The sequence below is a fragment of the Lagenorhynchus albirostris genome, chromosome 2 (genome assembly GCF_949774975.1).
Source record: "Lagenorhynchus albirostris chromosome 2, mLagAlb1.1, whole genome shotgun sequence".
Lineage (NCBI taxonomy): Eukaryota > Metazoa > Chordata > Mammalia > Artiodactyla > Delphinidae > Lagenorhynchus > Lagenorhynchus albirostris.
In genome coordinates, this window is record NC_083096.1 from 158,476,072 (window position 1) to 158,546,371 (window position 70,300).

Consider the following 70,300-nt stretch of genomic DNA (forward strand, 5'->3'; position numbering starts at 1 on the left):
GTCTCAGACATGGGTCCTGCCTGGGGCAGGAAGAGGAGGACCATGCCATGGATGAAAGACCAAGCTATCAAAGCTTCTTTCCAAGGTGGGGAGATGCTTCTAGGTGCTTTTCCAATAGCTGCTTGAGAGGCCATTTTGGTCTGAAGTCCCCTCTGCTTCCCCAGAGGGGGGCAAAGGAGGAGAATTGTCATCTAGAGCCAGGCAGTTAATATCTGTGAGGTGCCCCCCACCCAGTTCCCCTCCAGGCAAGATAACGAACATCTTCTCCAGCCCAGGCCATAGGGTGGGCCAGGGGCTGGGCATGTCCTACCTTCCCCTCTATGGAAGATTCCCAGGAGACTTCACAATCTTCCTCATTGTCTCACATCCCTCAGGGTCAGGAAGTTCTTCTTGTTGTCTGACTGTGTCTCTTCCACTACTATTAATCATGTCCGCAGAGCTAGCTCCTCCTGACATCCCTGTGCCTAATAATGGCATCATTAGTCTTCTAGTCACGGCTGCTGCAAACTTCAGAGTCGTCTTCCTTTCTGACTCTCTCCCATCTCTTCCCAGTGTTTTCCAAACCCGTGTCTGCTGGAACTCTCTCAACCCACGCCTCAGAATTCCTTATTTGCCCAACTCTTCTGCCTTTATGCTTGCTGTTCCCTCCACTGGGAATTCTCTCTCCCTTACACACAGCCATCTTGTTCTCCAGCTTAAACACACTTTTCTCTGGGAAGTCTTCCTCAATTTCCCTCTATTGGATCTGCTCTTGCCCTCATCTTAACTGGCCTGACATTTTGGTACCTCTTTCCAGCACAGTCATTTATTCATCTACTTAGCGAACATTTATTAAGTACCAGCTCTGGGCAAAGCCCCGAGTTAGGTGCTGGAGATCCAGTGATAAATAGAGGTTGGTTCCTACCCTGCAGAAGACCAGATTCTAGTTGGGAAGACAGAAACTGAAACAGACAATTTCAGTGCAGTGTGATAGCTGCTTTCATGGGAGGAACCCAGGGTGTGATAAAAACCCAATAGAGAGGCATAACCCAGAATAAGAGCACAAAAAGTCTTCGAGGGAAGGTGGGCTTAATATGAATAAGTGTTAGTTAGCCAGGGGAGTTGGTTGGAAGGTGGATGAAGGAGATTCTAGGAGGAAGGAGCAGCTTGTGCAAAAATACAGGGACCTAAAATAACCCTATCACGTGAGAGATTATTCCCCTGTTAGACTACAAGCCTCTCGATGACAGGGGCCACACTTAAATCACCTCTATACACTTCTCATTCCGAGTATTATTATGGTAGCTGCTCAACAAATATTTGTGGAATGGAATCATATTTGAGGGCAATGAAAAAAAAAATGCAGTGGCTCAGCACCATGGACAGATCACACAGACACCTGCAGTTGGAGGTAGTCCAAACTGTAAGCTCATTTGCATACATTTGCATAATGAAGCCAACTTCATTTCTCTGGGGGCCCAAAGGCTCTGCATCATGGGGGATCCAATCAGTCCTGGTTTGGGGGGTTGGGCAGGGAAACTGTCAAGGCCTGAGACTGGTCCTCGGAGGACTCCAGGAGAATCTCTTTTCCTCTTTGCTTACCACCCTTTTCCTTTTGGTCAGGAGCCAGTGGTCCTGAGCCTTCTGAAGTTAGGATTCTGCCTGGCGGTGGGAATCCTGACACCAAGGATGGGACAGCCCAGATGGTGAGTAGTAGGAGACTCTGGGAGATGGGGTTCTTTTGTTTTTTTTGGAGATGGGCTTCTTAAATCAGAATAACCTGGGTTTGAATCTTGATTCAAAGTGACTCACCCATTTACCGGCTTTGTGACCTTACCATTTTGAGCTCAATTTTCTCATGGGTAAGTGTGGATAATGTCTACACATAGGATTTCAGTGGGATTAGAGAATATTAGGTATGCACAGTACCTGGTACGTAGCAAGTGCTCAGAGATGAGCTGTGAGCAGGATTTGGAAGAAGCCATCCCCATGGTGGGTATGGGGAGGCAGTGGAGGGGAGGAAAGGAGGAAGAGCCTTGGAGGTGCTGCTGTCTGGAGTCTTTGAGGCTGTCATCACCTCATAGTCAGCAGATGGCCCAGGAGCCTGGTCTGGGATGAGAGAGGGCGCCGTCTGCCAGCTCCTCAGTCCCTGTCCCTCCTGCTGGCACCCCCTCCTGCCGTAGCTCCTGTCCTGGCAGCTCTGGAGTCCTGATTGGAAGCAGTACTTGCTGAGAGCTGACCTCTCTGTCCTGTAGTCTTGGCAAGCCTGGGATGGGGGCCAGGAGCACTGGTTCCAATGCTTTCTCTCCATCACCCCCCTGCCCTGCCAGCCCACTGTTCCTGGGAGGAGGAACTCCTGGGTTCTAACCCCAGTTTAGGATTCAGATGCTGCTCGAAGAGCCAGCATTCCTCCTCTTTATGTTGCTCCTCCCTTCATGACTCCCCTCCATTGGAATGGGGGTGGGTGGTAAAAGGCAAAAGGGGAAATTTCATCAGGGGATATTTGGAACCCGGAAGAGGAAGGTGGAGTCATCTCAGGTTATCCCTTCCTATCTCAGTCCTGGGTAGGGGGGAGGGAGAATAAGCTTACAGCCAGATAGAAGGAGCTGGGTGTGGAAGGAAGCAGAGGGGTTTTCCTGCAGAATCGTGATAGATACGTAGATTTGGGTCCAGTGTTCTCTTTGGTTATTGCTTCTGGGAGCTGTGACCCAGAGGCCTGAGTCTTCCTAGCCGTGGAATTGGGTAGGGATGAGACACAGGTGTGGTGCTGGATCGATTTGCCTCATGTCAGCTTGTTAAAAGCTAGTTCACCTAATGGCTAGTATGTTTGACTATTGTTTTTATGTCTGTATTGGTATCTTTTTATTTTGGGTTACCTAAGGATTTTTAAAAACCCATTTGGTTGAGGGCATTTCCTCTTGTGAATAAGTATTTATCATATCTGCAGCATTTGATGAATGGTGACGTTATTTTGTGCCCTTGTGAGCATCTTTGTCTAGTATGACTGTTTTAAGGCGTTTAAGCCCATTTGTGGAAAGATAGTGGAATCAATCGCACTAAATTGGTATGCGCTACCTAAAGGGATATAAGAATACCTAATAAAAGATAGTTTCAGGTGACGTGGCCTGTCGTTCAGTCCTAATCCCACTGCTCCCTGTTTTTCCAGGAGGTTCCTGGGGCCTGGCCCCCAGCACTATGAAGAGCCCTTGCTGAGGCCATGAGGGGTTATCATGGCGACCGAGGCAGCCATCCCCGCCCAGCCCGCTTTGCCGACCAGCAGCATATGGACGTGGGCCCCGCTGCCAGGGCTCCATACCTGCTGGGCTCCGGGGAGGCCTTCTCCACCGAGCCCCGCTTCTGTGCCCCAAGAGCTGGCCTGGGACACCTTTCTCCTGAAGGGCCCCTGAGCCTGAGTGAGGGACCAGCGACAGGCCCCGAGGGAGGGCCGGGAGGGGCCGGGGTTGGGGGGGGTAGCAGCACCTTCCCCAGGATGTACCCTGGCCAGGGCCCCTTCGACACCTGTGAAGACTGTGTGGGCCACCCACAGGGCAAGGGTGCCCCCCGCCTGCCTCCCACACTTCTGGACCAGTTTGAAAAGCAGTTGCCCGTTCAACAAGATGGCTTCCACACGCTGCCATACCAGCGAGGGCCAGCGGGGGCCGGGCCCGGGCCAGGGTCTGGCACTACCCCGGAGGCCCGCAGCGAGAGCCCCAGCCGCATCCGGCACCTGGTTCACTCTGTGCAGAAGCTGTTTGCCAAGTCCCACTCTCTGGAGGCGCCAGGGAAGCGGGACTATAATGGGCCCAAGGCTGAGGGCAGAGGTGGCTCCGGCGGAGACAGCTACCCTGGCCCGGGCTCTGGAGGCCTCCACACCTCCCACCACCACCATCACCACCACCACCACCACCACCAGTCCCGGCATGGCAAGAGGAGCAAGAGCAAGGACCGCAAGGGGGATGGACGGCAGCAGGCCAAGGCCGCGGGCTGGTGGAGCTCCGACGACAACTTGGACAGTGACAGCGGCTTCCTGGCCGGTGGGCGGCCCCCTGGGGAGCCTGGTGGTCCCTTCTGCCTGGAGGCTCCAGATGGGTCCTACCGGGACTTGAGCTTCAAGGGGCGCTCGGGCGGGTCGGAAGGCCGCTGTCTCGCCTGCACTGGCATGTCCATGTCACTGGACGGACAATCGGTCAAGCGGAGTGCCTGGCATACCATGATGGTCAGCCAGGGCCGGGATGGATACCCAGGGGCCGGGCCAGGCAAGGGGCTCCTGGGTCCGGAGGCCAAGGCCAAAGCCAGGACTTATCACTATCTGCAGGTGAGGCTTTGGTGGGGGTGGGGAACAGGGTCCTCAGCCCTCATCAATGTTGTCACCCAGGGAGCTGTGGAAAGGGTTGGGTGGGAGCCAGCTATTCCCAGGATGGAGGGTCTGGAGTCAGGGAGGCTCTCCCTTGCCTCACTGTATTGCCTTGAGCCCCTTTGGGGACCTCAGTTTCCCTGTTTATGCAGTGAAGGGGCCCTTCTATTTTGATATTGTATGTCAGTGCCGGGAAGACTTTTCCTTTACCTGAGGTTTTGGACAAGCTGTGCTGGCCTCTGCCTCATGAGGCTGGAGGCAGAATGAGGTTGAGAGTAGGCAGTGAACAGGACAGTGCGGTGCTCCCTGCCTGTAGCTTCCCCAGGATTGGAGGTCAGCCGTTGGAAAGCAGTCCTCTTGCCCCTTAGGCCTTCTCCAGACCTCTTTTCTGCCCAAACCTGGGTGGTCCAGATATTGTTTGAATGTGAAGGTCAGTTATTTCCAGAATGTGCCTCTGCTGGTGTTTGTCGTTCTGGGGAACCTGCAGCAGGACACCCGTGAGGCTGTGGAAGAGCCTGGGAGCCTGTCTCATGGGTTTCCCCAGGCTGGGCTTCACACAAGTCTGAGCTCCAGACACAGCAGCAGGCCAGGGCACACTGTCCCTGTCCTCTTCTACCAACTCTATAGTGTCTGCAGTTGAGGCTAAGAGCTCTGAACCCTTCTTCTCATGGAGGCTTCATCCATCTCTCACTGTCCCCTCTCCGTCTTCCTATTGAGATGGGGTCGGGGGCTCTTCTTGCCATCAACCTCCCTCTTCTCTGCCTTACGCTCCCCTCTCATATCCCCTGACAGGCTTTCTTGAGCCCTGCTATAGTTTTAGGAGGAAAAGTCTAGACAAGTCCTAGAAGTCGAGTAGACTTAGGGTTATCCCCCAAACCCACGTTCCGCATAGTTCGTCTGCGTCCATTCATTCAGTGAGCATTTCCTGGGTGCTGTGGATACAAAGATGAAGACACAGATGCTGCTTGGGAGGAGCTCACCATTGAAAGGTGGGATAGACAAGGCATCAGGTAGAATACACTGTGATGAGGCTGTGAGAGGAGAGAGCCGTGGGAGCCTTGGGAGCCCAGAGGAGGCACCTCACCCACCTGGGTGATGGTGGCCAGAACAACTTCTAGGAAGAATGTCCCCTGAGCAGAATCTCAGTGGAGAATTTGGAGTTAGTTGAGTGCAGAAGTTCCAGGATTAAGGGTGTTCCAGGAAGAGATGACAGCACGTTCAAAGGTGTGGAGAGTTGAGCTTGCATGTGTCTTTGGGTATCACTGGCCTTTTTGGTAAGTTGTTCACATGTTAGGGCTCTCCTGGGTAGGGAACCCACAAAAGCTCAAGGGAACAGATAGGGCCACAGTGGAAGCAGGAAGGGGTGGGAGACAGAAGGGGAGGTTGGAGACTTCTAGGATTCAGGACTTCTGGGTTGGCCTTGGATTGCCCCCTCCCTGGGAGAGAGGTTCTCTAAGCTGGGGATTGAAGGGTCCAGCAGAAAGGGTCGAGGAGAGAACACCAACCCTTCTTCTCCCATCCCTGGAACCTTGCCACCACTCCGCTGCTCCCTGCTGCTTCTCCAGGGCTTCCCTCACCTCCCTGGGGGCTTCCTTTTTAACATGCAACTCACAGTGTCCTGCAGAGGAGCCAGCAGCTCCGCAGTGGCTATGGAGTGGGAGCCCTGCAGTGTGCAGAGCGTGCCTGGCTGTCCCATCTGCCTCCCTCTGCCTCTGTGGCTCCTCTCTGTAGAGTATGGGGAAGGGCAAGGATCGATCAGGGGCTGGGGTTCCAGGGGATCTTAGGACTGGAAAGTCTGAGCCTGTTTGGGGGAGAACAAGGGGCTGTAGGGACTCTCTAGACAGACTGGTGCCCCCCTGGCACAAAAGCAGGGGAAGCTGGCCACATCAGACCAGGTGTCTTTGTTGGATCCCCAGTCCTTTTGTTGAGACCTTGTTCCCCTACTGGATGCCAGCTCTCTCTCAGACTTCTTCCAGAATCCCTCTTTTCACTCAGAGCCCTTGTTCCTTTATGGAGCCTCGTCTCTTCCCTGCGTTCCCATCTTCTAGCCCCACACCGAGCCCTGTCCGCCTCACCCCCTGAGGGCTCCTTCATGGGGCCCCATCCCATCCCTGTTCTTACACTGATCTCTGACCCCTCATTTAGTCCCACCCCAGAATCTCTATTCCTCTCCCGAGCCCTATGCTCTCCCTGAAGCCTGACCCCCACCCCATTTAACCTGTTCTTTTCAACAGGTGTTTTAAATCTTCGCTACCTGCCCTGGGCCCCTCCCGCATGCCTTCATTACACCTCATTCTTCACAGTGTAGGCCAACCATCCCAGACTCCCTCACCTTCCTGTCAGTGCACCTGGGGACTCATCAAGATTTCCCCAGCCACCCTCATACCCTTCCTTCTTGGCTCAGAGGAGAAGCCAGGACCACCCATCCCAGCATGACGCCTCCACAGGGCTTGAGCCCATCTCTCTGGGATCCCCTCTGTCCATGAGCTGTCCCCGCTTCCTCCCCACATTTCAAGACTGTCTCTTTACTGACTCTTTCCCTCATCCTGCAAACATGCCCGAATCTCTCTCATCCTAAAAAAAAAATATTTTTCTTCAACCCCATACCCCTTTCCATCTCCCTCCTGTCTTCCCTTCATTTCCAAGTTCTTAGAGTGTAGACTCCACTACTTCACTTCCTTTCACTCTCCCCTTTACTGCAGTCTGACTTCCACACCCCTGTCCTCTAAAATGTCCTGGGAGTGGTCACCAATGGTCTCTTGAGAACTCTCCTTGAAAGGTACCTTTCAATGCTTATAACAATGGTCAACATTGGGCACTTACTCTGTGCTGGGCACTCTATATTGGCTCACTTATCTTTCCCACCAATGCTGTGAAGTGGGCATAATTATCATCACCAGTTCACAGACGAGGAAACTGAGGCTTAGAGATTAATCAGTTTTGCTTAAGTTTACCCAGCTAGCAAGTGACGGGGCCAGAATTCGAACATGGTTCTAACTCCCTAGCCTGAATCACTAACCTCTGCACGCACTGTGGCATTTGACATTATCAACTCCTTCTATTCTGGAAATGTCTCCTGTTTCCATGACATGGCATTCTCCTGACTTCCCTCCCACCCTTCTGCCTACTCTTTCTCAGGTGACTTCATAGGCTCCTCTCCCTTTCTTCGCAGTCCCCTTTTAAATGTCAGTGGATCCCTTCCCACCTCTCTTTCTTCTTTCCCCTGGGCTGTTTCATTCACTCCTGTGGACTCAGCTGCCACCCATGACTCCCCCATGTCTGCCTCCAGCCCAGATCTCTCCGCTGAACTCCAGAACCAAACGCCCAACCACCTGCTCCACAGTTCTCTGCCAACTCAAGATGCTCAACGCTGAACCTATCACCTTTTCCCCAAACCTGTTTCTCTGGGATTCTGTGGCTCAGTGAGCAGCAGCCCCATCCCCCCAGGTCCTCAGCCAGCAGGATCTCAGTCGTCATCGACTCCTCCCCACCCCCTCACCCCCCACGTCTAATCAGGCTCACTGATGCTCCTTAACACCTCTCATTTCCATCTCCTCTTCCCCCTCATTGTCATTGTCTTAATTTAAGCCTCATCATCTCTTGCCTGGATAACAGCATCAGCCTCTTAATTGGTCTCCCTCTCGCCACTTGAGCCCCTGCCCTGCTCCTGGCCCTCCACGATCCATCCTCTGTTTGGACTGTTGAAGTGCTCTTTCTGAGGCACAAATTGATGTCACTCCCTCTGTGGTTCTTCACAGAAGGGAGGCAGAAAGTCAGAGGATTTGGGCTATAAGCAGTTAAGAGGATGAAGGAGAAGGAGGGGTGAAAGGTCACTGAGGTCAGGTGACACTTTAGGGGGTGAGGTTGACATAGGTCACTTTGGCCTCTGAGCTTCAGCCTCTTGGCACCTGGCATGTCAGCTCCTAGACTCTCTAGGTGGTCCTCAATTAAGGAGCAAAAGGCACATGGAGGATGATGGGGCATCTCCTGTAGCGGAGACCTCACCTGCTCTGCCTCTGCACATTCCTGAACGTGGCCTGCTTGAGCCAGGGCTGAGTGTCTCCCACTGGCAGTGGAGAATGTGGGTCCCCACTTCCAGATTCAGCAGGGACTTGTCTGAAAGACAGAGGCCCCTTGTCCCTGCAGGTGCCGCAAGATGACTGGGGGGGTTACCCCACTGGGGGCAAGGACGGGGAGATCCCCTGCCGCAGGATGCGGAGCGGCAGCTACATCAAAGCCATGGGGGATGAGGAGAGTGGAGACTCAGATGGCAGCCCCAAGACATCTCCCAAAGCGGTCGCCCGGCGCTTCACCACCCGCCGCTCCTCCAGCGTGGACCAGGCCCGGATCAAGTAAGGACAGGGAGAGCTGGGGTGGGGGTGGGGCGTAGGATGCTGATCCTGGGTGCCTGTAGGAGACGTGCGTAGAGTGGGTACCAGTCAGGTTCCCTGCTTAGGGTTCAGTTGGGCAGTCTTGCTCTGCCCCATATAAAGAGGGGGTGCCTGTGATAACCCCTATCTGAATGTCTCTTTGGCAGAATCCCTTTACCCAGGAGTCTCCTGGGGATCTCTGGGATTTCTGAGGGTTAGACCTGCTCAGGGGCCTCAGTGCTCTCATTCCCCTCCCCCACCTCCTAGCAGACCCCCATTCTGAATCTGGAATTTTGACCTTTCCCAGCTGCTGTGTCCCACCCAGGATCCACCCCCGGAGCTCCATCCCTGGCTATAGCCGTTCCCTCACCACCGGACAGGTAGGGAGAGGCCCAGCATGCTGGAAGGAAAGGGTGGGAAGGGGGATTCAGTCCCATGCTCAGCCTAGGCCTTAAAATCAGGAATCTGCCCATGGAGAGAGAACAGGTCTGGTTCTGGGGAGCTGGGAAGCCTGCCTTGGGACTCCTGGAGCTGACTCAGACTGAGGATCTCAGAGAGTCACATCCTTAAAAACCACAAAGCATCCTCAAAGTGATGAACTTGTAACGGCAGCGTCAGTTCTCTGAGGTTCCCCAGCCCTTTCGTGGCCTGATTGCTCCCAACCCACCCCATGTAAAAGGCAAGATTGAGCATATAGACTGGAGATAGGCAGAACTGCAGTCTCAGAGATGATCAGGGCTTGAGGTCTTTCCCCTCCACTCCACCCTGTGGAACACTGGCAAGATACCTCCCTCTCAACGCCTCTGTTGGCTCATCTTTTTTTTTTTTTTTAATGTAATTTATTTATTTTTGGCTGTGCTGGGTCTTCGTTGTGGTGCGCGGGCTTCTCATCGTGGTGGCTTCTCTTGTTGCAGAGCACGGGCTCTAGATGCGCGGGCTTCAGTAGTTGCGGCACGCAGGCTCAGTAGTTGTGGCGCATGGGCTTAGTTGCTCCGCGGCATGTGGGGTCTTCCCGGACCAGGACTCGACCCTGTGTCCCCTGCATTGTAGGCGGATTCTTAACCACTGCGCCACCAGGGAAGCCAAGCCCCTGTTGGCCCATCTTTGAAATGACAATTGTAATGATGATTATCTCACAGGGGTTTTGTGAGTTCAGTGAGAAAATATATGCAAACACAAGGTACCTGGCCCCACACTGGTATTTTACAAGTGTGAGTTCTACCTAAGTGTAGACTTTACCCTTAACTAAAGGAGGCAGTGCAGTTTAGTGATTAAATGCATGAGGTGGGTTTGAATTCCAGCTCAGCTACTTACCAGCTGAGTGACCTGGGGCAAGATACTTGACTTTTTTGAGCCCCACTCTCCCTATTTAAAAATAGGCATCATAATAGTGTTCTTGGCACACAGCCAGCACTCAATAAAGGTTAGCTATTTTTACTGTTTGCTGGGCAAAAAAAGCAATGCAAAGACCGTCCTGGTTGGCTCCCATGGTTTTGCTGCTGCAGTCTCTCAGCATTTCTTTGTTACATTTCCTGAATCAGGGAATCTGATTGGCACAGCCATCTTTTCACAGAAGACCATTCTATGTTGCTAAACCCACTAGTTAATGCTCAGACCTTGTTTTACTTGATCCATCAGCAACATCTAATGCAGCTGATGACTCTCTCCTTCCTGAAACACTTTTCTCAGTTGGCTTTGAGGACACCACACCTTTTAGGTTCTTCTGCCTTCTCTCTCTGGTTGCCTATTCTTAGTCTGTGTCACTGGTGCCCGCAAACTTTTCAGGATCTGAACACTGGAGTTTTCCAGGGCTTAGTTCCTGGACTTCTTCCTACACTCACTCTTTGGGTGAGCTCATCCAGGCTCATGGCTTTGAATATTATTGAGAGCCTGATGACTCCCAAATGTCTATCACCAGCCCACATTCTCCCATAAATGCATATATATCTGTGTGTTGAAATCTCACATGGATGTTGGGTAGACATCTCAAACTTAAGATGTTCAAAACCAAACTGCTGGTACCCTTTTCTCCCTCCTCAAATTTCCTACTCCATCCAATGTCTTCTCCATTACAGATAATGGCAATTTTATTATTCCAGGAGCACTGATCTAAAACACTGAAGTCAGTCTGGACTCCTTTCTCTCTCACACATCCCATGTCCAACCCTTCAGTAAATCCTGTCGGTCCCACCTTCAAAGTATTTCCAGGATCCAGTCACTCCTCACCATCTCCACTGCCAGCACGTCAGTGCAAGTCACCATGTTCTTTTGTCTAGACTGTTGCACTGTTTTCTAGTTGATCTCTTGCACTTGTCCTTGCTCCACTTCATTCTCTCATAATACGGCCAGAGTGATCATTTAAGAATAAAATTGCATTCAATCAAGACCTTGCTCAGGGGAATAGTCAAACACTGTACTATGATGTATAAGGCCCTGCATGATCTGGCCCTTTGCTACCTCTGAGTTCCTGTTCTAACACTGTTCCCATCCCACACCCACTCCAGCCACACTGGTCTCCTTGCTGCACCTCCGACACCACACGTGTGCTTCAGCCTTAGGTCCTTTGCTGCTACCTTTGCCTGGATCTCTCCTTCCCAGATACTCCCATGGATTGCTCCCTCGCTTCTTTCAGGTCTTTACCCAAACGTTCTAAATTTTAATTTTAACCCCCCTCAACATTTCCTGTTTCCCTTCTCTGTTCTTCTCCTTTTCCTCTTCCTCCCCCCCCCGGCCACTTCTTCTTTTCATCACTTTACACTATCTAACATCATGTATACTTTACATATTTTTCCAGGGGGGCATGGTTTATAACCCCTGATTTACAGAAGAGGAAATTTACAGGTTTAATGAACTAGCGACGTCACTCTATTATCTTTATCACTTTTTGCCCTTCTAGTATTTTCCTAGAACATCTTTTCCTATATTTTACTTTAAAGCTTTTTGTCTCTTTATGTTTTAGGTGTGTCTTTTGTAAGTAGTTTATATCTATATTTTATTTTATATCCATTCTGACAATTGTTTGAGAGTTTAGTACATTTATATTTATTGTGATTTCTGATATGCTTGGATTCATTTCTGTCATCTTATTTTGTGCCCGTCTATTTATCCTGCCTTTTGGGTGATGCTTTTCTACTCCTTTGCTGCCTTCTTTTGGATCAATTGGATTTTCTTCATTTTTCTCTTCACCAAATCCCACACTGATTTGGTAGTTATATGTACTAATTTCATTATTTTTGTGGTTATTCTTATACTTTCATGGGCATATTTGACTTAGCAAAGTCTCAGATTGTCTTAGATTGACAATTACTTCTACCCTTCTTCTGAACAACGTAAAGACCTTAGGACGCTTTACTTTTGATCACCTCTTCCCTTCTTACATGTACCAGTTGCCCAGTATTTTAGTCCCACCTTTTTTTTTACCTCTCTCAGTTAGTCTTTATTATTGTTATTAAATTTTATACTACCAATACTTGATTAGTAGTATTACTAATACTTCACATTTTTACCTTTTCCCCCCTCACTATACCTTCTTACATTTCATTTCTTCCTTTTAAAGTAAATTCTTTAGTAACTTTTTTCAGTGAGTGTCTGTTAGTGGCAAATTCTGCCTTTAACCAAAAATGTCATTTACTCTCACTATTTTATATAATTTAGCTTATTACAGAATTTTAGGTCAACATTTATTTTCTCTCAGTGTTTTGATGATATTCCTCTGTCGTCTGTTCTGTTGTTGCTGTGGGGAAGTCTACTATCAATCTAATAGTCTTTCTTGGTTATTTTCATTTCTCTCGGATTGTTGTCAAAATTTTGCCCTTGATTTTGGTGTCCTACAGTTTCACTATGATGTGTGTGTGTGTGTGTGTGTGTGTGTGTGTGTGTGTGGTGTGTTCCCTGAATCTGAGGATTCATGTCTTTCATCAAATCTGGAAAATTCTCTCATGGTTACTGTTTGCTGGTACATCTTTTTCCTTCTTTTTACTTTCTATCTACTTGCTTTTTTTTACTTTTTTTTTTTTTTTTTTGCAGTATGTGGGCCTCTCATTGTTGTGGCCTCTCCCGTTGCGGAGCACAGGCTCCGGACGTGCAGGCTCAGCGGCCATGGCTCACGGGCCCAGCCGCTCCACAGCATGTGGGATCTTCCCGGACCGGGGCACGAACCCGCGTCCCCTGCATCGGCAGGCGGACTCTCAACCACTGCGCCACCAGGGAAGCCCTCTACTTGCTTTTTTATCCAGTCTGAAAATCTCTGCCTTTTGAATGGCGGTGTTTTGTCTACTCACATTTAATGTGGTTATTGATATGGTTGTATTGTCTCATGTCATTTTTGTTCCTCTGTTCTTCCTTTACTACCTTCTTTTGTATTAAATACTTTGTGTACCATTTTAATTTCTTTTCGTTAATTCCTTTTTACTATATTATTCAAGTTATTAGTGGTTGCACTAGAAATTACAATGTGTATCTTAACTTATTAAAATCTAATTGATTCTGGTAAAATACAGAAGCATTGCTGTAATATATCTCCTTTCTCTCTCCCTTTTCTGTGCTATTATTGTCATATGTATTACCTATACGTGTGTTATAAACCTAAAAATTATTATAAACCAATAATAGTATTATAATAATTGCTTTGCTTACGTCTTTTAAAGAAGTTGAGAGAAAAAAATGTGAAAAATATATTTATAGACCTATTTATATTTACTCACACATTTACCATTTCTGGTGCTCCTCATTTCTTCCTGTGGATTTGAGTTACTACTGGTTATCACTTCCTTTTAACCTGAAGAACTTCCATTAGTATTTCGTGTAAGATAGTTCTGCTGGCAATAATTTCTTCAGTCTGTATTTATTTGGAAATGTCTTTATTTTTACTTCATTTTTTGAAGGATAGTTTTGCTGGATATAGAATTCCTGGTTGACAGTTTTTTTCTTTTAGCACTTTCACTATACCATTCCACTGCCTTTGGTGTTCATTGTTTCTGATGAAAAGACAGTTTTTAATCATATTTTTTTTTGTATGCGATGAACTGTTTTTCTCTTGTTGCTGTTAAGATTTTCTTTTTGTCTTTCAACATTTTGACTGTAATGTGTCTGGGTGTGGATCTCTTTATGTTTAACCTACTTTGGATTCATTGAGTTTCTTTGATCTGTAGATTAATGTTTTTCATCAAATTTGGAAAGTTTGGGGCCCTTATTTTTTCAAATACTTTTTCTTCCTCCTTCTCTCTCTCTCCTTCTGGGACTCCCATTACATGCATACTGATATACTTGATGTTGTTCCATAGGTCTCTGAGGCACTGTTCATTTCTATTCAGTCATTATCCCCATCCAGTTCTTTATATTGGATAATCTATACTCATCTATCTTCAAGTTTACTGATCACTTTTTATGCTGAGCCCTTCTGGTGAATTTTTAATTTCAGTTATTGTACTTTTCAGCTCTAGAATTTCCATTTGATTCTTTTCTTGTTCTTTTAAAAAACTAATTAATTAATTAATTTTTGGCTGCCACTTTTGGCTGGTTGGGTCTGCGTTGCTGTGTGAGGGCTTTCTCTAGTTGCGGCGAGCGGGGGCTACTCTTCATTGAGGTGTGTGGGCTTTTCATTGTGGTGGCTTTTCTTTGTTGCGGAACAGGGGCTCTAGGCTCATGGGCTTCAATAGTTGTGGCACATGGGCTCTAGAGTGCAGGCTTAGTAGTTGTGGTGCATGGGCTTAGTTGCTCTGCGGCATGTGGGATCTTCCCAGACCAGGGCTTGAACCCATGTCCCCTGCATTGTCAGGCAGATTCTTAACCACTGAGCCACCAGGGAAGTTCTTTTCTTGTTCCTTTTTAAAAAAAATTCTCTTTGTTGTGATTTTCTATTAATGCTGTCACTGTTGTCATACTTTCCCTTAAATATTTAAACATGCTTTCCTTTAGTTCTTTGAACATTCTTATAATAGCTGCTTTGTAGTCTTTGTCTGATAAATCAAATGTTTGGGGACATTCACATTTTCTTGTTTATTTACATGTGTCACAAATTTTTTGGTTGAATACTGAACATTTTAGCTAATGTATTGTAGCAACTCTGGATTCTTATTTTACCTCTTGAAGATTGTTATTGCTTTGCGTGTTTGTTTGTTAATCCCTGGGCTAAATCTGTGAAATCTATCTATGATTCCAGATGCAGCCTCTGATTTCTCCACTAATTTTTTTTCTTTCTTGTTTTTATTTTAAAGCCTGGTTTCCTAGGGGTTGACCCTGTCTCTGCATAGCTTAATGTCCAGCCAGAGATTGATCAGAGGTTGTGCTCAAAAACTTCAAGCCCGTAAGACTTCTTCTCTCTCCTTTTATGGTTCTATGTGTGATCTGGGGAGTACAAACACTGTGCTGTTTTCAAGCCATCTCTGGCTTTTACTTTCCACCAGGCTCTCTTGCATTTCTTCTGCACGTACGCACAGGCTCCATTGGCAAAGGATATGTGGGTGGGCTCAAGGCCTCTCTGATCTCTGTTGTACATGCACCCAGCCTCTAGTTAACCCAGACTATGTGAAGAGCTTATGAAACTCTCTGTGGCTGTCTTAGCCCCTGGAACTCCCCATCAAATCCCTGTCTAGTCTGACAGTCCCATTGCTTGCCCCCAAACAGTGCTGAAACCTCAGCCTGGCAGGGCTGCTGGTTATTCCTATCCTTGACACTATAACAGACAATGCTCAAAATTAAGTGAGCTCCCTTTGTTAGTTGCAGTGAAGCAGCTGGTTTTCATAGCCTGGCCCACCCTTTTTGAACTATTGCAACAGACAGAGCTGGGAGCTTGGGTAATGGGAGCAGCCTCAGGCAAGGACACCACAGACTCATGCTGTCCTTACCCAAAGTTCAGTAGTTTTCATGAATGTGTTTCTTTGCTGTATACCTTTGATTGATTTTCAGAGTGATAAAATGGTTGTTTTGACAGTTTTGTGCAGCTTTATAGTTGTCTTGGGGGACAGGATTTGGTATCCTCACTCTGTTGTGTCTGAAGTCAGAAGTCTGGAAAATTCTCAGTGACTATTATTAACCCTTTGAATATTGCCTCTTCTACATTTTATCAAGTGCCCCCTCTAGAACTCTTATTTGTTGTATTTGGGGCCTTTTTATTCTCTCCTTCATATTTTCCATCTCTTTACCTCTCTATGTTGCCTTCTAGGTAAGTTCCTCAGATATTATTCACTATTCACTGGTTCACTATTTTTCTCTTCAATTGTGTTTCATTTACTCATTAGTTGTGTTTTAAATTTCCCCCTTTGCCCCCTAGAAATCTGATTTAGTCCCTTTTCAAATCTTTCTGGTTTTTTCAAAACTTTTTCTTTGGCCGCACCATGCGGCACGTGGGATCTTAGCTTCCTGACCAGGAATCAAATCTGTGCCCCCTGCAGTGGAAGCGTGGAGTCTTAACCACTGGACCGCTAGGAAAGTCCCTCAAAGCTTTTATTCTATCCTTATGTTTTCAGTTTTATTTATCTTTTAAGTTTTAGAAAATTTAAACATTGTTTAAAAGCTATTCTGTTTTAGCTAAGGTAACACTAGCTGCAGTAACCGATAAACCTTGAATTCTCAACGGCTTCACTCAGTAAAAGTTTAATTCTTGTTTATGTCACTGTTTGCATTAGTGATCTATTGCTGCATAATAAATTACCCCAAAACATAGAGTCTTAAACAAAAAATATTTATTATCTCACAATTTCTGTGGGTCAGGAATCCAAGCACAGCTTAGCTGGGTGCCGCATGGATCAGATGTCTCACAGGCTTCATCAAGGTGTGGGCCAAGGCTGCAGTCATCTCAAGGCTTGCCTAGAGGAAGATCCCCTTCCACACTCACATGGCTGTCAGCAGGCTTCAGATCCTTGATGTGTGGGACTCACCATATGGCTCACAACATAACACAATTCAAACATAACAACTTGCTTCCCCCAGAGCAAAGACTCCGAGAGAGAGATGGTGAGAGAAAGTGTCCAAGATGGAAGCCTCAGTGTTTTTGTAATCTAATCTCAAAAGTGACATGCCATTGTCTCTGCCATATTCTGTTCATTAGAAGTGGACCAATAGGTCTAATCTGCACTCAAGAGGAGGGCACTATGCAAGGATGTGAATGCCAGGAGGTGAAGATGATTAGGAGCTGTGTCAGAGGTTGTCTACCACACAGTTTAATATGAGCTCATCTTCAGTGTAGCTTTATCTTTGAGAACCCTCATCAGCCTGGGTTAGGAGTGGGTCCCCCAGAAAATATTTTTAATTAATTAATTAATATATTTTAACATCTTTATTGGAGTATAACTGCTTTACAATGATGTGTTAATTTCTGCTTTATAACACAGTGAATCAGCAATACATATGCATATATCCTCCTATCTCCTCCCTCTTGCATCTCCCTCTCACCCTCCTGATCCCACCCCTCTAGGTGGTCACAAAGCACTGAGCTGATCTCCCTGTGCTATGCGGCTGCTTCCCACTAGCTATCTATTTTACATTTGGTAGTGTATATAAGTCCATGCCACTCTCTCACATCGTCCCAGCTTACCCGTCCCCCTCCCCGTGTCTTTAAGTCCATTCTCTACGTCTGCGTCTTTATTCCTGTCCTACCCCTAGGTTCTTCAGAACCATTCAGAAAATATTTTTAAATTGCTTCTGTTCAACTATTCTCGGTCTGGCACCTTTTTATGTTAATTTTTAATTTGGGGGGCGTCTGGCCCATGCAGACACTGAAGGCTGGGTCTGTGTGAAGACGAGCTTGTGCGTATAAATTCTTAGGAGATTTATCGTCTTTCCCCTCTCCCCAGTGCCTAGACTACAGACTAGCTCCCTTGTCATCAGTCTGTGTTGATAATTGATTTTTCTAGTTTGTCTTTTCATCAAAGCTTTCCCCTTTCCTACTTTTATGCAGGTTCCCATTTCCAATTCCACGCTTCGTGTGGGCCTAAGTGGGTGTTAAAATCTAAGCCCTTTGGTTACTGAGACCAGCAACCCCTGCCCCCGCCTCCCACCCTCCACTGGGCTGTTTGCAGCATTGGCTCACACAGTTAATATTCTGATTTTCCAGTCTCCTCTTTGCTTTTGTCCCCTGGGGACTTACCTCGCTTTCTTGTGAGCTCAATTAATGTATATAAAACGTTTGTTATATTTTATTAAGTGTTTTAGAATGTTTTAAAATGGGAGGGTTTTCCAAGGTTATCTAAACCAAACGACATATGTAAAGTATACAGGATGTTGCCTTGTCCCCAGTTGGACCCACTAACTCTAGTACAGATAATTTTCAGTTAGACCCAAACAAAGTATTTTCTTTTAAATATCCCACATCCTTGGAAATATTTACTGATTCTGAGTCTGGTTTGCAGAAAGGTTAAGGTTCTCATTTCCCAAGAGGATTCTTTGGCTTTGACTCTCCTGAAAGTGAGAGTTGAGGGGAGCAGGGTGGAAGGCAGTGTAGGGAAAATAGGAGAATTCACAGCACAATGTCACAATTTCATACTTGTAATACAGTAAAGATCAGCTCAGATGCAGTATTCCTCTGAGAGTCTATAAAAATCTGCGTTTCCCTTAGGTCCTGGTCCCTTATTGGAACGCCAGAAGCTCCTCTTGGCTAGTAGAGATGGAATATGTGTAGCCCCAGAGAGTTTCACACCCTCCTTCTGTCTGCCTTGGATAGAATTGGTCATGGGACTAGCATATGGTGGGGATTTCAAGAGCTTGAGAACCCTTGGGAAAGATGGGCCTTTGAGAGGTATTGTCACTGTGATTTAAGAACCTCTTGCTACTAATAATAGTAGTTAATGTTTATTGAGCACCTGCTATATGCCAGATATTATGCCTAGTGCTTTACACAGAGAAAAGGGCTGGAGATACAGATATAAGCCACAGAGTGAGATTCCTTCCATCCTTGGTGTCCAGACTTGAGACTGAAATGCTCTCTGCTAGGGTTAGATAAGCTTTCTTGTGCTTCAGAGGGACCCTCTGGGCTGGATTGGTTCTAGTTGGGGAGTATCTTGAGCCCGGCCTAGCAATAGCAAGAGTTAGATCAGCTCCTGAACTTCAGGTACCACTGGTGCTTGGTACCCCAGAGGTCAAGAGATAGGAAAATGAGAGGCAGACTCACAAGGAGTCGTGAAAGTCACAGGTGCCACAGGAGTGTGGCTTGTGCCGGACAAACATGGGAGAACTTCATGTCTACAGGATCTTGGATTGATTTGTCCATGGCCTGTGATTTCTGTACACTTGTAATGAAGTTCCTTTAGAAAAAGCTGCAGACAGTCTTTCTTTTTAATTACTGGACCCATGTTGGAATCACTGAATCTCCAGCAAATTTGGCTCTGACCTTCAAAGCAGCCAAGGTGAAGAGAGGCTTATAGTTAGAGAACCCTGGGTTCAGATCCTTAGGGTGGGGACTGAGTTAATACAGGTTTAACAAGCTCTCCAGGACATTCTGATGCTCAGTTAGCCTGGCAGGAGAGACAGGAAACTGGACACTTTAGTTTTCTCACTTACATGCTGGGCATCTTTGGATAATTCATCTGCCCTCTCTGAGCCTTAGTTTGCCTATCTGTAGAATAGGATGGAAATTCCTGCTCAATTTGAGGTAGACTCTAGTGATATAATGTCATATACACTTTGGGGGCCGAGTTTGGAAACACTGAGCTGCAGTTTACACATGAGTCAAGCTACTCCTTTCTCTGTTGACTGTACATAAATATGATGCCATGAATCTTTCCTGGGAGGTCACAAGATGCAACCATGGGATACTTGCTGTCACATTCACCATGTGGATGCTACTGAGGACCTTGTCCATGACTTCCTCCAGTGGCCTCTACATAATCACCCATGGGGGAATTTCTCTTGGACTCAGTGACAAGAATAGTGTGATTGTCATGAGTGGTGGCCTGTGTCTACCAGGTAGGCCCTGAGACCATCCTGTGGCACTGACTGAGGGCTTACCTGCACCAAGTGCCTCCCTTGTTTTTCTCTGAGTTTCCTAAATCGCCCTATGAAGATGGTACCATTATCATTCCCATTTGACAGGTGATTAAACAGAGGCCCAAAACTTTAATGTTCCCAGGCCACACTGCTAGGAAGTAGCAGAGCCAGCACTTGAGTCCAGTTGAGTCTCACAACATAGCCCATGTGGGCAACCCAGAAGCTATACTCCTTGAAGCTATGGGTGCTCTGAAGCTCAGGGTCAAATGTGCAACCATCCTGTGCTCTGGGTGTTGAGCTTACCACTGAACCACCTTCTTCCCTACCTTTATATTTTCTTTGTGTCAGTTTTCTCATATAAAGCAAATGAAGCTACAGCCGCTGGTATATTTAGTCTTAGTGGAGTGTTATGTGACATGCTTCCATGAACAAAATTTTTGTTTTGCTTTTTCTTAGTTGCTTCAATTTTTTTTAAACACCATGGGTTCTGCATCACAAAATATCAAAACCAAAACCAAGAACCTCAATCAGCAGTGGCTGAACTTTCCTCAGAGGATGAGGGCAGGGAAGGAACCGGCAGGCTGAACCAGAACCCTAGTTAGTGGGCAGAAGGTGGGGGAGGGCTTGGAACACTTGAAGGATGATAATTTTTGCTCTGTTATGTACCCATTAATTTCCTTCCTGCCACATCATTTTATCTCTATAGATTGCTTTCCATCATTTCTGTAATGCAGTTGGTCATAAATAATAAAATAAAAGTTGTCCTTCCCTACAGTACCCCATCCCCATACTTGGCAGGAGGGTGGCTGTCAGCTCTCTGGTCCTCTCCCCCCAGGGTCAAGTGAGAGAAACGTGAAGGGCTGGGACAGGTGGAGAGGAAGATGGGGTGGTCTGGAGGCACCCGAGCTAGGCATCTGGGAGAGTCATGGGGGGGGGTTGAGGGAGGAGTATTTAGAGGAAAGATTAGACCCCAAGGCTGGTCCCAAAGCAGGCCCGGCGAGCAGCACAGGGCAGAGGTGCCTCCGTCTTTCTTTGCAGGGGGTGAGGGTTTCTTTTAGTCCAAAGGCGTTAAGAGTCATACAGAGACACAGCTTCTGCAGAACTAGATATATTCCTAAGGCAAAGTGCCTCAGAGACGCCCCCATCCCATCTCAGCACCACGGTAACTGTCCTTCTGGCTCCTGTACCCAGCTCAGCGAGGAGCTGAACCAGCAGCTGGAGGCCGTGTGCGGGTCCGTGTTTGGGGAGCTGGAGTCCCAGGCCGTGGACGCCCTGGACCTGCCCGGCTGTTTCCGCATGCGGAGCCACAGCTACCTCCGGGCCATCCAGGCCGGCTGCTCTCAAGACGATGACTGCCTGCCCCTCCTTTCTACCCCTGCCTCTGTCTCAGGGAGGCCCGGCTCCTGTGAGTACGCCCCCTCTGTCCCTGGCCCGGCCCTAGGTTGGAGAGCGATCTGGGTCCGGTTCTGGCCCTGGTCACTGTGTGACCTTGGGCAGATCGCTTGCCTCTCTGGGTCGGATGATAGGGAGAAGGATCCGTGGTTCTGTAGGTAGCAGCACGTGGAGTACACGTAGCTGCTGGGTCCCGTGGTACCGCGTGGGTGTGGGGAGTGGCAGACACCTGTCAGGACGTGTTTCTCACCCTATGTGTCTTTGCTTTCCCCGGCCACAGCCTTCAACTTCAGAAAGGCCCCGCCCCCCATCCCACCGGGAAGCCAGGCCCCGCCCCGCATCTCCATCACCGCCCAGAGCAGCACCGACTCCGCCCATGAGAGCTTCACCGCGGCGGAGGGCCCAGCCCGGCGCTGCAGCTCCGCCGACGGGCTGGACGGCCCGGCCATGGGCGCGCGCACCCTGGAGTTGGCGCCGGTGTCACCCCGGGCCAGCCCCAAGCCCCCCACACTCATCATCAAGACCATTCCAGGCAGGGAGGAGCTGCGGAGCCTGGCGCGGCAGCGGAAGTGGCGGCCGTCCATCGGGGTGCAGGTATGGAAGGAGGAGGCGCCGAGGAAGTTCAGGCCCCGTCCGGTTGAGGATGGATTGAGGGGGTCAGTGGGCCCTTCTGGATATAGACCTTTTCCTCGCTTACTCCTACCTTGATCATCGACGGGGCTGCTCCAGACAGTCCCAGCCCACATCCTTGTCCCTCATCCTGACACCATCACCCCTGGCGAGCGGAGAGCGGTGCCCAGAGGTTGGCACCTTGATGCATCTAACCTCCTGGGTCTCTCGTCTTGTTCAGGCAGATTGTCTTTTCAGGATTTGTCAGCTGGCTTGGGGCTCAGGCATCGCTTGCCCTTCTCCCTGGGAAGGACTTGCATCCCTCAGTCTAGCCCTGGCCACTGACTTCCCAATCCTGCCACCAGGTGGAGACTATCTCAGACTCGGACACGGAGAACAGGAGTCGAAGAGAGTTCCACTCCATCGGTGTACAGGTGGAAGAAGACAAGAGGTGGGTCCGAGTGGGAATATCTGAGGCTTTGCTGGGGGTGGGGTGGAGAAGAGGAGAGAGGGATGCATAACGACCTCACTGGCCTGGGCTCCCTGCACGCCCTCTCTTCCTGGTCCTGAGAACAAGCCCTTTGAATGGGGAGGTGTCAGAGCAGCCACAGAGGCTCTCCACGGAGGTGTCACCAGGGCAGTCTAAAGTGAATTCTCCTTGTACCCATACCTGTCCCAGGTGCTGTGAGGTGGACAGGAGAATACAGTGGTCCCGGGAACGGGGTAGTAGGGAGAAGTAGCAGGTAGGTGCAAAGCAGGCCTCTAGCAATTGTCCTTTAGAGGGGATAACAGGATTTTTCCAATCCCTCGTTACTTCCTGTGGTGTACAAGTATGTGAACCCCAAAAGAAACAAATAAACATGAAGATTGCCTCTCCGGGGCCCCGGGCAGATATAATACTCCTCCCCACTCGGCTCATACAAGCATTTAACCAGTTGGGGGTATGCCACTATCCTGGCATTAGGTGGCCTCAGAAACAGTGTTTCCTTAATTTCAAGCTGAAAAATTAGCACTGAGAGCTCTGGAGGGAATACTGGGAGGAATCCCTCTGTTGTTGGCTTCCTATGGGAAGCTGCTTTCTCTAATGACCATGTGGCAGTGTCATAGTGGCCCAACTGCCCTCTGGGCTGCAGTGCTCCCAGGCCAGTGGCCCTAAGTGTGGTGTCTGGGAACCTGCCTGGGGCTGGCTGTACGAGTTTTGTGGCAATCTGTGCTGCCCAGGCCATACCCCTCGAGGGAATAAAAGTAGAGTACCAGCAGCAGTCCCTCACAGCTCTGTTCCCGGTTGCCATTGTTGGGTTTTAGACCTTCCCTAAACTCCCCCAACTATTTTTGGGAACCCCTGGGAGCATCTTGTGTGTGTGTGTGTGTGTGTGTGTGTGTGTGTGCGCGCCTGATCAAGACTTCTTGGGGTTCCTGTGGGGATTCATCACTTTTCTCTACTCTCACACTAGCTCCCTGCAGCTCCATATGCTCCTGAAGCTGTAAATGCCTCCATCGAGTGCGGCAAAAAGGCGCCCTTGTTGCCCCCGTTATTACTGAAAGCTACCGTCTTCCAAATTCTTAATATTCCACAAAGATCACAGAAAAGTAGCACTTTACGGTAAAGCCCATTCTGCAAGTCTCTGACTTGAGTTCTTGAGAGGTGGGGTAGGAGTCGTGGCTGGGTGCAGCTCTGTGTTCAGACCACTGCCCCCAGCTCTGATGCTGCCCCATGGACCAGAAACCAAGCCCATGTGCCCCCATTTGCTCCCTCATGGGGCTTCTTGGTCCCTCATCCATATAGACCCCTGGGAGTCCCCCCCATTCCTCCTAACAAGCCTGAATCCTGGGAAGAGTGCAGCAGGCATTCTACTGAGACTCAGACTATGTCAGCAACCTCTGTCATTCATTTGTGGATTGATTCATTCAGAAAATACTTATTAAGCATCTGTTAATAAGTATTATTAACACTTATTATGTCATAAGCATATGACAGCGCCTGTTAAATGCTCAGGGAAATGTGGAAGACATGACTCTTACCTTCATAGAAGTTATGGCCTAGAAGGGAGTCAAGGCAATGAATAAACAAACCATGAGTAAAAATATGATTACACACTGTGGTATAATAGGTAATGTGATATTATTACAATTATGGTGGGAATATGAAAGAAAAAAGCAGGCACTAAGAGAGAAGGAACTTTATTTAGGTTAAGCAGGTGACATTTAAGCTGAGACTTGAGGGTTGACTAGGAACACTCAGGTGATGGTCGGGGGAGGAAGCATTCCAGGAGGAGGGAATAGCATATGTGAAGGCACTGGGAGAGGAAAGAGTTTGACATGCATTGGGAACTGAAAGAAAATTCATGTGGCTGGTGTGGAACAGGACAGGACAATGGTGAGGAAGTAGATTGGAGAATAGGTGGGGGCCAGGTCATGTACAGCATGGGCATGATAAAGAACTGGAATTTAATTCTAATTAATGAGTAGCCCTTAAAAGGTTAAAGAAGGAGTGTGGTATGATCTAATTTATGTTTACAAAAGATCACTAGCTGCTGAGTGGAGAATGAATTTCAGGGAAGTAATGGTGGGTATGGAGAGGCTAGGAAGCAGGATTTTTTCATGATCCAGAAGAAAGGCATTATGGACAATCTTATGTTGGGGATCTTTTTTTTTTTCCTGTTGTGCAGTACCAGTGTCTGGGAACACTATTAAGTTTTATATGTTGATTTTGTATTCAGCAGCCTTGCTGCTCTCTCTTATTAGGACCCAAAGTTTGTCTGAAAATCACCATGGGTTCTCCATATAGTCAGTTATATTTTCTGCAGATGAGGATATTTCTTTTAAGTCTGTATTTTTATAATTTCTTTCCCTTGTAATAGTGCACTGAAGAGGACTTCTAGTTTACTGTTGAGTGTAGCACTCTTATGTCCTTCCTGACACCAGTGAATATCTTCTAAGGCCCAGTTATAAGTGTGATGATGTTTGCAACAGATTTTTTTTTTTTTTTTTGCGGTACATGGGCCTCTCACTGTTGTGGCCTCTCCCATTGTGGAGCACAGGCTCCAGACGCGCAGGCTCAGCGGCCATGGCTCACGGGCCCAGCCACTCCGCACCATGTGGGATCTTCCTGGACCGGGGCACGAACCCGTGTCCCCTGCATAGGCAGGCGGACTCCCAACCACTGCGCCACCAGGGAAGCCCTGCAACAGATTTTGATGGATACTATTGATCAGGTCAAGGAAATTCCCTTCTAGTCCTAGTTGGCTAAGAGCTTTTAATTTTTATTTTTTAATAAAAAATGAGAGTGGAATTTTATTGAGTGCTTTTCCAGAATCTACCTAGATGATCATAGATTTAATACTTTCATCTGTAATGTGGTGAATTATATTAATAGATTTTCCATGTTGACCCATTCTTTCATTCCTGGGATAAATCCCACTTGATCCCATTATCAGTTTGGATTAAGTTTGGCTGTAACAGGGTCTCAATAGTGACTTCAGTATATTTCTCTCTCACCAAGAAAAAAGAAAAAGGCTGGATGTCGAAGTTCAGTGTCAGGACCCCAGGCTCCTCCTGTCTTGCTGATCTTCTACTCTTTGTATATCACTCATAACCAAGGAGCTGGTGCTCAAGCCCCAGCCATCCTGTCTGCATTCTGAGCAGCACCAAGGAGAAAGAGAGGAGAAGGATGCAGTCCTTCCTTTTAGAAAGACTTCCGGCGGGAATTCCCTGGCAGTCCAATGGTCTAGGGCTCGGCACTTTCACTACCATGGCCCAGGTTCAATCCCTGATCAGGGAACTAAGATCCCGCAAGCTGCTCGGTGAGGCCAAAAAAAAAAAAAAAGAAAAAAAAAAGATTTCTTGAAAGTCACACACAACACTTTCCCACATCATACTGGCTAAAAACTCATCCCATGGTGGCATCTAGCTGCAAGGGAGGTGCTGTGGAATAGTCTCTTATTGGGAAGCAATGTGCAATGAGCAGAGCTGAAAATCAGGGTTCTTATGGCTAAACACAAAGAGAAGAATGGGAAATGGAACTCTAACAGTTTTTGTCACAGTCTTGCTGTATTATTTTCATATAGGTTCCTGGATTTTTGAATAGCTGTTATTTTATTTAAAATTTAAATTTATTTATTTAAATTTAAATTTATTTTATTTATTTATTTTTATATTTATGTTCATAAGTGATATCGGCCTACAATTTTGTTTTTATTGTTGTTATTCAGTTCAGGCATTAAGGTTATGCTAAACTCCTAAAATGAGTTTGGTAACATTCTCTCTGTTCTGTTCTTTGAAACGATTTGTGTAAAGTAGGAATTATCTATTCCTTAAAGGTTTGGTAAAGGTTGCCTATAAAACTATCTGGGCCTTTTTGGGATAAGAGAAACTTTTTGAACTACAGCTTCAGTTTATTTCATGGTTATTGATCTATTATGGTTTTATTTTTCTTCTTCAGTCAATTTTGATGATTTATATTTTTCTAAAAAATGGACCATTTAACAAAAATTGACAGTTTTAAAAATTTTTGGTACAAATATTCTTTCTCATGGTATTATAATTTTACACATTTTTATTATATTTATAGGTTATGCCCCCCTTTTTATTCCTAATACCACATGCTTATACCCTACCTCTCTCTTTTGATTCATTTTGCTCAAGGTTTGTATATTTTATCATTTTAATATATTTTTAAAATTATATTTTATTAGTCTTAAAAAAACTAGCTTTTGGTTTGGGTGAGCATCTCTATTGTTTCTCTTTTAGCTTTAATGTTTCCTTTCTTCTACTACTTCTCTGTTATTTTCTTTCTTCTACCATGTTTGATTTTATTCAGCTTCTTGAACACTATTTCTTATTTTCTAACATGTTTTTAAGGCTATAAATTCCCTTCTAACTACACTGCTGTATCTGTATCTTATACGTTTTGGGGTGCAGTGTTTTCATCGTTCAGTTATAAATAGTTTGTAACTAACTTCCTTTAGGAAGTTTATCATAACTTCCTTTTTAACTTGTAAATTATTTAGAAGAATTTTTTATTTTTTAATTTTTTTTAGTTTCGAAATGTATTTTTTTGTTTGAGGGGCTCCTTTTCACTTCTGATTTCTAGATTTGCTATATTGTGGTCATAGAATGCATTCTGTATGATATTTATTCCTTAGAATTTGTCAAGGCTTCCTTCATCATATACACATAGCATATATATGGTCAGACTTATAAATTGCATTTTTCAAATCTTTATCTTTGATATTTTTTGGATGTCTGATCGAAGAGTTCTGAGTGAGGTGTTTTAAAAATGTCTCACCATGATTGTGAATGTGTCATTTTCCCTGGGAATTTTATCAATTTTTTCTTAATTTGAGAGAATGCTATTTAGCATTCAGGCTTATGATTGTTGTGTCTTCTTAGTGGGTTGGCCCTTTTATCATTAAACAGGATGCTTTTCATCCTTACTATTGGTTTTTGCCTTGAAGTTGATTTTGCCAGATTTTATTGCTACGTCTGCTTTCTTTTGATTAATTTTCCATTATATCTTCTTCCATCCTTTGTCTTTCAGCCTTCCATAGCCTTATGTTTTACATATGTTGCTTGCAAACAGTATGGAGCTAGAGTTAAGTAGACCTATTTAATCCATTTATATATTTTTTGATTACTGATTTATTTGGCCTTATTTCTATCATCTCTTTAAAAATTTTCTACTGGACATGCTTTTTTATTTTTATTTTTTTAACATCTTTATTGGGGTATAATTGCTTTACAATGGTGTGTTAGTTTCTGCTTTATAACAAAGTGAATCAGTCATACATAAACTTATGTTCCCATATGTCTTCCCTCTTGCGTCTCCCTCCCTCCCACCCTCCGTATCCCACCCCTCCAGGCTGTCACAAAGCACCGAGGACATGCTTTTTTATTGTTTTCAGTTCAGGCATTAAGGTTATGCTAAACTCCTAAAATTAAGTAAATTTAATCCATTTATATATTTTAATCCTATTAAATCCATTTAATCCATTAAGTAGACCTGTTTAATAGAGTTAAGTAGACCTATTTAATCCATTTATATATTTTTTGATTACTGATTTATTTGGCCTTATTTCTATCATCTCTTTAAAAATTTTCTACTGGACATGCTTTTTCTTTGCTTTCCTCCTCCCCTACTTTTCTGCCCTCTATTGAACTGATCAAGGTGACTTTATTTCTCTTGTTCCCTCCATCCCTCCACTGCTTTGGAAGTTTACGTTTTAGTAGTGATTTCCCTCAAATTTTAAACAAATATACTTAATTTCATATATCTCTGATAAAGTCTAAAATTAGTTAGTACTTCTATCCTGAAATAGGCACAAAACAAGAACCTTGGTATACTTTAATTCCCTCCTCCCATTTTCCATGTTTTATATATATATATATATATATATATATATATATATATATATGTTTTAAATTCTTCCTTTATTGGTAAAAAAAAAAGAGTGATTCTACAAAGCAATCTCAAGGGCCATCAAAGTGTGAAAGCCATCAGGTGTGTCTGGCAACAGGCAGCTTCCTCCTCCTTCAGGGCAGAGCCAGTGGTTCCCATGCCTTCCAGCCCTGAGTCAGCACTTTTTTTTTTTAACATCTTTATTGGAGTATAATTGCTTTACAATGTTGTGTTAGTTTCTGGTGTATAACAAAGTGAATCAGCTATATGTATACATACATCCCCATATCCCCTTCCTCTTGCGTCTCACTCCTACCCTCCCTATCCCACCCCTCTAGGTGGTCACAAAGCACCGAGCTGATGATCTCCCTGTGCTCTGTGGCTGCTTCCCCCTAGCTATCTGTTTTACATTTGGTAGTGTATATGTGTCCATGCCACTCTCTCACTTCATCCCAGCTTACCCTTCCCACTCCCCGTTCTCTATGTCCATTCTCTATGTCTGCGTGTTTATTCCTATCCTGCCCCTAGGTTCTTCAGAACCATTTTTTTTTTTTTAGATTCCATATATATGTGTTAGCATACGGTATTTGTTTTTCTCTTTCTGACTTACTTCACTCTGTATGACAGACTCTAGGTCCATCCACCTCACTACAAATAACTCAATTTCGTTTCTTTTTATGGCTGAGTAATATTCCATTGTATATATGTGCCACATCTTCTTCATCCATTCGTCCGATGATGGACCCTTAGGTTGCTTCCATGTCCTGGCTATTGTAAATAGAGCTGCAATGAACATAGTAGTACATGTCTCATTTTGAATTATGGTTTTCTCAGGGTATATGCCCAGTAGTGGGATTGCTGGGTTATATGGTAGTTCTATTTTTAGTTTTTTAAGGAACCTCCACACTGTTCTCCATAGTGGCTGTATCAATTTACATTCCCACCAGCAGTGCCAGAGGGTTCCCTTTTCTCCACACCCTCTTCAGCATTTATCGTTTGTAGATTTTTTGATGATGGCCATTCTGACCTGTTTGAGGTGATACCTCATTGTAGTTTTGATTTGCATTTCTCTAATGATTAGTGATGTTGAGCATCCTTTCATGTATTTGTTGGCAATCTGTATATCTTCTTTGGAGAAATGTCTTTTAGGTCTTCTGCCCATTTTTGGATTGCGTTGTTTGTTTTTTTGCTACTGAGCTGCATGAGCTGCTTGTATATTTTGGAGATTAATCCTTTGTCAGTTGCTTCTTTTGCAAATATTTTCTCCCATTCCATGTTATATGTATCTAGTATTTTGATTATACCTCTTTAAAAAACCCTGCCTTTAAAACCCTTTAAAGAATCTGTTGTTGTTATATCTTTTATGGTTTAATAGTTTGGATTTACAAACATGTTTTAACAATTTATGTGTTCACTATTGCTTGTTACTGCCCACTGCTTCCTCCTGGGTTCAATTTCCTTTATGCTCAAGCATTGCTTGAGCTTGGGACCAGTTTTAGAGTTAATATCTCAGCTTGAGGTTTCTGTATTTCACTGGTACTACTCATTCAAACCCCATACCCACAACCAGAGCAGCCTTAATATTCTGATTTCTCAACATCCTACTTCCAGGCCACATACCTGAATCATGACATGAATTTTCTAGTCCACATTTGTAAATGAAACCACCTTTTTTTTGGCTGCTGGCTTTATGCACGGGGTCTCCTTCCAGGTCCGCAGGATGCACAGGCTTGGGGTCTCTCCTTTAATCCTCCCTGGGCGTTACCATCTAGCCTCTAGGATATATCTGGCCCATGTTCCTGTGGCTCACTTGGCTTAGGTTCCCGTTCACCACTAAGGTTTTGAATTTCCTTTTTGTTTCTGATACCTGAAGATGTCTCTTTCCTGCTTTCAAGCTTGGCATTGTAGCAAAACCATCTTTTGGGCTTTATTTGATCCAGCATTTCTATAGGTATGGGGGTGGGGTGGGTGGGAACTTCCTAAGTTAGTCCAGTCCACTACATGGATCAGTCGTCAGCAGCAGTTACAGAGAGAAGTGGGACCAATTTTGGAGGCGTTTGGAGTGAAGTCAGGGAAGGGTGGGGACAGGCAGAGAATGAGGTCTTCCTTGCTCTTGTGTAGGTGCTTGGGGAGGTTTGGAGGGGTGGGCAGGGGAGAGGAGAAGGTTTATGGATAAATGTCTGAAGAACTGAATTGCTTGGGACAGGTGATCACACTGGGAATCCAGAGGGGGTGACAGGTGGGGAGAGAAGAAATCTGGCGCATCTTTCTGGCCAGGCTCCCTTGCTTGTCTGCTGAAGGCATCCTTAGTTATACACCTGCACCGTCCTTTCTCTCCCTTATGTCCCTGGCACTTTAAGTCTGACTTACCGCACACCATGCCCCAGCTGGTACATAAAAGTGAGCCACGGATACCAGCAGCCCTTCTAGGCACGCATCCAGGCCTAGCCCCCCACCCACTGCCACCCCATTTTCTTGGACTCTCTTGTCCTTGCTTCTGTCTCACTGGTCCCAGTATTTCTCTCTCTTTCTGTACTTTGGTTTAAAAAAATTGCTGGGGAGGAAAAGTTTCTCCTTTTCTGCCTTTCAGGTGTTCCCTGCTAACCTACAGGGTGCGGAGTGCAGATTTATAGCACTTTATACATGGGAGTTGTCTGTGGGTCCGTTCTGTTGCTCATCATCAGTGGTGACTTGGCTTAGAAATAGACAGGGGTTGGGGTTGGTGCCCCTTCAGTTCCATGTCCACCGCACCTCCACCTAAGATTCATCTGTCCACAGACATTTATTATAACCCTATTATCTGTCAAGTACTGTACTGGGCACCAAAGATACAAAGGTGAGCAGAGCCAGACACAGCCCCTGCCCTGTGAAGCTTGCTGCCATGTTAATCTAAGAACCTCCTAAGTGATGCAGAAGTACAGCTGAGAAGGAGCCACAAAGGAGAGGTGTGTACACTATGAGAGTGTGTAATAGGGGCCTTTGACCCAGGCAGAGGGCTCAGGCATGGATTTCCTGAGAATGTGACATTTGAGTGGAGATCTGAGGGAGGAGCAAAAATTAACAAAGTGAAAGTGGGAGCTGAGTGTTCCAGGCAGAAGGCCCAGCAGGTGCTAAGGCCCTGTGGTGGGAGGGAGCATCATTAAGAAACAGTTACCACCCCCATCTCAGGGCATCCTACAGCACCTGTCTTCCCGGACCCAGCACACTGTGGGCCATGATAAAAGAATGCATCAGATGTCATTGATGGATATTAGAAGCCTGTTCCTAGGGCCTTTTGAGAACATCAAAACCATGTGATTTTTGCCTCTCTCACTAATCATGGGATCCCCTTGTAGCTTCCACTTCTAGATCCCTGCCACTAAGATCTTATCGTAAATTCCAGATTTAGCAGAAACAAAACAAAGTAAACAAGTAAAAACACCATACCACCCAATTAAATTTGATTGTCAGATAAGCAATGAATTATTTTTAGTATAAGTACTTCCCAAACAGTACTTGAGACATACTTATACTAAAAAAATTATCTGTTATTTATTTGAAATTAAAATTTAACTGGGAGTCCTGTATTTTATCTGACAACCCTACTTAGATCCCCTTGTGCCCAACCAGGGCTCCCTGGAGAACTCTGTGTTGGAAGTCCACCCCTCCCTCAGCTTCATGATCATTTCCGGCTTTGGGACCTTGGGAAGGGAATGTGCAGAAAGAACAGGAAGCTTCCATCCTCATGAAGTTAGATTCCAAGAGCAGTCCTGCAAAAGCAACGAGTTGCTGACTGACCACAAGCCTGGGGTGTGGACACTGCCCCTATTCCTCAGCATCAACTCCAGGATGGTCATGACTCTTCCTCAACTCCCACCCTAGCCCCACCTCGGCATCACTGTCACAGCCCCCAGCCTGCGGTGGTGGGCTTGGGGATTCCTGATTGATTATATGTTTAAGCTCTTAGATGCTTTCTCAGAGAGGGAGCTGCTGTAATGGCTGAGCCTTGCTGAAATGTCCACGCCCATTCTCCCTCCCACCCCCCGCCAGCCTGCTGCCAAATACTCCTGGCAAAACTTCTTGACAACTCCTGGATGTTGATCATTCCTTGGACAGTATGTCTCTTGGGATAAGCCAGTTTCTTCCCAGAGCCTTTTGTGTTATCCCTTAGAGAATCACAGGAGAAACATCTCCCAGAAGTAACCATGATAACTTCCAGAATCATCAGGAATGTGAGCATTGTCACCCTAAAGGACTTGAGGGGAGGAGGCCTCCTCAACCTTGTTAAAAGGCTTGGGGAGAAAATATTGTAAAAGGCATTGTTATGAATTAGTGATGATTCATAACTGAAGCCAGTTTCTCTCCTGTGTTTGCAGCGATTGGTGAAGACTGCAGCAAATACTGCCAAATCCAAAACTAAATAGGGACATAAGCCTTGGACTTCACTACCCTGAAAATGGATCAGTTAGAGTTAGGATTACGTTTGGCTGTGAGTTACAGAATACCCCCAAATGACAGTGACTCAAACATGATAGAAGTTTATTTCTCTCTTGCTTAGAAGTCCAGAGAGTCAGTTGAGGGCTGGTAGGTGCTCCGCAGTGTCAGACCCAGCCTCCTTCTATCTTATTGCTCCTCCATCCTCAGCACGTGGCTTCCATCTCATGTTCCAAAATGGCTGCTTGAGGTCCAGCCATCATATCTACATTATGGTCAGCAGGGAGGAGAAGGGAACAAAGAAGGGCATGCCCTCTCCTTTTAAGGACATTTTCTGAAAGTTGCACATACTACTTCTGCTTATAACCTATGAGCTAGAACTTAGCCACATAGCTGCACCTAGCTACAAGGGAGATGGGTAAAAGAATCTTTATTTGAAGGGGCCATGTGTCTAGCTTAAAATCGTGGGATTCTTTTACTAAGGAAGAAAGGAGAATGGATGTTGGGGGATGATTCGTAATCTCTACTATCCTCCCTTCCAACCAACCAACCAAATAACCAACATTTATTTGAGGAAGTGCCCAATTTAGTAAGGGAGACAGATATGTAAATAACTAACTACAATACAATGTGATATGGAGTATAAAAAAGGTTTTATTCAGAGTGCTGTGGGAGAACAGATGGGAATGATCAACAGCAATCATAATAATCAATAACTACAATGGTCTGGCTGGGTTCTCAGTGCTACACTCCCATTGTTTTATTTGTCCACCTCCCTTTTTTATTCAGTGTGAGCTACAAACCTTCCTGCCTCACCATGTCACAGCTAACACTTGCAGTGGGCAGGCCACGTGCTGTTCTGAGTTTCTTAGATACATTATCTCATAACAATCCTGTGAGTAGGTACTATTATCATTCTCATTTATAGATGAAGAAACTGAGGCACGAGCCATAGAGCTGGGTTTTGGACCCGGACATTCTGGCTCCAGCACATACGTGCTTAACCACTCTGCTAGCCTACCTTCCTTAAAACTATTCATTCTCATTCCCTCCCCCAGCCTTCTCACCCCCAAATCTCCAGCAGACGACCTCCCTGCTTACTTCTTTGTAACGACTGAGGTCATTGGTGGGACCTCTCTCCACTGCCGCCCCAGCCTCCAACTGCCTCTCTTTCCTTGCCTCCTCCAGCAGTCCTGCCTCAGGGGTTGAGGCATCTGCCTTTCTGGTTAAAGCTGCTCCTGTCCCTCCGTCCTAGGAAGGCAGTGGAGTGTAATGGTTTAAGAGCTGGCCTCTGCAGACAGACTGCACTAAATTAATAAGTGTCTGGTCTTAGGAAGTCACTTAGGTTCTCTAAGCCTTAGTTTTCTCGTCTGTGAGTAGGGGTGATACTAATGTGAGGGCCGAGCATATTGATTCATGTAAAGTGGTTATTATTTGTTCCCCTCCTATCTGGTCCTTGGATTACTGCCTCTCTCTTCTCTAGCTTGAGTTGACTTCTCTTTACAGGTTGTATTACTTACCTACGGCTGCTGTATGATTACAGCACAGTATTATAGCCACTAATTTAGTGGCTTCCAATAATCCATATTTATTATCTTACATTTCTAGAGGTTGGAAGTCTGAACTGGGTTTCACTAGGCTAAAATCAAGGTGTTGGCAGGACTGACCCCTTTTGGCGTCTCTGGAAAGCATCCATTTTTTCACCTTTCCCAGTTTATAGAGGCTGTCCGCATTCCTTGGCTTGTAGCCCATTTCTGTCTTCAAAGCCAGCAGTGGCGGGTTGAGTCCTCACAGGCAATCCCTCCAACCTTGATCCCATTGTCCCATCTGCTTCTCTGATTCTGACTTTCCTACCTCCCTCTTTCACTTATAAGGACCCTTTTGATTAAAATGGACACAACTGGAGACTGCAGGATCTCGTCTCAAGATCCTTGATGTAATCATTTTTGCAAAGTCCTTTTTGCTGTGTAAGGTAACATATTCATAGGTTCTGGGAATTAGGACATGGACTTTTTTGGGTGGCCATTATTCTACCTACCCCTTGGGGATATGGCATGTGAGAAGCATCCAGATGTCCCTCCTTTTTCTCCCCCTCAAGTTCTATGGAGATACAATTGACAAATAACCAGATCATGCCTTCCTTAAAGGTACATTGTCTTCTTTCTTCCTTCCTTCTCAACCAAGCCCTTTGGAAGAGTTGTCTTGCCTAGTTTTCTCCACCTCGTGACAACCCCCTCCCATCTGCGTCTGCCCCCATACTCCACCAAACTGACTCTTGCCCTGATCACCAGTGGCTTCCGTATTGCCAAGTCAATGGACACCTTTCATTTTCAACTGGCTGCATTTTCCAGTTGGCTGCTTATTCCTGCTTGAGACCCTTTTTTGAGGATTTCATCCTTTTGTGGTCCCCTGTCTGCCTTTAGGTGACTTTCTCTTGATTTTCCTCCTCTTCCTCTCTGGCTTAGACATGCCTGGGGCTCCGCCGTCTCCACTGGCCCCCGAAATGTCTGTGTTCCCCAGGGCTTTGCATCTTTGTTCCATTTCTCTTTTCTTGGGTGATCTTGTCTCACACTGCTGGTTTTAAATGCCACTTGCACAAAGATGACCAATTCCTGCTTGTGCTGTGCAGATCTCTGGTTCCTGGCTGGAAGTGTTGGTGAAGATTGTGTTTCCAGTAATCCCATAAGCTCCTCAATTTCTTTGGTCTTCCTTCAAATAGACACAGTGAGAGAGCTACTTGAGGTACTGACTTGAGAACCATGAAGCCTGGGGCATTCATGCTTCTGTTCCAGACTGCGTGGCCTACTTCCATCAAGACACAGTGTGGGGCTTCCCTGGTGGCGCAGTGGTTAAGAATCTGCCTGCCAATGCAGGGGACACAGGTTCGAGCCCTGGTCCGGGAAGATCCCACATGCCATGGAGCAACTAAGCCTGTGCGCCACAACTACTGAGCCTGTGCTCTAGAGCCCATGAGCCACAACTACTGAGCCCACATGCCACAACTACTGAAGCCTGTGCACCTAGAGCCCGTGCTCCACAACAAGAGAAGCCACTGCAATGAGAAGCCCACGCACTGCAACGAAGAGTAGCCCCTGCTCGCTGCAACTAGAGAAAGCCCACGCGCAGCAACGAAGACCCAACACAGCCAAAAAAAAAAAAAAAAAAAATACAGTGTGATCTTCTCAGGACCCGTCAGAGGACAGTGAAAGGCACAGACCCAGTGATGACAAAGGACAGCTCCATGTTTCATGGGGGTAACAGAAAAGCAAATAGGGAAGGCAGATCTTCACTAATGTATTTATTGGGGCAAGCCCCACCTTTACCTGTGTGGTTTGCAATTGCTGGAGCGCCAAAGGAGCCAGAGGCTAACTGGAGCTCAAAGCACAAAAATATTTAAAGGGAGCCAAAGGGCACCCTGACAGTTCAGTTAGACATACAAAACTCTCACCAGAAACAGAGCAATGTAACCAAACCGTGGGACCGCCTCCAAATGCAAGAAGACGGCTGAGGGAGGGATGGTACGAGGATGGCCTCGGGGCAGTCAGGGGGCTCACAGAAGAGGAGGGGGCTTGAGCAGGGAACCAACAGGCAGTGAGGGGGAGGAAGGCCATTTCAGGCAGGGGAATAGCACGTGCAGAGGCTGAAGTCAGGGCCAGTATAATCTACTTGGGGAGCAAGGAGGGTTCAAGGGAGGTGAGGCCAGAGAGGACTGCATCCAGAGTAAATGCTAGCACAGGGAGCCTGGGCTTTATCTTGTTGGCAATGGGGAGCAATGGAAGGGTTTTGCGCAGGGGAATGGGTTGGGCAGAGGTCAGCTTTAGAAAGACTACTCCAGTGCTGGGTGGATTGGTGAGAGAATATTGGGCCCCAGATCTTAAAATATGCATAGGTAGAATTTTACATGGTATAATTTTTAAAAGGTATAATTTCATTTTATTTTATTCAAAAAATTATTTTATTATTATTTCTTATCGAAGTGTAATTGACCTACAACACTGTGTAGTGTCAGGTGCACAAATTCAACATTTCTATACATCATTCAATGACCACCACGATAAGTCTGGTTACCATCTGTCACCGTATAAAGTTACTACGATATTCCTGACTGTATTACTCATGCTGTACATTTCATCCCTGTGACTTATTTATTTTGTAGCTGGAAATTTGTCCTTCTTAATCTCCCTCACCTATTTCACTCATCCTCCACCTGCAAAGTATAATTTTAGAGAGAGGAGGTACCTTGGCATTGGCACTGGTTCATTCCTGTCATTTTATAGCATATATGTGTGTGTGTTTATATATAATACATATTCATATATATCATATAGTGTATTTTATATACACACATACATATATATGTACTAGATGGCCCAGGTGGAGGCCCAGGTGGAGGCCCAGGTGGAGGGTGAGTGACCTCCCAAAGGCACATAGCAACAAGGCCAGCGTTAGAACTCCGGTCTGCCTCGCAATCCACTGCTCTTCTTCTGTGCTATTCTGAGTGGAGGCAGCAGTGTCCAAAAGGAGGTTGATCCAATAGTCAAGGAAAGAGAGATGCAAGCCCCGACCAGGGCAGGTGCCAAGGTGAAGACCACATGGGAGGCAATGCGGATATGTTCCTGCTTTCTCTTTCTCTGGGTGGGGGTTGGGACATAGGGCTGGCTGGGGACTGCACATGAGTGCATCTCTCTTTCCTGGGTCCTGCAGCATCCTTCTGGGTCTGGTTTCTATGGCAACAGGCTCCCAGCAGGCAGCCCGCCAGCTGGAGGGAAGCAGGCAGGCAGGGAGAGAAGGCCCAGGCAGCATGAGGAAGGCTAAAGTCGTGGGGGGTGGGGGAGTCTTCTGGGAAGCAGGAGGAGCCCCTAAATCTGGCCCCCCAAATCCCTCTCTCTTCTGACCATATGAGGGTGGAGGTAGCTTAGGACACATGGGCTTTTCTTTCATGGTCCTTGAATTTCCAGACCTCAAACGTCTGTTCACCTCTCCCTGCCACCCTCACATCTCCTGACTCTCTCTTCTTTAAGTATTATCTATTATCTGACCCCAACCTCATGCGCCTCAGGGAGCACTTACTTCTTCATAGAAAAGAGCCCTCACTCTGATTGAACTCGGTGGGGAGGGGGAGAACAAGGTCAACTGACGTTCTGTTTTGCATAAGATTTGCATATTATTAACTCAAAGACAAGAAATTTCCAGGCCCTGTGTCATTCCTGCCAACAACTTAATTCAGCTCCACTGGCACCCGCTGACTGTGTCTGGCCAGGCTCCGTGCTGAGCCATGGGGTCCCTAGAGGAGAAGTCCTCCCAGCTGCAGCCCACCCCTTCTCGCCAGCTGCTCTAAGGCAGTTCTTCCTGATGTTCTAGCAGCTGGTGTGGTGGGAAGTTCTTGGGCTGTGGAGCGTGGCAGCCCTGGGTCCAGATCTTGGCTCCGCTGTTTTCCAGCTGGCTGACTGTGGGCCTCTCTGTGCTATAGTTTATTCATCTCTCCATAGGACTGAGGATATACCCGTACAGCTGGTATGAACTAGCGAAGACACGTTGTTTGTTAAAATGCTGAAATAATGCTGTGTTCATTGGTAAAGAGCCACCACCCTGGACCCTCCCCAGGCCCTTTTGGCCCACAATCCAGCTTCTGCGGGGTGATGCCCTAGCACTTTGGCTTTGTCCGTCTGATTGGTGTCTGCCAGCATCTGTTCTGCCCATGAAGTACAGGTGGTTAAATATTTTGAATATCACCCCTGTCCAGAACCGGTGCAACAGGTAGGTATGTTATGTACCGACCCATGGCAAGGACTGATACATTTAAAGGTCGTGAATTAATGTCCATCACTTTGTAGGTTTCCTTTTGGCCTGGGGTGCGGGTGAGGGCTGGGATGAGACTGGGCAGGGGCAGAGATAACCGCCAGCTCTCTCACCAGGCGGGCGAGGTTCAAGCGCTCCAACAGTGTGACAGCCGGCGTGCAGGCCGACCTGGAGCTGGAGGGCCTGGCCGGCCTGGCCCCCGTGGCCACAGAAGACAAGGCCCTGCAGTTCGGACGCTCCTTCCAGAGGCACGCCTCTGAGCCCCAGCCCGGGCCCCGGGCCCCCACCTACTCAGTCTTCCGCACGGTCCACACGCAGGGCCAGTGGGCCTACCGCGAGGGCTACCCACTGCCGTATGAGCCGCCGGCCACCGATGGGTCGCCCGGCCCCGCCCCTGCCCCTACCCCCGGCCCCGGGTCCGGGCGCCGTGACTCCTGGATGGAGCGCGGCTCACGTAGCCTCCCCGACTCAGGCCGCACGTCCCCCAGCCCACGGGATGGCGAGTGGTTCATCAAGATGCTGAGGGCGGAGGTGGAGAAGCTGGAGCACTGGTGCCAGCAGATGGAGCGCGAGGCGGAGGACTATGAACTGCCGGAGGAGAGTGAGTGAGGGGACCCCGGGCACGGAGGCATCGTGGCGGCGGCGGCGGCCACTACCGCGATGTGATAGGAGAGGCCTTTGGCTGGGCCTGACTGTGCCTTTCTCACAGTTTGGTCGTATGGCCCCGGACCTTGGTGGCTCCCATTGGCAGTAGGGCATGTTGGGAGCTCTCGGAAGGAAGCAGGGAGCAGCTTCAGAAGTCGGAGCTAGGACTGGGAAAGTGACCGGGTGAAAGGGCTGGGCCTTCTAGGAGATGGCTGCCAGCCCAAGTCCATGGGGATTGAGGGGACCCTATTCCCATCGGGGCTGGTGTGGGAATCCAGGTCTGATCCAGGTGTGAGACCAGGACTTCAGGCAGAGGGGGAGGCAGTGCACAGTGTCAGCTCATGTCTGAGGCCTAGGAGAAGGAGATTCAGCCAGGGAGACAGGGCCCTGCACGAGGGAGGACATGCCCTTCCCTGCAAGTCCAGTCTGAGGGGAGACACAGTCTTAACCGCAGAATCCCCAATTTGATGGGATAGTGACTAGCAGACAAGAATCATGCACATGACATTATTTGGTAATTCTCAGTGAGCCAAGGAGTCATATACTGAGGAGTGACAAAGTTCTGCCAGTGAGTGGCCACGGAGCTAGTGCCTGGCTAAGGCTGTTGGGCTAGGCTGGCACCGCTTTCCATCTGTTCTCTGACATGGGAGGGAAGCGGACACAGGAGGATAAGCAGTCAAGATGTGTAGATCGTGTGAAAGAAGAAACCTCAGTGTCTGAGGAGACAGTCTTCTTGGTGAAGTGGGATAGGAGCTGCTTGTTATGACCTTGAGGATGGGATGGGGTGGGGGCCGGAGGAGACAGACGGATAGACAGACGGTGCCAGATAACAGAGGGGTCAGTCATTCAGGGCAGACTTCCTGGAGGCTGGGTAAGGAGAGGCATCTTTCCTCTCCCCGCATCTCCTTTTGCTCTCCAGTCCTGGAGAAGATCCGCAGTGCCGTGGGCAGCACACAACTTCTCCTGTCCCAGAAGGTTCAGCAGTTCTTCCGGCTGTGTCAGCAAAGCATGGTGAGTGCCCATGGCACGGAGCCTATCAGGTGTGTGTACCTGGTAGGGGACTGGAGTGTGTGTACGCCTGGAAGTGAGACCAGGTGTTTGTCTTGTCTTGTCTCCCTACCTCCCAGTCCCCTCCCCACTCTCCCAGGTTGAGCTTCCTGACAATGAGGGTGGGTTGGGCTTTCTCTGGTCCAAGCTGGGGCTCAGACCCTGCCGACTGACTGCTTCCCCTCTGTCTCCCTCCACTGCAGGACCCCACTGCGTTCCCCGTGCCCACCTTCCAGGACCTGGCGGGTTTCTGGGACCTCTTGCAGCTCTCTATCGAGGATGTTACCCTCAAGTTCCTGGAGCTACAGCAACTCAAGGCCAACAGCTGGAAACTCCTGGAGCCTAAGGTGGGGGGAGGTCCCTTCAAACCAAGAGTCCAGACCCTGGAAAATGCCCTTCCCCAGAGAGTGTGGGTGGGGGCGGGCTGCAGCCACCTCGGACCAGCTGTCGTTTGAGGGAGCCAAACTAGAGCTTCCAGAAGGGCAGACTGCCCTCAGCTTGGACCTCGGCACAGAGGGGACCTTCAAGGTCCCCTCAGCCCTCATCTCACTAGACCTTGTCAGTGATGGGTCCCAGCAGCCTGGAACGTGAGCCCTCATTGCCTTGCCTGCGTCGGGGGGAACTGCACTCCTCTGGACCAGGAGGGAGCGAACGCTCTGATGCGAGTTGTGGAAAACGGCTCCACCAGGGGGCGCTCGAGTCCATCTCTTTAAAAAATGAAAAATGTGGGTTTCACCTTGGCAGAACAAGCACCCCTGGGGCTTCAGGGGCCGTCACACGCTCTCAAGAACCGCTCTCACGAGTCAGAGGCGCGCGCTGTTAACCGTTCCGGGCCGCGGGGGCGCCGGTTGGGAAGTCGGGTGGGACCCGCTCCCAATGGGACCCGCCCCCAAACTAAGTGCCGCCCCCTCTGCCGGCAGGAGGAGAAGAAGGTCCCTCCGCCGATACCAAAGAAGCCCTTGCGGGGCCGGGGCGTGCCGGTGAAGGAGCGCTCCCTGGACTCGGTGGACCGGCAGCGGCAGGAAGCGCGCAAGCGGCTCCTGGCGGCCAAGCGCGCCGCCTCCTTCCGCCACAGCTCGGCCACCGAGAGCGCCGACAGCATCGAGATCTACATCCCCGAGGCCCAGACCAGGCTGTGACCGGCCCGGCCCGCCCAGCCCGGGCCCGGGCCCGCGGTTTTCTACCCGTACTGTACACCCAGCGTCGAGGTCACTGTGAACGCGGGCTGCCCCGTGCGCCCGCCCCGCCGGCACCGCACGCCCCGGCCCCTCCTGCCCGTCACGGTCTCGTGGGTTTTTTACCTTCCCGACCCCACGCGAAGGCGCCCGGGCTGGGCTGGGGGCCGTGCCTCTCCGCCCTGCGCTCCCACCGGGACCCCCCACCTTCCAGGTCCGACGCTTCGTCCCCACCTCCTCCCCACGGGCACCATCTCTGCCATTACCCCACGGGCCAGGCCGGGCCGGGTCCCCCATCTGGGCTCTGCGTCCCCCCCACCCCGCGGGGCTGGGCTTCGTGGGGAATCAAGCTTCGTGGCTTTTTATGAAGACTCCCGAACCCCGCCTAGGAGCCCGCCCCACCCTCCCAGGGGCTCTACCCTCAGCCCTCAGCCCACCGGGCCCAGGGACCACAGTGGCTGGACCAACCCAGGACCAGGGCGCCTGGGCCTCTCCCCTTTCCCAGCTGCTGGGGAGGGGAGATGGGGGCTTCCCCTCACCACACCTGTGGCTGTTCCCACATCCCCTTGAGTATCCCAGGAAAAATAAAACGGCAGAACTGCACTCGAGCCAGCTGCTCTCTCCAGAAGAAGCCACCTCTGCCCGAGCCTGGGACAGGGGGTGGAGGGAGGAGAGGCCGGAGCCCAGGCTTTTGGTCTGGGGAGAGCGGGGTTGTCTGGGCCAGCTGGGGGAATGGGGATTCGGCCCCGCCGGGTGGCGACAGAGGACCTGAGCCCTCCTGGAGGGGCCCGGGTGGGTTGAAGGGGCCCGGGTGGGGTGAAGACGCCTGTCTTCCAATTCCTCCTAGTTTAGTCCGGTTCCCTTTCTGCCTTCCAGTTCCCCAGGGTTCCCCCAGAGAGGGAAGCCCAGAGCCCAATGCCTGACACACAGCGTGTGCTCCATAAACAGGAGGGCTGCTGTTCTTCGATATGGGCAAATATTGGTTTCCTTTTCCCTAAGGGGCCACTGTTCTTTCCGCTCCAGAAAACTGTTCAATTCTGTGCTGTCATGTTTTCTGATGCCTCCTGTGCATGGGTATACATTGATGGGGAACAAAAGAGAGAACAGAACTTTCCTGGGAAGCTCAGTGGCATCCCAAACCTAGTAGTGATGGCTAATGTTTATTGGATGCTTGCTGAGAGTCAGGCAAGATGAGAGTGCTTTACATGAACGTAGCTCATCCTTACAACAGATGAGAAAGCTGAAGCCCAGGAGAGGTCAAGGGCCCTGGCCAAAGTCACAGGCAGGCCTAAGGGTGGTGGACCCAAGTAGTCTGTCTAATGTAAATCCTGAGCGTTTAGCTCTAAAGCCTTTTGAGCCCAGAAGGAGTTGAATGGCAGCTCCTACCTACAAAGCCCTCTCTCTAGTCTTTGCGTTGATGTGGACTCTGAGGCAGGACGAAGAACCTTCCAAAAGGGTTGGCTGCTCTTCTGGGCCACACTGGACTAGCCAGTTCTTCTCATTCATGTATTCAGCAAATATTTATCAAGAACCACTGTTGGCCCTGTCCAGCACCTGAATATAGCTCTGAACAAGTTAGTTTCTGCTCTTATGGTGCTAACAGCCATATGGGAAAGACAAGTAAGTAAGCAGTTACATTATAAGGGTGAGTGCTGGAAAGATGACTAGGTATTAGCCACTGAAGGAGGGCGAGGGCTGGGAAGAATGTTCAAGATCAGAGAACAGCTGTGCAGAGGCTTGGAGGAGAAAGAGGTATTGGGAGTGCAGAGGCTTGATCATGCTGGGCTTTTGGGTCAATTTGAGGAAGGTCGGCCTGGGTCCTGAGCGCCACGGGGAGCCACAGAAGGGTTTTGAACAAGAGAGTGGCATGAACATATTTTACAGGCTGGTCTGGAAGACCACCTGAAAAGCAAGAGGTCATATTCCCACACACACTCATTTGAGGCCACTGGGAGGTGAAAAGGGCTCCCGTGCGACCCGAATTCCCAAAAGTGAATCAGCCTGGAGCTGATCCCAAACAGATTCCTGGGCCCTGTGCAAGACTTAGTGAAGAGTCTTTGCTCTCAGATGAGTTTTTTGGGCTTATTTATTTATTTTGGCTGCGTTGGGTTTTCGTTGCTGCGTGCGGGCTTTCTCTAGTTGCGGTGAGAGGGGGCTACTCTCCCCTGTGGTGCACAGGCTTCTCATTGCGGTGGCTTCTCTTGTTGCAGAGCACGGGCTCTAGGCACATGGGCTTAGTAGTTGTGGCTCGCGGGCTCTAGAGCGCAGGCTTAGTAGTTGTGGCACATGGGCTTAGTTGCTCCACGGCATGTGGGATCTTCCCGGACCAGGGCTCGAACCCGTGTCCCCTGCATTGGCAGGCAGATTCTTAACCACTGCATCATTTTGATGGCAGCCAGGTTTGGGAATACTGAAATTGGATGACTCAGAGTTTCAACTAGAAATGTTCATATGTCTATTTCCCCCAGATTTGCCAAGTGGGGCACTGGCTGAGTGACTATCATCCTGAGGTTCAGTTTTCTCGAAAATGGGGAGCTGGGAGAGGTTTGAACTAGACAATACTCAGAGCAATCCTATGAAGCAGGTATTGTTATCACCCCCATTTTACAGATGAGAAAACCGAGGCTTGGAGAGGTTCAACAACTTAGCCCAAACCACGAAGCCAGGAAGTAGCTGAGTCCAAGTTTAACCTCTACATTATATAGATTTTTATGGGTCTCTGTGTTTTCCCAGAAACTGGGCCAGGCTTGCCGGGACCATGAGGTATATGGGAATGGACACGGAGAGCCGGGTAGCATCCAAGACTGTGTGGGCATCCTGCTACAGATGTGATGTCTAAAATCTCCCCTTGTGGGGCTAATGTAGGGGGCATGTGGGGAGTCTCCTTAGGGTATTGTGGCCTAGGTAGTTGTGCTGGGCTCCATGGACATGTGAAGGATTAGATCCAGTCCCTGTGCCTGAGTTGCTCCCATCTGGCCATAGCAAGGCGCATAAACACAAAGTTATGGTACAAAGGGAGGCCTGCTCTCCCAGAGGGGCTGAAGAGACCAGAGGAGGGAGCCTCTAGCAGCCGGCGAGTCTAGGAAACCTTTCTGCAAGAGGAGCCTTTTGAACTGGGTCTTGCAGGATGAATTAGAGTTTTGTAGTCAGGGATGAGGAGGGAAGACATTCATTTCAGGCAAAAGGACCGACCAGCTTAGGCAAAGGCATGGAATGCTATGTGTGTGTGGGATAATGGGAAGAGCAGAGACTGGAGAGAGGTGACAGGCTAGAACGGGTAGAGGGGAAATAAAGGAGATGTGGCTGGAAGGGAGCCATGGGTTTAAGTTGGAGAGTCCATGGTTTTATTTAAGTGTTTGAAAGACTCTTTGGCCAACAGAATAGAAATGGACTGGAGGAGGCAATGGAAGGCAGAGAGACCATTGAAGGGAGTTGCCAAGGTGGTCCAGGTAAGAGATGATGATGAATTTGAGAGACATTCAGGAGGCATAGGTGCTATAAACTGGATCTGGGGAATAATGCAGAGATGAAGAGGCCTTGAAGGTGTCACTCAGGTTTTTGGCTTGGTGAGTAAGTAATGCCATAAATCGACATAGGACATTACAGAAGGAGGAGTAAATTTGAGGAATACTAAACATGCTGGTGATCAATTACCAAGCACTTAGAAGGTGCCATATACTGTAAATGCTAAGCATTTTATACACATTAGGTGATTTAGTACAGAACAACCAAAGGGGGGTGGGTACTATTACTGTCTTTTTTAAAACAATGAGTGTAAACAGCTTTTCTGAGATTAGCAGGCAGCAGGGTTAGGATTTGAACCCACAACTCTCTGATTCCTAAATCTGTGCCCTGCAGCCCCACTCAGTTCTGCCTGACAGAACTGCTAGCCACTACTTGAGACTTAGCTCAAGGGCAGGTTCCTCTGGGGAGCCTCCCCTGATTCTTCCTGGGGCTCCTTCTCTGTGCTACTTGTGCATGCTCCCGTCATCACATTTCTCACACTCTCTCGACATTTTGTAGACCCCTCTGCTTCCCTGTTAGTCAGACAACTCTTGGGGGAAAACACGGTCCCAGTCATCTTTGCATCCCCAATGCCTAGCACATGTTAATTGGCTGACTGAATGCTAGTTATTCTGGGCAATTCTGTTCCCTTGTCCTCCCTCAGTGAACACGTTCTGCTAATAATGGTTTCGTACACATTTCTTTATTCTTTATCTGTTCCTTTTTCTCCACCTCCATTGTCAGAGCTTAGCATTGAGATCTTTGAGATCATAAAGGAAGGGAATCTACCCTGATAATGCAATCCAGGAGGCTTCCTACCAAGGTGTCCCTTGAGCTTGAAAAACAAGACAGAGCTACTTTGGTAAAGAAAGGTGGGAAGGGCACTCCAGGTAGATGAAAAAGCATAAATAAAGGCACAGAGGTGTGAAACAGTTTGGTCTGCGTGGGGGAGGGGAATAGGAGGGGTTTAGTATGTGTTACCAAAGGTAAATAAGTACGCCTGCCTGAGACTAGTGGAATGAAGGTGGAAAGACAGGGCTAGGTGGGGGTGTTATGGAGCTTAAGCTTTGGTGTTTTTTTTTTCTATATGTGTTAAAGTAGACATCTGTACAGGGCGCAGTGGGGACACAGAGGAGGCAGTGAATACTTGCACCTAAGGGGTCAAGTAAGACAGGTTTTACTATATTTCAATTATTTGTATACTAACAATAGTACCATTTATTTCCCTGCTTGTTATGTGCCAGCACAGCACTTTGCATACATTGTTTCATCAACTCTCACAACATCCTGTGAAATAGGTGTTATTACCTCTATGCATAAGAAGGAAAGGAGGCTCAGGCAGATTGACAATGTTCCCAAGGTCACGCTGCTAGAAAGCTAGCCCAGACCAGAAGAGTTCTTAAGAGTTCTAGATTTTACTCTGCTGAGACCTTCTTGAGGTCAAGGATCATGTTTTTTATTTTTCTGTGCCCAGACCAAGGTCTTAGAAGAAGCCTAATAAACATCAGTTGAATACATGAATGCGTGACCTTCCACTTTCTCCACGCGAAAGCCCGTGGTGATGTCACTGGGAAACCTCCTGTCCGGGAGGGGGCGCTGTGCCCCTCTGCGCAGCGCGGCCTGTTGCGGAGCCCTAGCTTCCTCAGGCCTTTGGCTCTGGAGCTCAGCCAATCCCTGCGCTCCGAGGGAGCCGGCGCCGGTGGGCGGGGTCCGGGGCGAGGTCTCGCGGGCCGCTGGGAGTGGCGGCTTCGGAGCTCCCCCAGCGCGGGCGGATCGCGGGCGGAGGGCTGGGGCCGGACGGCGGGGTGTGAGCTGCGGCGCGGGTGAGCACTCGTCCCGGCAGGCAGTTCCTACCCCCGAGCGGCTGCTGGGCCGCCCGTAGCTGTGGCGACGGCTGGTGGCCTTGACCTCTGAGTTAGGGGAAGGGAGATGGCGAGCGTCCGCTGCGGCCCTGGCCAGGCTAGACTGCTCCCTCTCTTCCCCGGGCTCGGCGTGGCAGTCTGAGCGCCCTGCAGACATTCTGCAGCCCGGGCTTCTCGGCCTTAGGCACGTGGGTGAGGACAGACCAGACGAGGCCGTGAGCGTGGTGGGATAGGGGCAGGGGACCGGGAACCTAGAGGAGGGAGAAGGGCAGACCCTTGGACCTGACCTCCTTGCGCTCTCATACCCGGACCGGGCTCAGTACCGGTCAGAATGAATTCTTCCACCCAGTCAGGTCTCCTCTGCCCTTGTTAGCAGTTCTCAAATCTCGGACTGCGGCTTCGCGTCTCCTAGGGCCTCCGAGGTCCCCGGCGCAAGGGCAGGTTTCCCGGCAACCTTTACCGTTTGACCTTCACCGGACGCTCAGGCTCCTTCATTGCGGGGCTGGAAATATTCGCCACTTTTGCCTGTTTCGTTTTGACACCCTGGAGATGACTTGTTAGAGTATCTAGCTTCTTGTAATCAGCAAAGGCACCTGCTGTGTTCCTGCCGCCTTTCGAGGGCGGGTGGTTAGATGACTGCGGTGGTTTTACACAAATGAGTTGCTTGGGCTCTCATTCATTCACCAGACTTTTTAAGCACTTAATGCCGGGCGTGGTGGGAGGGGTGGGGGATGAATAGGGCACAGTGGGGACGCACAAACATGGGCCTTTCCCTCTTGGAGGGTTAAGTGCTTTGAGAAATGCAGACAAATGGGGTAGGCCAGCCCAATGTGTGACACAGAGAAAGTGGTTATAAATGTTGAATAAATGAAAGGATTACGTTATTTGGGAATGATTAGAATGTGAACCCGACCACAGAGGGAGACCTCGGGCTGCATGTGAGAAGCAATATTAGTTGTGGACTCATGCTTCATATATTTGAAGACAGATTGGAAATCTGAGTGGAGAGTTGCTGTTTAGGAAAAGTGTTTACTTATAGAGAACTTGCTTACAGGTAGGAAAGAAAATGAAATATTAGGTTTGAGATTCTTCAAGGGTGCCTCTTTTAACAACTCCTAAATCTTGTAATGTCACAAATCTCTGAGTGTAATCTTAGAGTTTGCAAAAAGGGAAGCTCTTCTAGGTAGTGAAATGCCAAGCTGATGGGAAAAAATTGCAGTAAGTTCTTCTCAAGTCCAGGATTTGGACAGAAACCATACACCTATTTGCAGTGTGTTCTTTCCAGTAGAAGGAGCATAGGTGTTGAAGTTGGAGAGGCCTGGGTTCCAGTCAATGTCTCTCTCACTTCTGGTGATCTTGGGCAAGTTAAGCTTATGTCCCTGAGCCTTTGTGGCCTTCAACAAAAATCTGGGCTAATAATTCCTACCTCATAGAGGTGTTGTGAAGATCAGATGATGACTAGTGTGTTAATTGTCCAGCATAGTGCCTGGTGCTAAGACAGGGACTCAGAGGGCAGTCTTGGAGCTGCTGCAGTTTTTTCCTTGGTGATGGTCCATTATAGTCTTGGGTCCACAAAATGCTGGGGTTCTTCCAGAGAGAATTGGAACCAAAGGGAGGGGGAGAGAGTCATCTTAACTTTGGTGAGGTTCAGACCAGAAATAGCTAGATTGGAGAAATACCTGCAGGGGCACAAAAGGAATGATCTTTCAGTTGAGACTTCTGGGCACGTTACTTAACCCTCTGGTCATGCCAGCTACATCAAGAGAGTGGACATGCGGATTAAAGGAGAGAGTATATATAAAGAGCTTAGCCCAAGGTCTGGCATGTAATAAGTGCTCAATAAATGGAGCTATCACTATTATGATAGTTGTGAATAGCCTTTGATAATTGTTAATAATGATAATAATCATTTGAGACTAAATGGCTGAGAGTGACCCAATTTTTGTGTTTTTACATTATCCTGGTGTTGCCTTACTTAATTTCTGGAAGCCCTGGGGTCATTCCACTTCTTTGTTTTTCCACTTCTTGTACAGTAGTTTTTTAACATAGAATTTTCAAGTTCTAGTGTGTCCAGAGTATGTATAATGGGCTGGTGATATTTTTAGGAGTTCATGCAAATACGAGGATATGGCTTTGGTTGAAGAGAGTGTATTTTGAAAGGGGTTTGGCAAGCAGATTTGTAAGGAAGAGGTTTGTCTTGTTAGAAAAGTCAGGTTCAGAATAGGAAAAAACCATTATCTTTATCTAAAATCCAGAGTGGTTGGGTAATGGTTTGGGGTTTTGGCTGCCTAAATACGTTGCTTATTCTTTATGTGGGGCAGAGGAACTACTTCTCATTAACCTGGAGACAGGAGACTCACAGCGGTGAGCGTGGTGGGGAAAGGATGGCTGGCTCTGCTGATGGAGGAATATTGTAGAGCAGAGAAAGGCTCTTACCCACTCTTAGAATGTTGGCAAGTTGTGCAGGGAGGGCCTGGGGTCAACAGTAGGATTGAAGCTTTATTGGGTAAGGCTCAGAGGTCCTCTCGTGGGGAACGCTGCCATACGTGGTTGCATAATTGTCAAAGAGTGTAGTACGTAAATGAGATTCTTTCCCCCTTCCCTAACCATTGACTCTTCTGAAATTTCCTGGATTGTTTCGGAGACCCAACTGTTGCATAAAGCAGGGTGCCCTCTTGCATTGCTCTGCATGGGGTGGATGCTCAGTAAATTGTGCCAGGCTGCCTGGTGAGTGGAGAGCCCTGGTGGGTTGTCCGTGTTTGGTGGGAAGGGGTGCTGCTTCTCCCTAATGCGACCTCCTATTCTTCTGCAGATGTCATGTGGCCTGTGCTTTGGACCGTGGTGCGTACCTATGCTCCCTATGTCACCTTTCCCGTGGCCTTCGTGGTTGGGGCTGTGGGCTACCACCTGGAATGGTTCATCCGGGGGAAGGATCTCCAGCCTGTGGAGGAGGAGAAGAGCATCTTGGAGCGCCGGGAGGACCGCAAGCTGGATGAGCTGCTAGGCAAGGACCACACCCAGGTCGTGAGCCTTAAGGACAAGCTGGAATTTGCCCCTAAAGCTGTCCTGAACAGAAACCGCCCGGAGAAGAATTAATGGAGGACACAGGGCCCCATGGGTCCTTCTGGGGGCCAGGACTGGTCCTGCCACCATGTCGACCCAGCAACCAGAACCCACATCTGATTTGCTTTATTGCTGCTTCTGGCCCCTCCCGCCCCACACAGCCACACACATACTGGCTGCTCTGCTATGGCCAGGCAGACACACTAGTAGCTGAGGGGCCAGTGAAGAGGAAGGCCCGTGAGGGTTCTGGCCTGAAGGCTGCCTCTGCTGGATGGCGGCCACAGCTGCTCAGGCTTCTGCGCTGCTAGGTGCGCCACAGGGAGGGGAGTGATGAGGTGAACACTGGCCGCCAGTCCCTGTGGGGAGGCAGTGTGGCCTCAGGTGGGAGTGGCTGGGATTGGGGTGATGCCTTTAGGAGGGGTACCTACATGCCTGGTTCTAGTTTGCACTGGGAGGAGTTCAGAAATCTCCCTGGCTCCCTTAGCTAGCTTGCTCTGTCCTTTGTGCGCATTCTCCCTGAAATCCTGTCCTGTCAGCTCAGGAAGGGGATTCCCCTGGGAAGGAAAGCAGTTTTCTGTTCTTGGGAGCCCAGGCTGTTCGCCTTGGGGCAGGTGAATTTGCTTGAAAACAGTCATTGTCTTTCACCCCCCACCCCGTCACTGTGTAGTGCAAAACTTGATTAAAGTGGCGTCTGAGAACCATCTTGATCTAATCCTGTCTTCCAGGTGGTGCTGGGGTCTCCTAGGAGCTATGCAAAGCAGGCATCTCCGGGTAGGATAAAATTGGCCTTTAACTAAGGACTTTGGGGCCCCGGAAGCAAGCTTTGTTTTACTAGCGTGGCTGCATTGGATCCTGGAGGTGGTGAGTCCTGGAGGCGCAGGTTCCCAAGGGCCTTTTTATCATGATGACATGAGGCTTATATACTTTCAAAGTCTACATTAAGAGTAGACCAAGGAGCTTAACAATTGCTATCAAATTTTCCAACTTCACACACACATGCACACATACTTTTCCCTATAAAAGTAGTATATGTACATTAGATTTGGTAGGGGTTTAAAAAAGGTTACCCACATTCTGAGGGCTCTGGTACAGATAAAATATTAACATTTTGGTATCTTTCACTAATTCTTGGACTAGTTTTTTTAGATACTACTGTACATTTAATTTTATATTCTTTTTTTACATAGTGTTTTCATATCATAATCACTTTCCTGTCTTATCACATGGTCCTCATAATCCTAATTGTTTTCATTAGCTGTATAATTGCCCATCAAGTGGGAATACAGCATAGTTTGTTTTTAGCAGTTTCCCTATTGCTGGACATTTGGGTTGTTTCTGGTCGTTCACTAGGAGAAATACTGCAAAGAGTATCTTATATAAGGATTTTCCTGCTTTTTTGGACTAAATGGTAGGAACAGTAAATGGCATTTTGGAGCTTAATCCTTTGTCAGTTGCTTCATTTGCAAATATTTTCTCCCATTCTGAGGGTTGTCTTTTCGTCTTGTTCATGGTTTCCTTTGCTGTGCAAAAGCTTTGAAGTTTCATTAGGTCCCATTTGTTTATTTTTGTTTTTATTTCCATTTCTCTAGGAGGTGGGTCAAAAAGGATCTTGCTGTGATTTATGTCATAGAGTGTTCTGCCTGTGTTTTCCTCTAAGAGTAAATGGCATTTTGGATGAAATGGGACGAACAGTTTTAAGGGCCTCAATGCATAATACTAAATGTCTTTCCTGAAGGGCAGTAGGAGCTTATACTAAATGCTGCCACTAAAGATGTTGTCGGTGAGGTTGGAAGGGGTGAGAGCAGAGAGCCAACCTATTGCCTCATGAAGTCAACTGACCTTTAACCTGAGTGAGCAAAGACAAGTAATGAGCATTTGATGAAGAATGAACCTGCCTTAAAAGGAGGAGGGTGTTTGCCCTGCCTCTTACCTCAGGATCTGAGGCCCAGTGGTGTTAACAGGTGGGTGAAGGTAGAATTCCTGAACAGGTAGAGATGCCGGCTGTGGGGTGGGAGGAGCGGGGGGACGTGGAAAGTGGTAGCCAGAAGCCAGAGGAGGAGGGGCAAGTCGATTCGGTGGCTTCCCCTCAGTCGCCGAGGCCTGCTGGGAATGTTGAGATGAGCTGCTGTTGCTTCTCAGGGCATAAATCCGATGGGGAGCGTGGGGAAGCAGGGTCTGCTGCTGAAGTGAGGATGAGGTTTCTGGTTCTGGAAGGATGTGCTAGTAAGCTCAGCTTGGTTACAGGCTCAGGCTGTCCAGGCCTCATGGGCAGACCAGTGCTGCCCCCCTGTGGCAGTCCTGAGGACGACCAAGCCTGGGATCCCTTCACTGGGCTAAACCACCAGTAGCAAACTCTCTTGCCTACAGGGGTCAGTCAGGTGGCTTAAATGAGCGGCCAGGCCAGGTGCTAGAAAAGCACAGGCCTGCCTAAAGGGGGCAGTGGCTGTGCAGCTTCGTGCAATTTGTGCTGCTTGCCCAGAGATACCAGATTGTTGTTTTCCTCTCGAAAAGATGCCAGAAGTTCAGATTTTTTGGGGGGACGGGGGAGGTGTGTGGTATGGAAACTTCTGATTTTTAAATGTTGAAAATTTATTTTTTTAAAAATTCTAAGCATGTTAACATACCCATAGGGTTAATTTGATCCAGTGGCTGCCAATATGCCACCTGTCAAGCTGCCCCTTGCCTTCTAATGAAATCTTAGAGGTGTGCTTTGTTTTTAAGCAGTCTAACAACTGTGGCAAACATTAGATCCCAGGATTGGTTCCCTCAAAACACTTTTGGGCATCCTGCACATATGTAGTTTAATATCGGCCTAAGCAAAACATAACAGGACAGAAAACCTACAGAAATAACACAAAAAAAGTTTTCCCACAGACTAAGACATTTTTGGATTTTCAGATATTTTAGAATAACCCTGCCACCACTGATGTACGTCCTCCCAGTGCCTGATGGAAGAAGCACTATCTTTGGAAGTCCAAGTTGCTCCCTTTTTCTAGTCTCACTTTGTGCTCCTTTTAAATAATTTTATTTCCTCGGGCTTGCCCTCGCTGAATTTTTGCCTCCAGCAAGTCTGTTAGTATTCTCAGCTGGCTTGCTCTTTTCCCACGGGCTGGCTGAGCTCCGCTGCTGCCGCGGGGCTGTGAGATCATGCGTGCTTTCTTGCCTCTGCTCAAGTATCATCAGGCAGCAGGGTTTCTGTGGATGGGACAAAGGTGGGCCAGGCTTGCTGGGACCAACCAGGGCATGGACTGGTTTTCTTCCACACTTGCTGATTCACCTTGGAGGCACATGACCCTCTTTTGGGTTGGCCCAGCAGTCACGATTCACTGAAACACATTAGTAAGTAGATGTACTTGGGGCTTTTACGCACCCCTCCCGGCCCCGCCCCGTCTCTTCCCAGCCTGGTGATAGTGGTGGCTTTAGAGCTGCGTTATCCCGTCTGAGCATGGCCGGGATCACTTCTCTGCCCTCAGCGGCCCAGGGTCTGGTGCTTTTCCACTCTCTCTCGAGCCTTTCCTGTGCCTGTTGCTGTGTTAGCTCAAGTCAGCTGGGCAGCTGCCAGGACAAGCCTGCCAGGGGGCCCTTTGACTCCTGACAGCTTCCCAGGGCCCCAGGCTGGTGAGGCCGTCGGCCGAGTGAAACACCATGGGATTAGCGTCCCCAGAGTCACTTGGGAGCCAGGCAGTGAAAATGAAAAGGCTCGTGCCTTGCCTCACTTTTCCTTTTCCACTCTGGTGTGGGTCTCTAGGCACTTGTAGAGTGGTGAGCCAGGGCGGTGTGGTACAGTGAAAATAAAGTGGATTCTCGAGTCTGACAGACTTATGAGTACTGCCTCAACCACTAGCTGAGTGACCTTGAGCAAGTCACGTAGCCTTTCTGAGCCTCAGGTATCGGTTATCCTCATCTGTAAAACAGGGCTAAGAGTACCTATTTTTGCTGGGTTGTTACAAAGTTAAGGTAACATATGTAAAGTTCTTAGCAGAGTCCGTGGCAACAAGTAGGTGCTCAATAAATGTTGGCTGCTGGAGTTTTATTGCAGAAAAACAGTTCCACGTAGCCTTGTGATCCTAGTGAGTTCACGTAGCCTTGTGATCCTACTGAGCTAGGGATCCGGAGGGGAGAGCAGCCGTGGTTGGGAGGGTGATCACAGGGACCCACCCTCACAGGGACCCTCTCAGGCCTGGTGGTTGAGGGCTTCTTAGGAGTATTTTACAGGAAAGGCTGCCTTGTCCAAGAACCAGGCTGGCCACGGGGTTGCAGGCTTCAACCTGTGTCGCTAAGTAGTAGCCGCATCGGTGCCGTCTCAAGGTCAGAGACAAGACGGGCGGAGCGAGGTTTGGGGGAACACCGGGGAGTAGCATGCGTCAGGATGGGTGGAGGTGAGAGCCTTGGACTTGGAGGCAAGAGACTGGGGTGGCCTGGGACATGCCCCTTCACCTCTTCTGGCCTTGGAAGAATAGGGGTACTGATATCCTTCCTGCTGTAGTGTAAAAAGAGCGAGAAGCCAGCTTAGAGCTTCGAAAATGTGCAAGTGCTGTTCTATCCCAGTAAAATCTCCCTTTTATCGAAGCAGGATGGCAGCCAGTCTGAATAATGGAATAGACATAAATGCTCCTTTATTCTTTTTCTGAACAGTCTCTTCAAAGTATTTGCTAAGTAGAAGTCTTTGGGGAATCAGCTTGAAGAGTAAAGAGGAGTAATTAGTAATTAGTGTGTATCATTTTGCATCCTGTTCCAGTGGTGCCTTGATGTACTTAAAAAGTTTATTCTTTTTAAATTAAATTTGTTAACATTAGTTATCTGTTTATCAAATCCCTTTTACACAATGCAGAGATGAACCTTGGCTTTGGTTTTTTGTTTAAAAATTCCAAATGGGTCCTCCAAATATTTTTGAGATTTTTAAACATCTTTACTGGTGTCCCAGAAAGGGCAGCTCTTCTGTCTAGAAGAGTCCAAAGTCCCTTGTACTCTTATGCCCCTCTCCACTGGCCCTGTTCCTTCACTTCCAACCCCAGCTCCACTGTCCATTTCTGTTTGCTTCTGGGCCTGAACTGCCCAGTGCAGCTAGAGAATTTTGCATAACCGTGTGGCCTGACACTCTGCATGTATGGGTTCAGATGCAGCCTTCAAGGTGATTTCTTATTTATTTGTCTTCTTTGGCTGTGCTGCGCGGCATGTGGGATCTAGTTCCCTGACCAGGGATCGAACCTGTGCCTCCTTCATTGGGAGCATGGAGTCTCAACCACTGGACCACCAGGGAAGTTCCTGATTTCTTTTTTAAACAAGCTTGGTTTAAAAAAAGAAAACAAGCTGTGAGGCCAGCTTGCCCTCAGCCCCATCCCTGCATTCCTCTTAGCCCTTGCTGCTTGCTCTCCACTTCTACCACTAAAGTGGTGAAACCAGTTTGGCTAAAAGCTTTTGTGATTGCACATGTGGTATCCACTCCCAGTCATACTAATTAATCTTTTGCAGTGTCCGGCACTCTTCACTGAATTCTGTCTTGACATCACCACCACCTGTGTTTCCTTTTCCAGCTGTCTCCTCTGCCACTGGCTCCTCCTGTTCTCCTACCTGTGAGTGTTCTTCCAGTTTCATCCGTGGCTTTTTTCTTGCTGCACTGTTTTAGCCTCACCTGTGGCTTCAACCACCTGCTGATCTACCTTGAGGACTCCCAGATGTCTTATCTGTAGTCGTGAATTTCCCCCCAAGCTCTAGATCATTCTCTGAAACTGCTCACTGCATCTCTGTCTAGATTTGTATGACAGTTAAAGGTGTTGACCTGGGTTTGAAGCTTAACTCTGTAATCTAGTTGCGTGACCAGAAAAGTCACTTAACTTCTCTAAGCATCATCTGTACAATGGGGACGATTCTTGTGAAGATGGAGAGTGTTTGTAAAACACCCGGCCTGGTGTTTGGCATGGATTCCGTCTCCTCTCTCCTGTTGCTCAACTTGGTTCTGACTCCCCCTTCCCCCAACCTGTGGTGACCCACTTCTTCTTCATCTGGAATTCATCCTCTGTTCTCCATCTTACTTCCCTGCCCTTATAATCTCTTGCCTAAACTTTTGGTCTCTTCCTGAAAATTCTTCCCATTTCTGGCAGCTTTTTCTCTCTAAAACACATCTTTAATGAGGTCACTCCTTAAAGACCTCCATGGCTTCTCTCACCAAAGCCCCTTGTGTGCCATGCAGATTCTTTCATCATCTTGCCCTAGCCTCCCTCCCGTCATCCCCAGGACAGAACATGCTTTGTATTGATACCGTTTCCTGACGTGTTATGCTCGTTCCGATCCTGATGCTTCCGGGTGCACTACGCATCGGGCCTCCTTGGCTGCCTGGTGAACTCCATTACACCACAAGACAGCCTAGGTAGCTAAGCAGGGACTGCCATTCCCTCTGCCTCTCTAACCCTGTGTCCGCTCTCCTACTGCAGCATTTACACAAGGCACTGTGATGGTCGTGTGTCTGTTTCCCTAGACTGTGAGTTCCTTGAGGGCAGGGACCAAGCCTTGCACAGATTCATTTCCAATAAATGTTGAATGAATTAAGAGGCCCCTGAGTGTGATTCTGGGACAGAAACTGGGGCTGGGTTTGGAGACAAGCCTCTTTGGAAGATGGAGCAGGGCTCCCAGGTGTGTGCTTTGAGCTGCCTGGCAGCCTTGAGCTAATGGCAGCCGTGTTTTGCTACAGCTTTGCCTTCCCCAAAGCTGGTAATGAGCTAAACCAAGAGCAACCACTGGCTTAATTTTCCCAGGGGAAGTGGGGCTTGGACAGAGGGCGGGCTTTCCCCACTGGGTAGGACCTGGACCAGCATAGCCCATGATGAATTTGACCCTGATGACTCTGTAGTGGGGAACAATGTCCTCAGGAAAGCATTCAGGAAACCCTTCGTGTAGTAGTGATCAAAGCCGTGTAGCAGCTCAGCAGGGTGGATGGGAACCCTCCAAGGAGCCCGGCAGGGCTCTGGGTCAGAGCCCAAGGAACCACTTAATGCCTTTACCAGGTAGGGCTCTCCCTTAGCCTCAGCAGACCTCTGGGTTGACCCTGCGGAACACGGAAATCTGGGAAGGCATGGGAATGCCTGGGAGCCCAAGGGAGCCGCTGCTTCTGGAGTGTCTTCTCTGTCTCCTTTTTCCCCTTCGTGCCTTCCCTCTGGCTGTGGCCTGGGAGGGGGTGGGCTGGAAGGTGAGGCAGAAGCCTTGAAAACAGGGATGGGGCAGGCTTCGGTGTCCTCATTTTTTTTTTTTCTAATTAACCATTTTATTTTATTTATTTTTTGGCCATGCTGCGCAGCATGCGGGATCTTAGTTCCCTGACCACGTATTGAACCTGGGCCCCAGGGTGAAAGCACCGAGTCCTGACCACTGGACCAGCAGGGAATTCCCTAGGTATCCTCATTTCATCAAGAAGCTGGCCTAGAACATCTTGTGTTTATATGAAGCCCTCTTCGTTTGTCCCTTCTCCCCAAGGAGCTCAAACAGAAAGGAGAGGAGTCCTGGTTCCCCTTATGCTAACAGGATCGAGGCGCATGGTGGGAAATGGCTCACCCAAGATAACACAGGGAATTCTTGGCAGAGCTTGGCTTGCGGCCATCCCACGGCCCCGCCCCTTCCCAGTCTGCTTCTTGTCATCACACCAAACTGAGGTCAGCTGGCCTGCCAACCAGTTGACTCTACCAATGGAAACACCCTTGAGTGTGTGAGGGCTAGTGGGCACAGAGCTGGCACTGCCACAGCCCCTCTGCTGGTGGCTGGCGTGACTTGTCTCTGCCCGAGGCTGCAGCCCGCTTCTCCTGCCCCTTCCCAGTTTCATTTTCCCAGCACACAGACCAAAGATAAAGCTTTGGGGCAGCTGTGCCCCTTTGATGCTCTCCAAGCTGTTTTCCCCACGTGCGGGAGGGTAGGAGGTCACAGTCTTTCCCACAGATGGAGGCCTTTGTGTTTATAATTTGGTCAGTTGATGACAAGGTGGATTGCTCCGTCTGCTGTTGTCCCTAAAGCCCTGTCCTTGGCTGGCCCTCGCGTCACCAATGGGCTCAGATCCCAGCCTTCCCCTTCTGCCTCCAACAAACTTGGCTCTGGAGTTAGACTGCTTGGGTTCAAAGCCCAGCACTGCCACTTACAGCTCTGTGGCCTTTGCCAAGCTACTTAACTTCTCAGAGTTTAATCTCAAGTGTCAGGTGGAACTAATATATTGCTTACCTCAGGGTTATTGTGAAGATGGGAAGAAAACACGCAAGGCGTTTGGCATAGAGACTCACGTGTAGTTAGCCCTTAGGAAAAGTTGGTTATTTTGATTAGTGGTATTTTTCCATCCCATGCATTTACCCGCACTTCCGGACTCAGGTCTGTGGTCTCTAAGAAGGGGTGCCTGACTGTAGAGGGGAACCGAGGCCTAGGGCAATGCCGTGGCAGAGGGCTGGGGGATGGTGAGGGGTCCTGGTCCTCAACTCTGAGGCCGCTTGGCTCTGCCATTCGATGCTGCTCTCCTCCCATGTGCCTCCCCCACTCCCAGTTCCTCTGTACCCCCTTGGTATTTTACAGCATCCCCAGCTCCAGGGGGGGGGTCCCTGATGCCCACATAGCCCTGCCTTGGTTGGCTCACTGCATGGCCTGCAGGCAGATGGGGGTTTCTGGAAGAGGATGTAGAAGCTGGGCAGCGGAGGGGTGGGGCTGAGTGGGAGGGGCCCTGCCTGGGTTGTTGTGGCTCTTGGAGCGCCAACCCATTGTGAGGCTCAGCTGGGAGTAAATGGGGGGGAGTCCCCCCAGACCCCTCCTCATGATCCCCGGACGAGGCGGGGGGCTGTCTTAGTTTGCTAGGGCTGCTGCAACGAAGTACCACAGACCAGGCGGTGTAAACAACAGAAATTTGTTCTGTTGTCCTCCCACAGTTCTGGAGGCCAGAAGTCCAAGATCAAGGTGCTAGCAGGGTTGGCTTCCTCTGAGGCCTCTCTCCTTGACTTGCAGAGACCATGCGCTTGCTGCCTCTTCACCAGCTTGTCCCTCTGGGCACCTGAGCCCCTGGTGTCTGTGTCCAAATCTCCTCCTTTTATAAAGACACTGATCAGATCGGATTAGGGCCCACTAATGGCCTCATTTTCGCTTAATCACTTTGCTTAAGGCCTGGTCTCTGGAACAGTCACATTCTGAGGTGCTGGGGTGAGGAGTCAGGTCTTCAATGTATGAATCTGGGGGGGGGGACACAGTTCAGCCCATAATAGGAGGATAGACAGGGTGGCATCATGGAAGGGGCTGCCTCTGGGGGAATCTCCAGGGAGAGGGCGGCAGTGGCCAGAGCTTTGGATACGGGTGCCCAGCCTCCTGAGGCAGGAGCTCACTGGTCCCTGGTTGCTGGCCTGGTCCTGGAGTGAGGCTGGTGCCGGCGCCTCTCACCAGAAGCCTCGGGGTGGGAACCCTGGGCTGGAAGGTTCTCTGAGCTGGTTATCCCTGTGGTCTCTGGGGTGAAGGAACAGTCAGTGGCGGGGCGCAGGCACTGGTCCTGTCTTTCCCTTCTTATCAGAGACTGGACGCCCTTCCGTCTCTAGGCAACCATTAGAGTCCGGCCGTGGCCCCAGGCCCTCCCAGAGGGGCCACACTGACTTTGAAGGGGACACAACTCCAGCTGCCTGGGCTTTAGCTGAGCTCTGCAACTTGGAACCCTTCTATGTAGGGAGGATTAGAAGCGGCACTGAGCATCCAAGCATCACTTCTGTTGTCTGTTTTCTAGAAGATTTACCTGTCTGATTGTTTTGGTTCAGGCTGATATTCTGGAAAAGACTCTTTCCCTTGAGCTTTGTGTTTTTTGATAAAAGCTGAGCAGGGTGGGAAAGTGGCTCAGAAGTTTGCTGGGATTCAGAATTGGCCACAGATAACAAACCCAGGAGCCCACCTCCCTGTCACTTTTATGCAGCCCCACTAGGTGGGCTAGAGGTCACTTCAGGGGCCTCTGATGGTGCCTTGCCCCTCCCCAGCCCTCGGTGCCTCCCTCTGGGGTCATCAGCCCAGGGTCTCATGTGGCCGCGGGTCCCCCAGGGTCCAGGAGCCAGCATTGGAGGCAGGGATGACGGTGCTTTAGGCCAGGCTGCCGGCCGCCTCCTGCCCAGACCACTCCACGAGTCCCACAGTTGCGGGTTTCCTGCTTCTTGGAAAAGGGCTGGAAGAGGGCAGCCACCCTCTTTCTGCTGTGGACCTTGTTAGTCACGGAAACCCGAGGCAGAGAAAGCCCAGAAAACTTGAAGGAAAACCTACTTGCTCACTGAGCTCCAGTGAACGTGGGGCTGAGTGTTTCATGATACCTCATTTAATCCCTGCAAAGCCTAGTTAGTTACAGGTGAGGACACAGACTCAGAGGCTAAGTCACCCTCTAAGTCACTGGTGGAGAAGGCTGTGGAATTCAGCCCTGGGCTGCTGGCTTTGGGTTCTTTTCTACCCCCAGGGAAGCTGGCTGCCACTCCCTTTTACTTTCTTCCCCTGTGATGGTGGAGGGTGGAGGGTGGGAAAGTTGGTGAGGGCTTCCTGCCCTCCTTCCTTCCATCTCCAGAGACCTCTTTGTTCTCCCGGATTCCTGGACACACGGAACCTGGGGGCTCCTACTGGCTGAGCTGCAGCTCTCAGGTCTCCAATGGCTAAGGGCAATGAATAGGTTGTCACTTCTTGACCTCTCCCTGCCTCCCACACCAGCCCCCCTCCCACCCAGCGACCACAATGGCCTGAGGCTGATTCAGTGCCCCGGCATTGAAAGTGGAGAACAATACTCACAGCAGCAGGCCACTGATGGGGTGGGTGCAACCCCCTGCCCTTCTCCAGGGTTGCCTGCCAGGGAAGGCAGGGGAGGACTTTCCATGTCTGGAATGTGGGTGGGTGTCCTAGAGAGGGTATGAGAGGAGGGGGCGAATGGTATCCTCCCCTTTCCCCTCTACCTAAACCTATCTCCCAGTGCCAAGCAAGGCTGGGGGTAGTATGGCTCTGCCTCTCATTAGCTGGGTGACCCTGGGCTAGTGACTTAACTTCTCTGTGTGCTTGTCTTTATTAAAAAAAATTTTTTTTTGAGGTATAGTTGATGTACAATATTATATGTTTCAGGTGTACAACAGAGTGATTCATACTTTTAAAAGTTTACATTCCATTTATAAAATATTGGCTATCTTCCCTGTGTTGTGCAACGTATCTTTGTAGCTTATTTATTTTATACATAGTAGTTTGTACCTCTTAATCCCCTACCTCTATCTCGCCCCTCCCCGCTTCCCTCTCCCCACTGGTAACCACTAGTTTGTGAGTCTCTATGTCTGTGAGTCTGTTTTGTTATATTCATAGTTTTATTTTTTAGATTCCATATATAAGTGATAACATGTAGTATTTGTCTTTGTCTGGCTTATTTCAGTGCTTATCTTTAATATGAGGATTTCCTACCTCCGTCACCAGGTAATCGAGGGGAAAGCTCTAAGCATAGTGCTTGACTCCACGGAAGACACTCAGGACAGTAGCCCTGCTCTTACCCCACCTTCCTGCTAGTTGGGAGGCGGTCTTGATCTCTTTGACCAGCTCCTTCTGGGAGGAAAGGTGCTTGGGAAGGTGAAACCTGGGAAAGCCTTTTGCTGAGTCCATCTGGAGCCCAGTGAGGGCAGAGGCCTCCCTGGCTCTTGCTGTGCTTTGCCTTTTTTGACAAGGAGGAAGCTGAAGGAATTGTGATTGTCCGCTCTGGGAAGATAAGGTTGAAGCCGGTGCCCAGATAAGGTTGAAGCCGGTGACTTAATAAGCATTTGTAAGCCTATTGAAGGTTATCATTCAGAGTCGAGTGACCTGCGGACACAGGGAAGTGTGTTTATAGTGTACACCCGAGGTATGCAAGTAGCCATGGGAAAGCCTTTCCCAGCAGAAGGCTTGGGATCCTGCAACTGGGCAGGGGTGGGCGGTGGGGGACTGAGAAAGGCTGCAGACCCTTTAAACATAGGTCCTCTGTTGTGCCTGGGCTGGGGTGGGGTTTGGCCAGGAGTCAGGTGAGACTGTTGGCATCGTTGGGGGAGAGGGTTGAATAGTACCTGGCCTGGGGGTGGACAGGGAAGCCCTGCCTCTGCCCCTGCCCCCAGCTCTGTCTTGCTGTATTTTCGGAGACAGCACAGGAAGTGGGCCTTCACAATGTCAGGATACAGGAAGCTATCGGACTATTGAAGGCCACTTCCTGTGAGCTGGTCATTCACATACATTTGTCACTGGTTATCAGGCCTTTGGGCCCTGCCATTGTCTGGAGGGGCTGCAAAAGCGTGGGGACCGCCAGCAGAGGCTCTTGGACACAGAATGCACTATTGTGCTGAACTGGCAGCTCCCCATGGGGTGGGGAGGAAAGTGGTCGGTGAGAAGGGGACGCCTGCCTCTCATTGTCATCGACTGCACAGTGGGATTGGGGGCTGGGGTCCTCTCCCGCTCCTGGGAGCCTGAACTTGGGAGAAGGGATGGTTGTAGCAGGAACCTGGCTTTAGGTGTGGTGCCAGACAGAGCTGGAAAGGAGTTCAGGCACTTCGCTAGCAGTGGGGAGTTTTCCAGGTCTCTGCCAGGAGCCAGTGTGATTTAAAATGGCCTTGGAATCAGGCAGACCTGGATTTTGAAGTCATACTCTGCCACCATCAACGGTGTGACTTTGGGCAAGTTGCTTCACCGCTCTGAGCTTCAGTCCTGCTCCTGTAAAACACGAATAGTCGTAGCTACCTCATCGGATGATTATTAGTTGAGTAATTTGTTGAAGTTCTTAGCTTGGTACCTGGCAGGTCTTAGATGTCTAAGAAATGTTATTTCCCTCTCCACCCTCATCTCCTTCCCTTCCAGCTCACTTCTGACCCTGCTGTCTGGTTCTCCAGTGAGTGAGCAAATCCGCGTGCAGAGGGGATAAATAGTTATTTTAATATCAGCCCAAACAAAACAAGAGCTCTGTCTTCCTTTATGCCAAGAATATCAAGCCAGCTGTTAATTATCTGCACTAATGGAAGCACAGAACAGATAATTTTTCTTTGGCCATGTGCCTTTGGCCTTATGTGTGGATCTGGGTGTGTCCGAGTTCTTGAAATGCACTGCAAGACAAATAATGAAGTTGTTAACAGGGCAGACCTAGCTCAGGAAGAGGCGCGTTAGAGCACTGTCCAGCAGCCCACGGCTTTGCCCTCCCAACCCTGACCCGTCAGTGCCAGGAAGGGACACTTTCTTCCTCAGACACATGATGAAGTGGAAAACCGTGGACATTGGAGTCTGACACTTGGGTTCAAACCCTGACTGTGGCCCTAACTAACTGTGTGACCCTAGGCAAGTTATTAGACCTGTTCGAGTCTCAGTCTCTTCATTTGTAAGGTGGAGATAATCATATGGCTTTTGCAGGGTTTCCGTGAGGATGAGATAAGGTAGATACGTCTTCCTTTCTTTTCTTTCTCCTCTTATCTCTGTCACTCCAGCCCTACCTTAACAGAGAACCCTTTTGATCGTTCCTGGCACAACGACATGGTTAAGTGTTTGGACCTCAGAAGGGTTGACTGCCCCACCGTATGGACAGAGTGCTCTGTCCAGTATGGTAGGTGGTAGCCACATGTAACTATTAAAAGTAAAATGGGGAATTCCCCGGTGGTCCAGTGGTTAGCATTCCGCGTTTTCACTGCGAGGGCCCGGGTTCAGTCCCTGGTCTGGGAACTAAGATCCAATAAGCCGCACAGTGTAGCCAAAAAAAAAAAAAAAAAAAGTGAAATGAACTAAAATAAAAAAATTCGGTTCCTCGCCAGCCACATCTCAAATGTCCAATAGCCACAGGTGACTGGTAGCTACTGTACTGGGCAGAGGAGGCAGAACATATCCGTCATCGCAGAGTGTTCCACTGGACAGCGCTGTGCTGGGGGATGTGCTGTAACCCTGGAATCTGATAAGCAGATAAGGAGGGAAATAAATGAATGGGGAGTGGGAGTGTGGGTAACCCAGAGCTGAGTAGTGGCCCTCTACTACTTGGAGTGTCTGTGGTCTTGGACGCTGTGTGTGGCACTCTTCTGCCATCAGTGGAGTTAATCCACAGCACATTTGGGCCAACGCTCAAATGCCAGGGACCTCTGAGACGGGGCTGAGAAAGCTGCCCAGAGTCAGCCCTGCACTCCAGGCTTGGGTCACCTCCAGGCCTGACAGTGTTCCGTGGCCCCCGTGCATGTACGAATCATGACTGCTTAGGCCTGGGGGAGCCACAGCTGCCCGGAGACTCTTTACCCCAAAGCCTGCTGCTCTGGACTCTCTTCCCCCTTTGTCTCCTGTCCTTGGTGTAGATACCAGAGCCATTCACGTGGCTGCTCTGGGCTCTGGGATTAGCTTTGGGCACCCGTGGATCTTAGCCATCTAACCCCAGCTGCACCTTCCCAGTGGATATCATTGATAAGCCCTGCTTTGCTTCCGGATACCCTGTCTAGTCTTGTTGGTGTCCCTCTCCTCTTGCCCTCTATCCCCAGAGGGGCTGGGATGGGTTTCTGTGCTCCCAAGCTGCAGGACTCGGGTCCTGCTCTGAATATACTCATCTCCTGAAGCTCCAGTTCTAAAAGCTGTCTGCTCTGAATACCAAACTGGCCTAAAGACATTGATGTTGGGCTGAATCCTGCCTTTGGAGGAACTCACCCTCCCTGCCCAAGTCCCAGCTTCCCGTCCTTTCCCATCAGCTTGCACCAGCAGTGAAGTCCAGCATGCCTGGCACCTGAGGCCACTGGTGTTGGCCCCCCTATGCTTGCCCCCACCTTGGGCAGCTACACAGACAGTCATAGTAGTCAGAGTTCAGGGGAGCTTGGCAGGTGCTAAGGTTAGGAGTGGGTCTGGGATCACACGTGACGCCAAGTTATCCCCAAACTTGGGAGAGATCGTGGTTCTCTAGTTCAGAGTATATTCTGCTCCCATTGCATGTTTCACAGTTGGGGACCCTGAAGGAAAGACAAGAGAAATGGCTGGCTCCAACCGCGTTGCAGGTCTCAGTCGGGCCATCTTGTTTCTATTGGTCAGAGGTCTCCCAGCCCCTTCTCCACCTAAGACCAGGGTCATCGCCTTCCTCCCCAGCATAGAACAAGTTATTCTCTCGTCCCCCATCTGACCTCTCCTCTTTCCCTCCCTGCTTACGCAAAGTTGGGGTCAGGGAGGTGGTCCCCAGGCATCAGAAGGTTTCCAAAGATACTGGCAGCTGCCCCTACCGTCTGTTTCTGCCTCTGCCTCTGCCTCACTCACTGCCAGCTGAGGGGTGGGGGTATCCGGGGAGGTGTCTTGACCCAGAACAAACAGTGTGCTGCCCATGCCATTGTTGGGAGGAGCCCCAAGGGACAGCCTGACTGGTGCCCCCCCCAGCTTTTCTTTTCCCTGGCGCTGCTCGTTGTCCGGCCCGTCCTGGGATGGAGGGGAAAGGGCGTGTGGGGGCTGGGCAGGGCTTTAGGCAAGTGACCAAATTCCAACGTGTACTATGCAGGCAAAGAAGACCTTCAAGTTCCGCAGAGTTGCTTCAGTGGCAGACACGGGGCTCACCAGTGCTCTCTCAGCCTCTCACTGCACACCTTTTTCTTCCATGTGGAGGAAAACAGGGCTGCTGAGAGCTCCCAAGTATTACAGGAACAACTTTGATCCTTGGTTTCTGAATCCAAAAGAATCCCAGAGAAGAGACACACTGGCCCTTGACTAGCAGGTAGTGCCTGGGGGAAAGGTGAGTGTTAGGTGAGACACGGCAGCTTCTGCAGAGGCTGGTGGAAGGGGACCCAGTTCTCAGAGAAGGCAGACGTTACAGGGGAAATGGGTATGATAATGCCTCTTGGGCAGGGCAGGGGTTTGCCACGTAGGCTCAGCCCTCTCTGCTATGGTGATTTCTTAGTAGAAATGCACTGGCCTTAGAATTGGGGCCTTGGCATTGAGGTGGACATTAGTGGTGACCCAGGTCAGCTGCTGTCCTGGAAGGAGTGGAAGGCTGTGGAGCCTGTGACTTGGCCTCTTTGAGCCTGACCCCCATCTCTAAAGTGTGTGAGATGTGGCTTTCCCTGGCCTCACCAACCTGTGCCTGCAAATGAAATCACATTGGCCTTAATGCCCCACTTTTTCTGCCTCATAGCTCCCCATCTATAGGACCCAGACTTCTGCCTACTCGGAGGGTTCCCAGGACATCTCACATGTGTTCATAGTCTGTTACTTCATGACTGGTCCTGGCCTGCAAGCCACAGAAGGGCTATGGGACCCCTGAAAAAGCCCTTATTCCCTGCTCGGTGCTGTCCCCGTGCCCTCAAACCCGCGAGCAGACTGGGTGCCAGGTGGCATCCTGTTTCCTTCAGTCCTCCGTGAACTGGAGCTACTTGGAGTTCCACAAAGTGGGGAGAAGATTCCTCTCACCAAATTCAGATCATACTTTGTCTCTGGGCCCCAACGCTGTGTGCTTGTGAGCCTTCTCTCATGTGATCCTCCGGGAGAGAAATTCCCCTTGCCAGCAGCTCATCCCTCTCCCTGACGTTCTGTCCCAGTCCCAGGAGCTGGGCCGGGGGAAGGTCATCTGCTCTGGCCCCTTTCTCTGGGAGCCTGCGTCCTGTATATACCCCGATGTCGGGCCCTCCCCTTGTGAAGGGTTGCTGGGGGGAGGGGGTGCTGTCCTTTAAATGTATCAGACACAACCTGACTTGGAATCCTGATTTAGCCTCCTCTGGAAACCCCTTCTTCACCAGAATAGCAATTCCCTTTTAGAAGGGTTGGTGTCAGTTAAAGGAGATACGTGATAGGTGCTCCACAATATTACTTCCTGTTCCTTAGTCCAGGAGTTCATTGGTCTCCTTTTGGGAGGCCGAGGACGACAGCACCTCTTATTTTTGCAGCTGCTTGGGAGCCAGGGCTGTAGGCCTTTGGAGGGCCAGGAAGGCCTGGCTGGCCCGGCCAGGTGAAGCCAGTGTATCTCCAGCCTTGAAGTTCTTCTGTGGTCTTTTGGGGTGAGCTCCATGGGCCCCAGTGTGGTGGAAACAAAGATCCTGGCTGGTTGTTAGGTGTGTCAGAGTTTGAGGTGATGCTGGCTGAGACCTCAGGCTTAGAAGGAGAGCAAGGGAACATACATTTTGAGTGTCCCGAAAGCCCTTGTTCCACCTGGACCCCCTCCTGCAGTGTGCGTTTCTACCCAGCCGAAAATGAAAGCCCAGCCTCCCTCCTGCACAGGAATCCACTCTGCCGTGGTCCCTCTGTGGCCACCCAGCAGCTGGCCATTCAGTCTCTGCAGGTCCATCAAATAGGAAAAATGTGTGCTCTAGATTCAAAGATATCACGTGTGTTGGAATGATAAAAACCTAGCGGGGGTAGAAGGCAAAATAATAAACTGCATAAAGATAGGGTAGGGGGAGCTTGTTTAACGACATCTCAAAAACAACCTTGGGGAATGTGGTGACAGGGACTCAGTGAGGTGGATGAGGGAAGGGGCTAGGCTGGAGGCACGGAGAAGTCACTGGAGTTGTTTGGGATCTTCCTGAGAGGAGGATATCTTCCCTGATTAGATGTTCTGGGCTCTGGAGGCCAGGCCTGACTGTCCCCAGATCCTCCCCATGTTCTCTGGGAAAGGTCCTCGGAGAAGGTTCTGGCTGGATCACTCAGTCCCCAGCAAAAGTTGGAACTAGGTCAGTGACCCGAGAAGGGAGCATGCAGAGGTGGCGTCCCTGGGGACCAGGCAGGATAAAGAGTCCACTGGAAGCTGCTTCAGGAGCACTGATGCTGGTGGCTTCCCAGAGGAGATGGCTTGTGTACTCAAGAAGGCTTCTAGAGCTGCCCTTTGCCGCAAGACCTAAGACAGGGAGGTGGCTGCCATGACCTGCTGTGTGTCCACCCAGCCTTCATTTTCCATGAAGAGACACATGAACCCCAGGGTCAGCCATGTGCACACACGGAGGCGCATCACGCACACCCGGGGCACCCTCCCGCACATGCACCCCCGTGCGCATACATGGACCCTGACATAGGCACATGCTTCCTTCCCATCTTCAGCCACTCTCGTCCTGGAGACTTCATCCCCTCCCCCACTGCCCTCACTGCCCCACCCCCCGCCAGCCCCACCCCTGAGAAAGTACAGCTCGGGGGTCCCCAGGGCTGCACAGGAAATGCTTTGCACACAACGGGTCAGCCAGGCTATTTTCTGTCCCAGAACTGGAGGGAGGTTGGGCCGGGAACAGCCAGATGCGACACAGTCAGCTGTTTTCTGCCTCTTTTTTTCTGCCTCTATAGTCTGCAGTCAGTGTTTCTCTGTCTCTCAATGGCTCTGTCCTGTCTCTGTATTTCTCTTTCAGGCCTCGGGGTCTTTTTGACCCAATGCCCTTTGACACCTTTCACTTGACTATTGCCTACACACCCTTAAAAATTCAGCTCAATGCCACCTCTTCCAGAAAGCTTTCCCTGACTCCTATCTGGACTCTCCCCTTTGCTCCCAGAGCTCTGCACAGTTGCTCTCAGAGCATTGGACTGATGAATTGGCCTCCTGTCTCCCGCTGGACCATGAGAAACGTGAGCACAGGACCTCTGTCTTCATGACCTGGTTTCTCAGCATCTGCACACAGAGACATCCACATGCACATCCACGTGCACTTTGCACGCATGCCTCAGTTATTCGTTTGCTCACGTATGGGGGGACAGGATGTGCAGTGATTAAGAGCCCAGACTGGAGTCAGACCACCTGAATTAAAATCTCAGCTGTGTGACCTTGGGCAAGTTACTTATACTCTTTGTGTCTCAATTCCCTGGACTGTAAGATGGGGCTGAGACCAGCACCTGCTTCAGTGAGTTGTTGGAAGAATGAAATGAGTTAATATATATAGCACTAAGAATAGTGCCTGGCTTATAGCAAGTGCTCCCAAATGTTAGCTATATTATTATTTTCACCTGTGGTAAGAGGGAGAAAATCAATTCGCCAGACTTCCCTCAGGGAGAATATCTCAGGGAGAATATCGTATCTATTTGGAGGCAGTATTTTGATTAGTTGCGAGGGTGTGAGCCCACTTGTTGAGGGATATACTTTATATAACAACAGATGGTTGCTAAACTGCCTTTTAAGGAGGGTGCATTTGGGCAAACTGCAGGGCTTTTGTTCAGCTGGGTGCACTGTGCAAGTTTGGGGCTAGAGCGGAATTGCTGGAGGCAGGAGAGTCTGGGCATGGTAAGGGGCAAGGGCAAGAGGATGCATTAGTGTCCTATTGCTGCTGAAACAAATGACCACAAACTTAGTGGCCTAAAACAACACAAGTATATTGTTTCTTAAACAAATTAATTAATTTATTTTTGGCTGCTTTGGGTCTTCGTTGCTGCGTGCAGGCTTTCTCTAGTGGTGGCGAGTGGGGGCTACTCTTCGTTGTGGTACGCGGGCTTCTCCTTGCGGTGGCTTCTCTTGTTGCGGAGCACGGGCTCTAGGCGTGCAGGCTTCAGTAGCTGTGGCGCACAGACTTAGTTGCTCCGCGGCATGTGGGATCTTCCCGGACCAGGGCTCGAATCTGTGTCCCCTGCATTTGCAGGCGGATTCTTAACCACTGTGCCACCAGGGAAGCCCCACAAGTGTACTCCTATGGTCCTGGGGGTCAGAAGTCTAAAATGGGTCTCACTGGGCCAAAATCAAGGTGTTGTCAGGCTGCATTCTTCCCTGGAGGCTCCAGGGGGAAATCTGTTTCCCTGCCTTTTCCAGCTTCCAGAGGCCACCTCCAGTCCTTGGCACATGACTCCCTTTCTCCTTTTCCCATCTTCAAAGCTGGCTCAAGGTCTTCTCACATTACATCACTCTGACTCTCACCTCTGCCATCCTCTTCCACTTTTTACGACACCCTTGATAATCCCAGGATAATCCCCCATTTGAATGTCAACTGACTAGTAACCTTAATTCCATCTGCAACTTTAATTTCCCTTTGCCATGTAACCTGACATAATCACAGGTTTGGGGATTATTAGGACCTGGACATCTTGGGAGGGGGCATCATACTGGCTACCATCAAGGACTACTGGTGTCATAGGAAGGAGATTAGAAATAAACATGTCTGATGGGTATTTGGAGGGTCTTGCTGTGGGGTGTGCATGTCCTCTGTCTTTACAAAATCAACAGCAGTCAGATGCTGTGTGGCATGTATTTTCTTTGGGGTAGATGGGAAGACATATGGACTCTTGCTTCAAGGGTTGACATGAGGAGAAACCCCAAGCTTCCCACAACAGAAAGAGCTGAAGGTTGGGTTATACATTAATTCACTCAACCTGTATGTGCCAGGCTAGGCTCCTAGCCCTCAAGTCATTCATAGTCTATTTGGGGAGACCGGTGTACAGACAGGTAAGGTCGCTCTAGGGTAGGAAGATCAGCGATGAGGGTCTGCGCAGAGAGAGCACAGAGGAGACATCCACTTAGGTTGGAGAGAGGAGAGGCTAGGAGGATTTCCCGGGGGAGACCCCTCATCTGAGGTTGGAAGGATAAATAGAAATTTACCAGGTGAAGAGGGGAAAGCCTATTCTAGGCAGCCTGGACTGTTAGGGCAAGGGCATGGAGATAAAAGATGTGAGGCACCATGAAGGGTGTGTGTGTGTGTGTGTGTGTGTGTGTGTGTGTGTGTGTGTGTGTGTGTGTGTGTGTGTGTGTGTGTGTGTGTGTGTGTGTGTGTGTGTGTGTGTGTGTGTGTGTGTGTGTAATATGTAACCCTGAGCACAATTCCTGTGTGTGTGTGTGTAATATGTAACCCTGAGCACAATTCCTGGTACTCTGGAAATATTTCCGGAATGAATACTTCAATGTTAATGCTGTCCTGTCTCTGTTTCTAGGT

The 70,300-nt window shown here is 49.1% G+C and overlaps 2 protein-coding genes across 2 annotated transcripts; both read left to right on the plus strand.

The window, feature by feature from the left end:
* Positions 1-1,599: 1,599 nt before the first annotated feature.
* Positions 1,600-41,671, plus strand: DLGAP3 (DLG associated protein 3). Its single transcript, XM_060140615.1, has 11 exons — positions 1,600-1,685; positions 3,146-4,294; positions 8,480-8,685; positions 9,011-9,083; positions 20,815-21,028; positions 21,296-21,609; positions 21,990-22,075; positions 38,350-38,834; positions 39,798-39,889; positions 40,129-40,272; positions 40,846-41,671. Exons 2-11 carry the CDS (start codon positions 3,197-3,199, stop codon positions 41,062-41,064), a joined length of 2,931 nt encoding a protein of 976 aa, XP_059996598.1. The 5' UTR covers positions 1,600-1,685; positions 3,146-3,196; the 3' UTR covers positions 41,065-41,671.
* A 4,628-nt stretch (positions 41,672-46,299) lies between these two features.
* On the plus strand, positions 46,300-50,230 carry SMIM12 (small integral membrane protein 12). The gene is made up of 2 exons (XM_060140622.1): positions 46,300-46,427; positions 49,279-50,230. Exon 2 carries the CDS (start codon positions 49,284-49,286, stop codon positions 49,560-49,562), a length of 279 nt encoding a protein of 92 aa, XP_059996605.1. The 5' UTR covers positions 46,300-46,427; positions 49,279-49,283; the 3' UTR covers positions 49,563-50,230.
* The last annotated feature ends 20,070 nt before the right edge of the window (positions 50,231-70,300 follow it).

What these genes read in the sequence shown, in the direction of transcription:
- SMIM12 (XM_060140622.1), top strand. Translation starts at nt 49,284, where the DNA reads ATGTGGCCTGTGCTTTGGACCGTGGTGCGTACCTATGCTCCCTATGTC.
- DLGAP3 (XM_060140615.1), top strand. Translation starts at nt 3,197, where the DNA reads ATGAGGGGTTATCATGGCGACCGAGGCAGCCATCCCCGCCCAGCCCGC. An exon ending in GTGGACCAGGCCCGGATCAA is followed by an intron (nt 8,686 to 9,010) that starts GTAAGGACAGGG and finishes GACCTTTCCCAG; the next exon opens with CTGCTGTGTCCCACCCAGGA. An exon ending in CAGGTGGAAGAAGACAAGAG is followed by an intron (nt 22,076 to 38,349) that starts GTGGGTCCGAGT and finishes CTCTCTCACCAG; the next exon opens with GCGGGCGAGGTTCAAGCGCT.